At 42.6% G+C, this 60,948-nt stretch overlaps 2 protein-coding genes across 2 annotated transcripts; one reads left to right on the forward strand and one right to left on the reverse strand.

The window, feature by feature from the left end:
* The first annotated feature begins 25,277 nt into the window (after window positions 1-25,277).
* On the forward strand, window positions 25,278-36,885 carry zc3h12aa (zinc finger CCCH-type containing 12Aa). The gene is made up of 6 exons (XM_085366392.1): window positions 25,278-25,623; window positions 26,585-27,018; window positions 27,478-27,617; window positions 30,729-30,963; window positions 32,397-32,503; window positions 34,104-36,885. The coding sequence occupies exons 2-6, from the start codon at window positions 26,645-26,647 to the stop codon at window positions 35,144-35,146; spliced, it is 1,899 nt and encodes a 632-aa protein (XP_085222518.1). The 5' UTR covers window positions 25,278-25,623; window positions 26,585-26,644; the 3' UTR covers window positions 35,147-36,885.
* A 2,977-nt stretch (window positions 36,886-39,862) lies between these two features.
* LOC146622750 (uncharacterized) lies at window positions 39,863-42,611 on the reverse strand. The gene is made up of 7 exons (XM_085365374.1): window positions 42,543-42,611; window positions 42,343-42,427; window positions 41,963-42,147; window positions 41,800-41,890; window positions 41,562-41,697; window positions 40,995-41,234; window positions 39,863-39,920 (listed from the first exon to the last, which is right to left on the reverse strand). Exons 1-7 carry the CDS (start codon window positions 42,609-42,611, stop codon window positions 39,863-39,865), a joined length of 864 nt encoding a protein of 287 aa, XP_085221500.1.
* Between the last annotated feature and the right edge of the window lie 18,337 nt (window positions 42,612-60,948).

The raw sequence follows: 60,948 nt of genomic DNA on the forward strand, positions 1-60,948 counted from the left end.
ATCCATTCATGGCTTCTGTCTTTGTCCTGCAATTCATCTGCACATTGTAGTCTTCTCACAAAGGCCCATTAGCGTTTCTTTATCATGAGTCTTTGATGCACCTTTTGAGAAAAATGGCTAATTAAATAGTCGATACCTCTTGCAATTCCTGGAAATTTGCTTATTATTGATCCACTCTCCATCTCTCCTGCTGTGAACCAGATGCATTTCTGCATTGATCCCACATCAGACTGTGCAGTGTACCGGCACAGTATTTTTAAATCTCAGGCTATTATGTATTGATCTCGAAAAAAACTTTTTATTTTTGCTTCAAAATACGTACAAGTTTAGTCTGAAGACTTTCAGCTGAAAAGCAATATCGAAACCACTGGGGTATTAATTGCGCTGCTCTTAATGAAAAAAAGAGCATTTGTTTTCATTAATTTATCTGAGGTACTACCAAATGTTCCTGTGCTCCATTAGTACAAAGGACATTTTTGGATTGCTTGACTCCTTTATATAAAAAAAAAGAAAAAAGAAAAATCCTTTCCTCTGTCATTGCCAGCATCATCATTTTTCTGAAGGTGTTTGAAATGTTCCGCCACCTCAGTGTTAATTCATGCCTGATTTACATGATTTCTATATATGGCTCCTACTTCAAGGTACACCCATTGCGGTTTTGATACAGAGGTGCTTTGTTGTGAGGAAAGGGAGAAAAAAAAGAGACCAAAAAACAAAAACAAAAGTCTATTTCTGTCGAACGACAACCCTCCACAGTGTCGCGGATGTCAGAAGTTGAATTTACAAGACAAAGGCGGTGAGTGCACTGCCGACATGCTGCAGCTTTCTCCTGACAGAAGGATGAGAAATAAACGGCAGCAGTTCAAAGGAAAACACGTTCCCTGTGTGCTGAAGTAAGACGTTTGGCAACATGTCCACTGTTTCTAAATGACAGCTGCAGGTCTGTCACTTTATTTGTTCTCTACTACGTATTAGCCATGTGTTGATTGTAGCTTTGGTCCCTCTTTTGCTTTTCCCTTTTTTTTTAATGCTTAACTCAGACTATCTACATTACACTGGGCAGCATTTGTTTCACACTTCATTTCCAGGCATCATCAGCCAAGCAAACAACAGCAGCACTTGCTAAGCTTGTAGTAATAAGGTGCAATGAGCTACTGCAGGATTTATCAAATCAAATCAAATCACTTTTATTGTCACATCACATGTGCAGGCACACTGGCACAGCACATGCGAGTGAAATTCTTGTGTGCGAGCCCCACAAGCAACAGAGATGTGCAAACACAACAACACAAACGAGCAAAATACAAGAATGGCCAACCTGAAACTAATAAATATATGTACAATATATAATAGTGTATGCATTTCTGGATGTGTATACTAAATATTTTCCTACATGTGTGTGTGTGTGTGTGTGTGTGTGTGTGTGTGTGTGTGTGTGTATACACATTTTTACAAATTAAATAGTAAAAAAGTAAAAATAATAATAATAATAATAATAATAATAATAATAAAATATATAAAATATACAGAGTTGAATATGTGCAAAACAAGTGGCATTTATATACAGTGTGGAGTGCATAATGTTAAATCTGAGCATGCTTGTGTCTCACATACATTTAGATGAATTTACTTGGAGTGTTTTAATTGTAATTAGCCATTAATCTTTAAATACGGTGGTTTGAAGATGCAGTGACCCCTAACCAGAACAGAAATCCTTGTTTCTGCATATTGACTTCCTGTAATCCCTGTTAATTCTGTATGCTGCTGAACTTTTAGAGTTTACAAGTACTTTAAGTTGTATATGTGGGAAAAGTCCCAGTGGATGAATATGTAATGAAGTTTTACAGAGCCTCAGCCATGATTATGGTTTATGAATATGCATAATTTAAATGTGGGAGACTTTCACACTGTTTGGGAATTTTTCCAGGCAAAAAAGGGTGTCAAGCATCGCACTGTTGCTGCACCAGAGTAACTGATGGAGAGAAATTCTTGATGTATTCAGAAGAAAACAAGGAAGATGTTGTCCGTAACACAGAGTTCCTGCCTTTAATGCTGTCAGTTTCAGCAGGTGGTTGCACGATGAGGTGAAAACTGCAACTACAACAGTTACGGAGCTGATTACAGATCTGCGGTTTGTTTGATTGCTCATGGTGGTCACTGTAATATTAAGATGTTGTTATAGGTTTGATTTTTGCCCCCATATTGTAGCTGCATGGCTTTGCACTCTGTTTTTCAAGCCTATGTGAATAAACAGAGTGAAGCAAGAAAATCTTAGATGTGGAATGAGAGCATCATTTTGGTAAATATAGCAACCTTGGATTGTGCTGCTGTCTTCACATGTTTTCTTCAGCTTTATAGCCCTCAGTCATTCTGTGTCTGCGATGTGTTGACCTATATCATAATGATTGCAGTCCCAGACGTTTCATATGATTATGATTTAACCAAACTATGAGCTTCACATATATTTTTCCCACTCACAACTTCAGTTTATGCACGAAAGGTTTTGAGAGATGCATATCTAGTATTTCTGTCAGTTTTGATAAAGAGTTTCTTTTTAATGCTCCCATCACATTAAAAAAAATTATAAAAATCAGCATGTTGTTCCAGAAACTAAGGAGAATCCCCAAACTTTACTGCGAACACTTTTCATTGGAACTACTTTCTGTCGCAGAAATAGCACCTGTAAAAGTTGTTCACTGAAATCTCTCCCTCGTTCACTCAGTCACCTATATAACAGATTCTCAATCAATAAAAGTGTCATGAAGGGTTGTGATACTTCCACCAAAACTGCACCAATCATCTGTGACTCGTTAGATTAGCTTGTCCTCACACCACAAAGATACCTGCCTGCATCTGCTTTCTCTCTCTCTCTCTCTCTGCATATGTCAGTGAGGGGCTGAGACTGCGCCCAGGTGATGAATGACCAATGGTGGATAAAGTACACAGCAATAACCTCCAGGCAATCCAGAGCACATTCGGGTACAGGCCAGCAAATTTATCATTCAATTGTCAGAGGATTTTTATCAAGTGTGTTTTCTCTTGTGTCTTTTGATTTATTTTGCAATTTATAAAAGTCACTCTGAGTCAGCATTCGACAAGTGTCACGAGGGCCGTTTCACAATAAGCTTAAACAAGACAGAGAAATATAAAGATTTGAATAATGCCCCCCAAAGAACAAGGATGAAACCAGCCATTTTTTTATTTGGAAAAAAAAACATTTTTGTCGACAACAGAGCAACACGAGTGGTGCTGAGGCCAACAGTACGCTACAACCTAAACAGGCGACCTCGCTCTCTTTCCTCTCTCTGCTCAGACGAGTGGAGTGCGTGGGTTTGGGCAGCATGGTGTAGGAGGCACAAACCCTGCTAAGCCCCGTGGGCTATGAACACTCATCAGCACATGGAGTGCACTTCACTATCTTGCACAAAATATACATGCACCCCCATTACGCAAATGGGTCTACAGCAGTGGAAAAGTTGTCTCAGCAAACCGCTTGTTTATTTCTGTCTAGCAGGCTAATTGTTAATCATTTTCTTTTTAATTGTGGTGGAGGAGCTGGCCTTTCAATCTGCAGTGGCAGGCCTCCCAAAGCTTGCCACAGCGTTAATGTGATGCTCAGGCTCATGCGTTTTGTCTTGCAGCAGCAGCCTGTCCCCCGGCAGCCACTGAGCGCAGCATGAAGGCAGCCCTTGAGGGACATTACCAGGCCAGCCTCTCGGAGGCGTAATATCTAAGCTGTTTCTCTCTGGAGGCAGGGAGCCTGGTTCTCTGTCTTGCCCAGCTCTTGCATCTCTCTCTGGGGGCTTGGCAGTGCCTATGTGGGGGTGGCAGTGATTGATGATGCCCACTCCGTTTAACACACTGTGAAAACCTAGCAGCAGATGGGCATCTACAGATGTGTGCTTCATTGAAAAGCTATACAAGCCGAGATCTTAAGGAAGTTAGCTTTGCCACATCATGTTAGTGTGCCTTTTTACATTTGTTGTATATCATGTTTCTGTTTTTTTGCATTTGGATCACCCCATTGAACATGTATCATTCAATATGGCACTTGTCAGGAGAAGGGTAAGCAATGATTCAATGGGTTGCTTCACTCTGAGAGCATAAAGCCTGTTTAAACATTATAGCACAATGGGAGGGTTTTTTAGACACGTTGGAATGCATTAAGTTGCAAATTTATTGCATGACTACATGCATGAATTTTCTTATTGTGCAGTTTGGAACCATCTGTAGAGAAATAGCATATGTGCTGCAGGTTAGCACTTACTCATTTTGAAGAAAATTGACCCCCTCACCCACTGATTTCCTCCACCAGTCTGATTTGACGTAATAATCTTATCAACTTTACAAGACTGCAGATGTGAATAACTTAAACATTCTAAAGTTATTTCCATGCAAAGGGGAAAAGAGGGTAGGAGGAAGTTATTTGTCGGTCTGGTGAAGTGGGAGGAAGTCCCATTTAATTGGATTTTGACGTGCCCTGTTGTCATGGCACCCAGATCCCAACTCTACACGTGTGTGTGTGTGTGTGTGTGTCTGTGTCCGTGTGTGTGTCCGTGTGTGTGTGTCCGTGTGTGTGTGTGTGTGTGTGTGTGTGTGTGTGTGTGTGTGTGTGTGTGTGTGTGTGTGTGTGTGTGTGTAAAAGACAGAATAGGAGCAAGCGAGAGACAAGTTGGAGGAGAAATGAAGACAGAGAGACAGACAGATGGGGAACAAAAGGCCGACGATTTATCTGATACAGGAAATGAGGTTCTGTAAGGACCGTTTAGTGATGAAGGTACAGACAGTAATAGCAATTGAGAGAAATAAACGCGTTTGACCATTTCTCCCAACCGGCCCGGACTACAGCTGGTTAAGTAGCCACGAATCCCTTCACCAGTAGCAAGTGAAATCACAGCCAAGAGGTTTAGTGCATGTGTAATGAAGGGACACAAAGTCCATCTGCATCTCAGTCTGCTTTGATGCTTTGATGTGGCATGTGCTCTATCTCTTTTTATCTCCAAAGGCGACTCTATCAAAACTCAGATTAGCAAAACACACATATCATTTGTCTGTGCTGGATATGAAGTTCAAACAACGATCCTCAACATCTTTTTTAACCCTTGACTAACTAGTAGACAAACAGTATGGGGAAACAGCTACTTATACAGTACTTGCTGCTGTCTAGGGGGTCTTTTATAATTCCAGTGGAAAGCGCTTTAGTTAAAGGTGGGTTACTGACACGCTGAGTTCAATTTAATTGTCTGAATACATTTTTTTTAAAAAGTAAATCAATAAAAGAAATCTGACTTGAAAAATAAATGTTAAGGATATTAAAAGAGCAACATAAGGGCAGATTAGGCTTCTATCCTCAGGAGTAACAAACTGAGTCCCATTTCAGTGTGAATGTAAACACTAATATTGACATGGAGAGCTCCTGTAGCTTAACTGTGAACAAGGAGGCTCTAGCCAATCCACTCTAACACTTAAACACACATAAAGACACTTCTTTTGAAGATGCTTTACGTCACAGACAAAAAGACACTTCTGTGAGTGTGAGGTGTTTGATTTTGAGGAGTTCCCAAAGCGGAGAGCAGATTTTCTTAAAATAATTTTCAGGATACATAATTTCAAGAAATTCTGAGACATTAGGGAAAATCTCTGTGTGGAGGAGGTACAGTAAAAGTTTTAAAGAGGCACATTGAGCCTCTTCGCATTCAAAGAAATGGACTGAGACAGTGCTTCTGACAGCAGCTTACGATTTTCATAGCATAGCGTTTCATTTTGTCATTTCCTTTGGTTGACAGGAATCCAAATACCTAAGGCAACACCTTACTGGAGCATTCAAATCTGGACAAGCACAATCGAGTGTTAATCACCCAGGATGCACTGCAGACACTCAAATATTAGACAAGGCGCAGCACGAAAATTCATTTTCTCCTCAAATAAATGAGGGAAATTACTTTGATCTCTGAGTGGAGAAGAAATATTAATAATCTTTTTAAAGATGCACAAAGGTGTCCACGTAGCTTGTTTTCATTGCAATTTGTCAAATAGTGGTGAATCTGGAGTTGGTGTTTTTTTGTTGGTGTTTTTCACGTTTGTCTTAGAATCTGTGTTTGGAGACATGGAACATCTTCTAAAACACTATATTTAACTCAAACTAGTATCTTTTCCTTTACCCTACTAAGTGAACGTAAACAGCAGGTGAAGGAATCTGAAGGAAAGAGCAATGATACCAAAGTTTTGTGAGAGTTGAAGTGCAGTCCCTAAACTGAAAGTCATTTGACTTTTATGCTACCTTCAGCCTGTTCCCATCAGAGGGTGAGGTTTGTGCCATTTTGTCAAAGAACAACAGTTTGCTTGCTGACAAACTTTCAAAATATTAAACCGCACTAATCTAACTTTCAATTAAAAAATCAAAAGTAGATCTTTTGATTTTCTAAAACAGAGCTCTCATCCCTCTGATGTATAAATCAGGTAGCATCTGAAAAAAGGGCATTTATTTTACACCATGGCATAATAACTTGTTGCAGCACCATGAGATGGTGTTGGTCCACGAGTGTGCCTCCCTTTAAGCAGCCAAGGGTGGTAACCTATTAGACTGTTCAATTAATCCATTTTTATGAACTGTTAACAGTGACACTATGTCATGGGCAGTATGGTGATCAGCAGTTCCTCTTTTTGAATCCAAAATCTTACCAGAGTTTGCATGTTCTCCCTTTGCTGACCTCCTCTCACGAGGCTATTCTAAATTGCTCATAAATGTGAGTGGCCTGTTTGTCAGCCCTGCCACTTGTCTTATGGCTCCAGCCCCCCGCGACCCAGAATTGGATAAGCGGAAAAAACTGGATGGATGGTTTTTATTAAAAAGCTTAACTCTAATTAACACTGAACAAAATCCAGTTTGAATAGGTAGTCACCTGAGTACACAAAGGTTTGGCAAGGCTAAATTAAGCTAAGCTTTGCAAATGTTGTGGATATTAACCCACATCAAGTGAAGGATTATTTCTGGCCAAGTGAGCATGAATCATTTCTAAAAATCTAAAATATTTGAGCTTCAGATTTTTAAATCTTAGGCACAAAAGACTGTAGTGTTTTGTTTTGTGTATTTTTTTCCCCCTTATAACAAGGCCACAGCTCTGCAGCTAACCTTGCACTAACCTAACCCCAGTAGAAAGCTTTGGTCGGTCTCTAGAGGGCTGAAGGTTTCTATCCTCTAAAGCTTAGACTCCATTTATTCTATTCTAGGATAGCTGGGGTGTATGTATTATTACTATTATTATTTGTTAACAGTTTCCTGAAAGTGCAACTCTCTAATGAGGAGTTTCCCTGACTGTTAAATTGTGAGTACAATCTTTTGGCTGGATGCCTGTTAAGCTCTTGCTAATTGTCGGGGAGGAGGGTTACCTTGAAAACACTCTTCAACTCTCACTTCACATTAAGGATTACCAATATAGGGGAGTGAAAGGAGAATAGAACAGACTTCAATCCACAAAAACTTAAGATGAAATCCTATGGGAAGATCCCTGCCCATTCATCTTTAATGTATCTCAACTTGTGCTCCGAGGCTCAGAGGACTGACAATGGAGAACAGACAGAACAAAAGAAGAATGGGGAAAGAGAGAATTTGGAAGGAGAAAAAGGAGGACGAGGGGGCAGCTTACTGGGGAATAGGAGTATACTGTGAATGATTGATGAGAAGGCAGGGCTGTTGGGTGCATTCGCCAAGCAATAAAAATGGACTAATCCATCCTTTTCACTCCCTGAGGATCATATCACCATAGCTGTCACTGAGGGTCTGATTTTGAGAACTTTTCAGTCTGTTCACTGACCAGTTTTCGAGAAGCAGAACTAGGGGATGGTTTTTTTTGCCAAATGGTATCCATCCCAGCGGAGACCCTGCATCACTTCCTTTTTTCAATCACTTTTTTTTTTCATTTCCATCATGCTTTCACTCGCCCCGGCTGTCTGTCTGTCCATCTGTCGTTTGTCTTTCTGTGTACCTGTCCATCTGACTGTTGTTTGGTTAATTTGCTTGGATCAATCTGGTCTCCCCTCAAATGTCCACACTCATCTCCTGTGTCATTTCCCCCTTGACCACCCACTCTCACCAATGTAATTTTCCCTCCACATTCACCTTCATGCTGCATCCCGATTACCCTTTTCTCCCTCTTGTTACTATTTTCCCATCAGCTGTCGGCCGTTTTTGCTAAACACAGAGTGACCCCTATTGGTGGAAAATATGCTTACAGGCAGTAATGGCACATCTTTCTCTTCTCTGGGGGACCTCGACCGTGAAATCAGGCTGGCATTGGCTACACTGTGACAGACCCTCTGTCTTGGGGCCATATTTGCCCCCTGCTCTCTCTCTCCACTTGGGAAGTAGCACCAGTCAGCAGGTGGGTTTAGTTTCCTTGCTTCATAGTGTTTCCTCTTTCTTTAAAAGCAACTCTGCAGCTGGCCCTAATCGTAAGTCATTAAAATGACCAAAATCTTATAGCAAGTATTTAGTTCTCAGTCTAAAATAAACAATAAGACAAAAACAGCGTGCATGTGAAAACAGCGAAAGGTCCTGTTTATTTTTTTGACATCTAAATAGCACACAGAATGCAATTTAATACTGTGTTTTTCAGTTAAATGTCTTAGATATTTTTAACAATACATCGCATTTTTAGCACTTCCCACTTCTAGTAATAATTCCTCTTTGCATAATACATTTGAAAAAGCAAAAAGATGTCTGTTTGTATGAAGACCCTGACATATACAGTATAGCAAAATATTGGATTATTATTGTTGTTGCTATTATTACACATCATGTGGGCAACATTATTAGCTACTTACATAACAGGGTGTCTAAAATGATCATTTTAATAAATGGCAAGACTAAAAGGTCCTCAAAATTGTGTTTGCGATGTTATTTTCATATTAAGGAAGAAAAGATGTCGGGTTCTCTGCTCTCCCAAGTGCTTCTCCATCCATCTGATTCAATTAGATCAGAAAAAGTAACCAGAAAAGTCTAAATATCTTAAAAAAAAATGAGATGTGACCAAATGAGATGAAATCATGTGTATCATGTTGCATCAGTGCTTAAATTATGACTTAAATATTAAATTAAAAGACTATTATTCTTCTTAAATGCAAAAATGCTGCAAATACAAATGTACATGTTGGTCTTTTATTTGAGGTTTAAACAAAGCCTCCTCCTCATGCTTTCATAGCACCTGAAAATACACATGTTAATATTCATTGCATCTATTCTAGAGACTTGATTAAAATTTGTGTTTAAACCTGAGCAGTGTGTCATGACAAGCTGAAAAGCCATGACAAATAACAGGAGGCGACAGCATTAGTCAAGAAAAAGAACAAAAGCTTTTATTTGAAATTAATGACACTAAATAAACGTATTAGAGTAAATGCCATGAGGCATGTAAGTCAGTAAATCATTAGTGCTGGCATGTTTGCATGGAGCTCAGTATTGATTTTTACTGAGTGCACCTTTATATTGGGGAACCCCGGGCCCAGACCAGACCTGAGCACACCTATGGGGCACCTGCAACACGTAACACACAGACAAAGACTGCCAGCTCTGAGTTATCACAAGATAAATATATATGACAACCCTTTGTATGTGTGTATAAACATTTTACTTTTAGATACATGTCAGTAAATTGTGTTTATTTATTCCATTTGTATTTATATTTATAAGTATATTATATAAATATTACCTTAATTTCATTGTGCTTGCATAATGACAGTAAAGAGTCTTCAATCTCAGGATGTAGTGAGACATTATTTTTCAAAATAAATGCTAGTCTTGCTCTGCAGTTGCTTGATGTGTAACTAATCCAGTGTACAGGGAGTGCAGAATTATTAGGCAAATTGTATTTTTGAGGAATAATTTTATTATTGAACAACAACCATGTTCTCAATGAACCCAAAAAACTCATTAATATCAAAGCTGAATGTTTTTGGAAGTAGTTTTTAGTTTGTTTTTAGTTTTAGCTATTTTAGGGGGATATCTGTGTGTGCAGGTGACTATTACTGTGCATAATTATTAGGCAACTTAACAAAAAACAAATATATACCCATTTCAATTATTTATTTTTACCAGTGAAACCAATATAACATCTCCACATTCACAAATATACATTTCTGACATTCAAAAACAAAACAAAAACAAATCAGCGACCAATATAGCCACCTTTCTTTGCAAGGACACTCAAAAGCCTGCCATCCATGGATTCTGTCAGTGTTTTGATCTGTTCACCATCAACATTGCGTGCAGCAGCAACCACAGCCTCCCAGACACTGTTCAGAGAGGTGTACTGTTTTCCCTCCTTGTAAATCTCACATTTGATGATGGACCACAGGTTCTCAATGGGGTTCAGATCAGGTGAACAAGGAGGCCATGTCATTAGTTTTTCTTCTTTTATACCCTTTCTTGCCAGCCACGCTGTGGAGTACTTGGACGCGTGTGATGGAGCATTGTCCTGCATGAAAATCATGTTTTTCTTGAAGGATGCAGACTTCTTCCTGTACCACTGCTTGAAGAAGGTGTCTTCCAGAAACTGGCAGTAGGACTGGGAGTTGAGCTTGACTCCATCCTCAACCCGAAAAGGCCCCACAAGCTCATCTTTGATGATACCAGCCCAAACCAGTACTCCACCTCCACCTTGCTGGTGTCTGAGTCGGACTGGAGCTCTCTGCCCTTTACCAATCCAGCCACGGGCCCATCCATCTGGCCCATCAAGACTCACTCTCATTTCATCAGTCCATAAAACCTTAGAAAAATCAGTCGTGAGCTATTTCTTGGCCCAGTCTTGACGTTTCAGCTTGTGTGTCTTGTTCAGTGGTGGTCGTCTTTCAGCCTTTCTTACCTTGGCCATGTCTCTGAGTATTGCACACCTTGTGCTTTTGGGCACTCCAGTGATGTTGCAGCTCTGAAATATGGCCAAACTGGTGGCAAGTGGCATCTTGGCAGCTGCACGCTTGACTTTTCTCAGTTCATGGGCAGTTATTTTGCACCTTGGTTTTTCCACACGCTTCTTGCGACCCTGTTGACTATTTTGAATGAAACGCTTGATTGTTCGATGATCATGCTTCAGAAGCTTTGCAATTTTGAGACTGCTGCATCCCTCTGCAAGATATCTCACTATTTTTGACTTTTCTGAGCCTGTCAAGTCCGTCTTTTGACCCATTTTGCCAAAGGAAAGGACGTTGCCTAATAATTATGCACACCTGATATAGGGTGTTGATGTCATTAGACCACACCCCTTCTCATTACAGAGATGCACATCACCTAATATGCTTAATTGGTAGTAGGCTTTCGAGCCTATACAGCTTGGAGTAAGACAACATGCATGAAGAGGATGATGTGGACAAAATACTCATTTGCCTAATAATTCTGCACTCCCTGTATGCTAACAAGCTAACTTGTGTTCACAGCATGTTTCAGTACTTTAGTAATTATAGGAACTGTGCACGCCAGAGCACAATTAAACTTTTTTTTTTTTTAAATCTTACATCCAGGTTGAAAAAGCACGCATAAACAACAAACCACACTATTTTTAAGAACTGCTGGCTATGATTTTAGTTTACGCACTAAGAAAGCCAATGTTCCTCCACATTCACTTAGTAACTGCATGGCCTGTGTCCAGAACATGGTCTTTCCCTAAATAAATTTAATGCAATTACTCTGATTTTAGTCACGTAAATATTTGAGAATGTTATTATGTATGTATCTTTTTTTTATTACTTTTGGAAGTCAAAACTGAGAGAAGTGAATCGTCTTAAGCGAAAGCTCTTAAGTTATGACAAAGACAGCCGAGATTTCCTTTGAATGTGGAGTGCAGTGTGCCAGGCTGTCTACAGTAAGTGGAGTGTAATTGGGTTTCAGTGCAGAAAAATGTCCTGAGTTCGACTTCAAGTTTAATTTGTTTAGGAGAGGAAAGAACGAATAAGATATATGCAAATATGACTAGATCACTAGAGGCGTCGTGACAATGTGGATTTTTTTAAAGGATATTCAAGTGGAGAAGAGAAACAAAAAGAGATGACGAGATCCTTCGTTGGAATCATCTTGTGTTTTTAAGAAATCGTCCTCAAAAGACCAATTAGGGAAAGTATCACTGACAAAAGTTACACAGGGAAATTGTGGCCAGTTACACCTGACTTCCCTGCAGCCAATCACATTCTGCTAATACAGCCTACTTGGTCTCTGGATGTGACTGGACCCTCCTTCATACTTTCAATTACCTCACATGATTTACTTCAAATTTCATTTGATGAGGCTGACCCTTTGCCCCAGCCACACAGACAAACCCATAAACGTCATCCGTGAGATTTTCATTTAGAGAGATCCAAGTGATTAAAAGGTAATTGTTGAAATGTGTCAAGGTGGCTTGTTTAATTATAGCGAACGAGGCATTCATTTGGACTCGACTTAAAATAGCTAGAAGGGTAACTAACACTGCGAGGCTTGTCTGTGTGAATGCAGCACTGCCTTATTTACTTTGCAGAAGTCACAGCAATGACCCCTGGGGAACATAATTAAGGTGGAATCAACATTTCATTCTGTACGTGATGAGCATATCAAAACAATTATGCTCTCCAGAAAAGGGATTGGAAGCTTGAAGCAGGAAAAAAAAATGCTGATAAGCATGGCCACGCCATTTTAAATCGTGAGGTTTAACAGACAGTTTTGAGTATTTAGACTGGCTTATCCGCAGGCTGCTGCTTACATGGGATAATTAGGTCCACTGTAGTAACTGGAAGAGGTAGCTGGTGGAGTGGGAGTTCATGGATTCAATCAGGCTGTGTATTTTACTGTACTGTTAAGCACTTGAGCTATTCGCCCAGTCTTGTCACTGGGGAACCTACAGAATGCTTTAACCATCTCTTTTAGATTTGTCAGGCACATTTTCATTGCCACTGATTTACATGTCAGGTCATAGTCCTCCACTGGCGTTAATGTATTCCATCATTTTCACTGTGTGAGAGAAGAAGAGAGGCTATGAAGAGCTTTCTTGCCTCCCGCAAAGTTTGAACTGGGTCACGGTAGAGACCTTGCAGGCCATTTCTCTTTGGATAAGTATTCCTTTCATGCCAGGCCAGTTACACAGCAGACACTTAAGCAAAGTTCATTTTTCATGTAAACTAGATGCCCTTTTCTTTCCATTTCAAGTGAAAGTGTGCATTTGACTATTAACCAACAAGGACATCACACTTAACTATTAATATTTACTTGGAAAGTTGTACGGTGTTCACATAGCACATTTGCAGGGGCCACTATGTCTTTTTTGTTTGTTTTGCATTCAATATTTAGATTTTTCATACAAATTAGAAAGGCTATTAAAAACCACTATTTAAAAATAAAAGTTTCCTATCTTGCAGCAGCTTGATCAAATGCCTTGCTCAAACAAAGCTATTCAAATATATTCAGATAATAAATGTACCAAACAGAAAGAGACGAAACATCTGGTATCCTTAAGAAGCTGGAAGGAGATGAAGATAGTGTGTTGGCACTTTTTTTATCTTGTTGTTGTTGTTGTTTTATGAAATCAATTATTAATGTTTTGTAAAATTCATTAATTGCCTGATAAAGTTCTATAAAATAGCTGAATGTTGCAAAGAGACTATTCCCTTTATCATGTCTACTGTATTTACTGTTCCTGCAGGTCTTTTCACCAACACTGCACATCATAAATCACATAAAAAATAGGATCCAGCATAAACATATTATTTTGCATGTTTCACTGGCATTAAAACACAAACACACACACATATACACACCCAGTATAATTGCAAAACTAAATTATGGCAGCCATGGGGAAATATGAATTATTTTATGTGTGCTGTACTCATTTCACGCCTGATGGACTCTCACCTTTAACCAGGAGGTGCATGTCTTTCAGTGCTGTTTCGGGCACGGGTATTCTAATAGAAGAATAATGGAAGCATTTTTTCTTTTTAATTGGACATTGTTAGAATGACATATCAACCCCGCTGCAGGAATGGCCTTTCCATGTATACTGTAATTGAAACAGTCCCTATTTTCCCCTCATAGTCCTCTATACAGGAGACTGAAACGGGCAATGTTTGGTGAATCTGGACCCCTTGCACAGTTGTGTATTGTTGATGCTGCTTTGCTGAGCATCATTTCATCATATCAGGGGATTTTTTTTTTCATATTTTCCTATTAAAATCTTGATGTTTATGTAATTTACCATTTATCTTCTGGGTAATACATTTTTTGTGTGCATAAACGCATTATCACACAATTCCCTTTGTATTCTCATTATTGATATTAGCAGTGCTATCACTACTGGTGATTCATCCGCCTTCATAGTATTTGTTTTCAGCAATTTTACATTCCAAAGGCTTTGATTTCCATTAGCATTTTTTGCAATTATCCAGAAATTCCATTAAAGTTCTTGGCAATGAAATGACAAGAAATGATCACCCTATTAAACCCCTGAGCTAAAAACATCATAATGCGCATGGTATTGTGTGGTAATCGTTTTTATTCAGGAAAAAACAGTGAATTACTACCGGTGTTTAACCACTCAAAATTCCATTTTAGGTATTCATCGCATGAGGCTGACAAGCAGACTGAAGCCGAGTAAATAAAAACTGGCAGCCGCTGGATGAATGACTGCATGTTTGGGTCATGATAAGGAAGAATTACATTTTTACATATCACTGAGGAGAGGAAAACAAAGACTGGTGTGAGGTTAAAAGCTCTATAAACTGCTGGAGAATAACCAAGTAAAAAAAAAACAATGAAGTATGGTTCTCTCTTAGCAGTTTAAGCCTTTTCCTCAGTGGAAGATGTAAGTGATTTAGAGCTCATCAAAAGCACACAGTATGGCCCCCAAAGCACACATAGTAAAAAAGCATGATAGTTGTCCACAGAGCGGGTAAGGTACTGTCTTAGGCTTCAGGGGGCACTCCTAATGGAGCCATTACGAAGTCAGTTGTCATATCCGAAGGACTTCATTAATCATTACAAGTGGGATAATGCGTCCTCATTTAACAGGACAACTTCCATATTCTCCAAATTCTGTATGAGCAATCCAACACTTAAAGCTCGATTATGGTTCCCATCCATCCAGGTCTGTCTTCATATGCTTAGCACTAAAATAGCTTTGCAGCCATAAAAACATATGCATCTGGGAATCAAATAACAAGAATACTACTTTATTTGTGAACCACCGTGACAAGCCACGGTGGTTCACCAAAGAGGATGAAAAAGTAAGTTATGATGTTTTGTCTTTTTTTCAATCTAAATAAGATAATAATGTTCATGTTGTGTGTTGTCATTGGATCCTTTGTTTAATTTATTTTATTAAAACAACTGCTGTCATAAGCCAAGGCACACAGCCATGATAACATGGGAGCTGCACACACAAATGGCAATTAAGATATTTATTTAAAATAAAGAAGTATCAGGAAATAATTGTAGAATAACAATGGCAGGTGAAGTCAGTGGTCTCAGCGCTCAGGAGTGAAGAGTTGGGAAATTGAGTTTTGTGTAGTGTAAGGAAAACAAACCAAACATCAACCAAAATCCAGAATGGTGTCTTATGGTGGGCTTTTGTAGAGCACTGGCTCAATGGGCCCAGGTGTTATCGATGCTGACGTCTATGGCCAAGGCAACCCTTCTCTCCAGTACCTGCAGAAAACAGCTGCCACCCACACAGACAGAAAGGGAAGGTGTGGTGAAGAGGGCCATGACACTACTACTACTAATTACCGTGCCCATCTATGTGCATGAGATGCAAAATAAAATTTTGGCTTGTTTTTTTCCTTTTTACACCTAAAAAAGCGAGCATAATTAACTGATTCCATCCATTTGTTTTATTGCCGGCTCCTGGAGCTTATCCCAGCTGTCACACGGTGAAAGGATGGGTAGACACCTGGACAGGTTGCCAGGGGCTGACACAGAAAATCATACACTCTTAGATCCACACCGAAGCCTATTTAAATTTGCCAGTTAACACAGTAGCCATCTCCATGGAGGGTGGAAGGATGCTGGAGAGCACAGAGAGAACCTGTGGAGGCACAGTGAGAACATGCAAACTTCACAAGGCCCCAGACAGCCAGCAGATTCAAACCCAGAATCTTCTGGCTGTGAGGCAACAGTTCTAAACGCTGCACCAGTGAGACATTCAGTTAACTTATTAGTGAAACTTTAATAATAATAAAAAGAATGAATGACAAGCTATTTTAATAGTTAGTTTAAATTGTGGAGATCTGACAGATTTATGCAGATTTGTGTTTGCCTTTTCTGAGTCTGAAGTTTTAGATTTAAATTTCAGTTAAAGGGTAAAATAATATTTTGGTGTAAAAAGGAGAAATCCATATTCAGTTCAATTAGAGAAGACAAAGCAGGGGCACCAGGCCTACTGTACGTTATCCCAGCCAATTGGCAGCTTGGCTCCTGAGAGCCCACTCCCACTGGGTGCGAATCAGAAATCTAACAGCTATATGACAACAGTCACCCCATGGTACCAGTACTGACAGCAAACTAATGCCCACACGTACGGAGTAGAGCACAAGAGCTGTCAACACCCTGGTATGATCCTGTGGGTATATAATGACCAAAAAAAGAAAATAAAGAGAAGGAAAAGAATCACTCCCAGTTTAATCTGATGACTGTTATTTCTTTTTCTCACACCTCTTAAGGATACTTTAGCCATTTGCTATTAAGAGCAGATTTTCCTCTTCAGTGTTTCTCTTGCAATAATAAAATGTTGAATCACATTTAGAATAGGAGACTGTTGAATGGGTTGGAAAAGTAATATGTTCATTGCAAATGTAATTCCAGCTTTCATTTGAAACATTTAAAGCCAGGGCGGTCTTGCAATATGGTTTACAGCATAGACAGATGAAAAACAAACAACAAGAAACTAGAATTGGTGTACTAAAGTCATCACACACAATTTTAATTAATCTGTAAAAATCTAATAAGCCTATGAATTCTATGTATTTTAGCAATGAACAACTCGACTGACTCAAACATTTTCTCTCATTTCTGTTCTTAATAAAATACCTCGAAATCAAGTCAAACACTGACCAAATCTCCAGTAAATACTGAAATTGCTTAACATTTGGTGATTTCAAGGGTCAGAAACATTGATATTATTGTTATACTACCATTAGAGCCTGTTTGTGCTACTGTTTGTTTTTTTTCTCCTGATTAAACTGAATTTGTGTGTATAAGCAGAGCAGACCTGTATTACAAGTTATTCATTTTACAATGGCATTGCTAATTAAAAATGAATTATATATTATTTGGGTTTGTATTGATTCCACTTACATGTTTTAAGAGGACTTCCTCTGAATTTACATATAAATGACAGGCTCTTGGCGCAGTAGTGTGTATTTTTTGTGGCTCTGCTCTGCTGGACAGCAGTGTTTCTAAAACATGACCCATTTGACTAGTGTTAAGAAACCCAATCTTCTGCTTATTTGACTGTAATCTTTATTTTATTTTTTTTAATGAGTCGTTTGCCATCCCTGCAGCTGGAGTCCTTTAATTATTATTTATTAATTTGCTTCTGTCGTAAAGCTACAAAAGCCTCTATCAACAAATCCCGCAGGTTGTTATGAGTCAAGCACTGAATATAGTGATGGAATCACTGAAGAGCTGTGCACACTGAGACGAGCACTATCTCCAGCGTTCAGCCCCTCCACCAAGCCAAATCAAGTTTGTGTTATCAGTATACAGCTTATACCACAGTTCTGAGCAACGTCAGCAAGAACAGGAGCCCCGAGGTGAACAGACATCAAAGTAATCAAGCAGTGAATGCAAGAACTGAGAGTAGCTGTCACACCATGAAACTGTGTTACCTCTTTTATGCAGCACAAAGGAATAACTCCCTAATAAAATCCCAACAAACACTATTAGGCTATTTATTTTCCTTCTACTACCATCATACGCAAACACAATCATGCACTGTGACTGTTTTATGCTTAGCTCCTTCTGGCCATAACCTGCTTGATTGATAAACACTTGTTCAAGTTTGAAAAAAAGCAAAGGCGAGACTGAAGAAACAGCAGTACATTCGAGACAATCCTCTGAGTAAACAGGCATCAGCCTAATTCATCTTGAGCAGCACAGCAGCAGAGACGTGGCAGAATGCAGGACCGTTACCATTTTCAATTTTGATGCAGTTATTTTTTTTTTAGGATTGCTCCACAGTGAAGATTTTGTATGACTGAATCACCACAATATGAGCGAAGCGCTTCAGCTGAAACTCGAGGTTCTTTTCCCGAGATCCTGGCAGTGAGTGCATTAATCACCACAGTCTCCCTTCCTAACTGAAGACAGAGAGCAACAGCTGGGGGAGAGGAGTTCGGCTTTAAACAGTACAGACTGCAGGAGGTTCAGCCATCACTTCTTGTTGTGAATTCTGACATCAATAGTAATGAATACCTTGGAGCGTTGCCTGACTGCCTGAGCCTGAATTGCTATAACACATGAGGCCAGGAATTGGAAGTGGTTTTTGTTTGTGTGTCTTTCTGTGTGCTGGTGTCTGTGGGTCTGTGTGTAACCATATGTACTGTATCCACCTCTGTTTACCTGTGCAAGCACATGCGTTCCTGCCAGTGTGTGCCTTTTTTTAGTGTGGATATGAGTAATATGCAGAATAACCGGTAGGGCTAAATGACCCGGGCTGACAGGAACAATTAATCAGAACATTGTTGGAGCTCTTGGATGAGGCTCCATGCCGAGGTTACACCTGCAAGGGCTTGAGCTGCACTGGGATCCAGCACACCTACACACAGTGATCTTTAAATGATCTATGGCTGGCTGGACAACATTTATTTCAAGTACAGAGTATTTGCATGGTTGTTGGACAGTTAAAGGCTCACTCATGAATTATTATACATTTTCATGAGACACCAAAAGCACAAAAATCTCCTTGTTTTATTGCCCCAAATTCTAAATAAATTGGGGAAATGTGTACAAAGCAGGGGCGTAATTTCGGGGGGGGGGGGGGTTATGACCCCCTCAATAATCAGACTCAACCAATATAACCCCTCCCCCCCAATAACATTATGAATTATCTTGTTGATTTTCTTTACTCATTTCAGGTAAAGCAAAATGATTTCATGTTTAATCATCTGGGAATTTACCCAGATTTATTTATTAATTTACACAGAGATCTTAAAACTTTCCTTTTGATCATCAGAACATCACTACTGCATTTAATCATTAGTGATTATTAATCTCTTGCATAATATGTATATCATCATATTTTTCTGTGCTCTCTTCTCTTCCCCCCCCCCCCCCCCCCCCGAGAAGTCAAGGTAGATGGCCGCCCCTCCCTGAGTCGGGTTTTGCCAGAGGTTTGCTTTGTTCACAGGGAGTTTTTCCTTCCCACTGTTACCAAGTGCTTGCTCTGAGCCATATTGTCGGGTCTGTAGGGACTGTTGCTGTAAATTGGTGTTATATAAATAAAATTGAACTGAAGTGAACTGAACCAAATTGAGGGCCAATTTTGATTTTCTGCCTTGTCCCTTGCACATAGATGTATTTCTAGATTCTCTGGTGTTATTTTTGTGATGATGTTATGCACTGTAGATAATGAGGTTTTTCCTTTTTTTAAATTTTGAAATTATTCCACAATTTGTGAACAGCTTTTTTGCAGATTGCTGAAACTCTTCCTCTGTAAGATTCTCTTTTTATAGTCAGTCATGATAGTGACCTGCCGCCAATTAACCACATTAGGTGCAAAATGTTCCTCCAGCTGTTTTTTTAGTACCACTTACTTTTCCATCCTTTTGTTGTGCCTGTCCAAACTTTTTTGAGAAACAGTGCTACCTCCAAATTCAAAACGAGGCAATAATTTTCACGATTAAACGTGGGTTTATGAGATCTGCTAGTTGTTGTATTTGTTTATACTGCCATTTTACACAATATTTAGAAATTATGGTTATAATTTAGAGTATGTGTTCTGCCAACAGAGTAAACATAAGTCCAGTATTCTCCTTCTAGCTCTCTTTTGGTGAAAGATCTCAAGGCATGAATGTTTTAGAGATTGCAATGAATGCATGTTTGTCTGGAATTTTTTGTTTTCAGTGTTGCCCTCATGACGTTTAAAAGTTTTAAAGACTATCTGGAATCCAAGATCTTGGTCTTCGACTTTGGTATGCAACAAATTTTGACGAAGCAGTATCTCAGAGAAGTAAAACCAGTTAGGACTGGACAAACTGGTTTTCAGAGGAAATAAGTTGTGACAATAAAACCAAACTGTCAAGTCGCACGTAGTAAAACAAAAATACTGAAACTCTTAACAGAGCTAAGATGTACTGCTGAGTTCGGTGACCCATATTTCACAGATTAATTGCATCATTAAAACAAAAATTATGATTTAAACATCTCTCATTAAGCTATCTTTTAACATTCTCCAATTTTGTATTAAATACAACACAGGAAGGTTAATATTTTTTTTAATTAAAGAGGCCCTAAATACACTTTAATAACTGCTGGCCTAAAGGTTGACAAATGACCCTAATTAAGAGAAAACAAAACAAATTAGAGTGCATGATATTTAGATAGATACATGTGCTTCCAGTGCACATCTACATGAACAGGTGTGCCTGCGCAGCATGCTCAGGTAGCTGATACATTACGGTTTTCTGCTCACATCTTTCTCTGGGAATTCAGTTGTCACTTATCAAAGTAAATCTAATTAAACACAGGCTTAAAACGTGCACCCTCTCCATTCTGCTGATCTTTTGTCCAATTTTCTATCAATAGTGTTGCTACTGATCCAGTGGTAATGCGTTGCCTCCTCTGCACTCACACACAATGCCAGGAGGTCTTTGCTTGATGTTCTATGTAGGACAAGTCGTAGTGTGTCTGAGGTAATAAATGAACAAGATGAATGTGGGGGATATGTTCATTTGAAAGCTCTTGTCACTGAGGGTTTGTCGTCCGGCTGCACAAAGGGTAGAACCTTCCTGCCTGATTTACTTTAGATTCAAACCATGGCTAAATTGGAAATCGTGAATCACTCTGACACCATTGGCATAAGATGGATTAGTTCAGTTAAAGGCTGCCTTTTCTTTACTTTGGATCTTTTTAAAGAAATCATACAAAAATTAATTTTTCTGACAGACGGCTGACCCGGGCAGCCAGTGAAAGGAATAGCAAAGGGAGGCCGGCACTGAGGCACTACAAAGCTGGTTTTATCAGCACGGCACTATCCCAACCACATCCAAAAGCTCTCAGCAGCACAATGAGCCTGGCTGAATATTTGATCAACTGTCTCAGGTTTAACAAGCCTTGCCAAACTACACCTGCCTGGAGGAAAAAGATATGCCTTTGAGCAGGGCAATGCCTCCCCCAAGATGTTAAGGAAATAAGCGTTTGATGTTCACAACAACCGAGCACTAAGCTCATCCATTCTTGAGCACTTGGATTCTCAGCAAGGTTCAAGATTTGCATTTACTGAACAATAGTTTTCTGAATGCCAACAATGTCTTCCATTGTAGCCTAGCCATAAATTACAAAACAATGCACTCAACGAGGAACTACTGTACCCGTAATGTTGCTTTTACAGCTTGGAGTCAGTAAAACACTGTATAACTTTGCTTCTTGCCAAGTGTCATACAACAGATGTTTCTTGCTTATGCCTCTGGAATCTCTCCCACAAATAAAATCAGAGATAATCCTCTTGTAAGAAAGTGTAAATTTATGTGCTTTTGCTATATCTCTGAATAAGCATGTGTGTGTACTCAGTCACATCGTGGGGACTGTTGGTGACAAAAAGCAGATGCCCAGTGTTAAAGTAGATGTACCTGTAAATAAGGTTATGGTGTGTCTGTGTGAAAAAGAATTAAAGTCAGCGTAATTATCTGTGTGTGTGTGTGTGTGTGTGTGTGTGTGTGTGTGTGTGTGTGTGTGTGTGTGTGTGTGTGTGTGTGTTTCTGTACGTGTGTATCCCCAAACTTATAGTTGCTGGTTGCAGCTCATTGCCCTGCAGTAATATCAGGCCTTACAGACACCTGGGACCAGTGGTGTTGTCCCTCAGAAGAGGCTGCCGTCTGGCAACTGGCCCTGATTACTTTCTCCACTCTCTGGAACTCAACTCTGTGTATGCCATTAACAAGCTCCACGTGGTATGATCCCAACTCGACCATGCCATTAAACCTCTACACAAAAGCTAGTTTACAAACAGGCACACACACACACAAACTGCACAACTTAACCATCAGTCCACTGAAACCTCTACCACCTGCAGACCAACGTTTTCCATAACCTCTCCTTTGAGAGCAGAGCCTGCACAGCGGAAACTGTGAAGCAACGGTGACATCTAGTGGCCAAATTACTGTGTAAAACAAAAAGTTGTAGATTTGTTTTTGCTGCACTGCCCAAAGACCGAGTAGAATTATTTGACTGTTAGTTGCTTTCCCTTCCTTTCATAAACACGTTATATTTTTATTTCATTGCTTGTGTTATTCATATTTATCATTTGCGTGTACACAACTAGATGCTAAAAGTTTCATAGCTCAGTTAGGGACAAGCTTTTTCAGGATACTTTTTATTATCTTCTTGTGTTCAATTCTGCATGTTTACACTATTCAAATTATATAATTTATACAATCTAGTATTTTATTAATTTGCTTTTTAATAGTGCATTTAATAACCTGTAAATAACTAATGTAAAGTGTAACATTCTACTGTTCAAGTCTACACGTTTACATATGTCAAAAACACAGAAGTATTCATAGACATATGTGTGCATATATGAATAAGCATATGTATGTAGATATGTGTGCGTGCATATAAAGAGTTCTGTGAATAAGTATTTGCCCCCTTCCTGATTTTGTTTCAGTTTCATTGACCACACTGCTAGACCTGCTGAATCAAGAAATCGCTTAAACAGAATCTGTCTGACACAGTGAATTAAACTAAAAGATGTCTGCATGCAACAAGTCATGACATCATATAAAGAAACTCAGAAAGAACAGAGGAATAAAGTCAGTGACATTTATCAGTCTGGAAAGGGTTACAAAGCCATACAAAGGCTTTGGACCCCATAAAACCATGATGAGAGTCGTTATCCACAAATGGAGAAAACTTGGGACAGTAGTGAAGCTCCACGTGCGTATGCTGGTCACTTCCCAGGAGTTACCAGTATACCAAAATTACTCCAAGAGTAATTTAAGACTCATCCAGGAGCTCACAGAGCCAGAACAACATCTAATAAACTTCAGGCCACACTGAGAAGGAGACTGAGCAAAAAATAGTTTCACATTTGCCAAAAAAAAACCCTCCAAAACATCTTGATGATCCCCATGACTTTTGGGAAAATATTTTGTAGATTGATGAGACAAAGGTTGAACTTTTGTCTCATCATGGCCTTCCAATTGGGGTCTGGGATGCGGGGCGTCCCTGCTACTGCGAGGCCGGGGGCAGTCTGCTTGTCTTCAGCCCAGGGAAAAGGGTGGCATCTCCTGGGTCTGGTTTCTCCTCAGGTCCAGGTGGTGCCTGGACCTGGGAGTTAGAGTATGTCCGCGGGCACATCACTGCAGCCCCCTCTGGCTTCTGCTCCGTGGCTGCTGGGTGACCCGTCGTCTGGGGCTCTCCTCAGCTCCTCCCAGGAGGGTGGCCCAGTTGCCCCTCCGATGGTCCTTCTTGGGCTCTCACACTCTGGGGCCTCTGGATGTCTGGGGCCTGGATCTCCTCCATGCCTGTGCCCTGGGGAACGGGGCTATGGCTCCCCACATCCTCTAGCAGATTGTTACATGGAGAAACCTTTTGAATACAAGCGTGCTCATGCTCACAGGTGTACACACGGGTGTTCACAGACACAAACTACACCTTTCTTGGCTGCAAAGGACATTGTGCGCTATCGATCTTGCGTGCTGCGCAATAACATTCAATATTTAGTATCTACTGTTATTTACTGTTAGCTAGATTATTGCGATTGTGTTGTGTTTATTATGTTGCTCTCTTTTTTGCTTCTTTTCTCTTCTGTTTTTTCTTCTCTCAACGGGTGATCCAGGTGATTTTTTAAGTGCCTTTTCTTACTGTCCCTCTTCCCCTCTGTTTTTCTTTCTTTCTTTCTTTCTTTCTTTCTTTCTTTCTTTCTTTCTTTCTTTCTTTCTATCTCCCTTTCCTATCCCCCAGTCATGTCTGTCCGATCTGTAACAATTGAAAATAAAATAAAATAAATACATAACAATAATAAAGGTCAATCAAATGGACCAATATGGCAAGGCCATGATGATCCACTTGGTAAAGTAAATCCGTTGGGCATCTTTCGTGGCCTTCAGACAATAATTCTGATGGCTAAAGAACCAAATGGGATAGGCAACAAAAAAAAAGTTGCATTTTTTGGAAGGCTTGAGTCCTGTTACGTCTGGTAACTAACACAGCATTTCATGAACAGAGCATCATGGCAATAGTCAAATATAGTAGTAGTGGTAGGCTGCTTTTCTGCTTCAGGACCTGAATGACTTGCTGTAATTGATTGAACCATGAACTCTGCCTACTAGAAACTGCTGAAGGAAAATGTCCTGGGTTTGGGTTTTGAAGGATAATGAGCCAAAACACACAGAGTCCACCTCTAAATAGCTCAAAAAACAAAATGTAGGTTTTGGAGTGATCTAGTCAAATTTAGGGGTTATATCTGACTGAGATGCTCTGGCATGACCTTAAACTGAACATTCATTCTGGAAAATCCTCTAGTGTGAAGAAAAAAAATCTGTGATTTGAGCACATTACGTTTAGGGTCGATTGCTTTTTTTCCACATGTTCAACTGTAATTTCGTCATGCTTGCATAATGACAATATAGAGTATTTAATCTTGACTCCCAATACTATTCCGGGACCACGAGGGGGCGCCGTGTCCTATTTATTTAATTTGTCCTATCAACAATCATCCCATTGCCTACAACCATTAAAAAACGTATATATGGATCATGACAATATATTTCTGTTTTGTAATTTAAAAAAAAAAAACTATGGCGAGACATTGCTTCTGTACAATATTAAACTATTAAAAATACACACGAATATATTGAATAAAGTGAATAACCATATAAACGTAAAATACTCAGAAAAAAAGGAAATTAACTAAAATGTGGAGACAAAATATTTCATAGATCAGTTTTACCTGTAATCACAGTTTCATAACATATAATCGTACTGACTTTGGTTTGGTGTCATTTTCCGATTTTGGCTCTAGACTGACTGGAAAAACAAATAAGCTCTATTTTTAGACGATATACAGTAAGAGTGCTGTGAGGTCGGGCTTATTGCGCATTGCCTAAAGGGGACACAGCAACTAGAAACGTGAGCTATTTGATACTCTTTGTGATATTTCAGACTTTCTTTCTTCTTGCTGCTGACAAATGGAAAAAAGAAAAAAAAACTTGAATACTACAGTGAGTGAGTGACAGCCAGCGGAAACAGGCACACCTTATCGTATCTCTCTTATATTCAAATGTTTTCATGGCTGTGCATGCATGCGCCTGGAGGAAGAGGAGAAGAAATCATTTCCAAGAGGGCGGTGCTACTGTATGAAGTAGGAACAGCGTCAAAGTTAAGAGTGCTTCCAAACATTAACTCGAACTTTAAGTGGCCTCTGCTGTTAAATAGAACAGAAGGAAACCGAGCAGGTAAGACGACGGCTCGCCTCTGCCGTGAGATTTGTTGACTGTAATGTGATCTGTCGATCGGGCTTAGCGGGGGAAATGTCCCGTTAGTAGCACGGCTAACTGAGCTCTTACCTGTGCCAGGTAAAGTCGGCGTATACAGTACAGGTAGAGGTACACTTTTCTGCCTTGTTTGTTTATTTGTGTGTAACATGGGCTATCGAAGAGTAGCCTACGTTACACAGAGCAGGGCAGGACTACTTTCTGATCTGCTGACTTGCGTAAAAAGAAAATGAGTAAGCGATCTAACTTTACAGTAGGATATGTTGCAACAGGCCTCTTACAGCCTGTAAGAACTAACTTGACACGTCTATCAAGAAGATATTAAAAATAAAAGTAATATTACTTGCTTAAAGTGCTTAATCTGGAAGCTGTCACCGTAATTTGCTATATGCAGCTGGAGACTGTCCATTGGGCGTCAGATATGTCTTGTTTCTTTGTTTCTTTTTTTACACTATAGTTCAAAAGACTACGAGAAGAGAGGAAGGAAGCGCATTTTCAATTAAAGCAGCAGGGTGTGCCAAAATATTGGCGTTATCCTTAAGAAATGACAGGTTGAAGAAGATTAATTCAGTTGAACTTGTCTAAATGTTTAATCCATTAATCACCATACTCCACTACTTTAGTAGCCTGTATAAATCTTTAACGATTACTTAATCTCACAAGGCGAAGTTGGTGGAATTGGTTTTGAGGTGTCAGTTCAGGGCTAAAAATCTTGTTGGGACACCAGAGTTTTTACAAACTTCAAATATGTAAGGCTGAATTTTGTTGAAGCATACATAAAACAAATTACAGAATATTGAGGTATGTAATGGCCACTGAAATGTGTATTATCATGTTTTATTTTACTCTTTGTAAAATTTCAGACTATATGAGCTACAACTCCTTTAGTAACTAATGGAATATCATATTTTTTTTAACCCAGGCCAAGTTGATGTAATTCACCTTCTATGCTCCTGAAAAAAAGAGGCTCAGATGCTTCAGGATGGACGAGGCTCTTCCCAGCCTGAGCTCAGTTTCAGACTCTCTGGAAGCAGACAGTGAGGAGTTCCAGCTCAGAGTGGACTTCTTCAGGAAGTTGGGTTACACCCCATCAGAGGTCATGGCTGCTTTGAGGAAACAGGGCTTAAGCACAGACACTAATGCGGTGCTAGGAGAGCTCGTTAGGAACAGAACCAGCAGTGTACCTTGCATTTCCAGCTCTGACAGTGACGAGAGGAGCACACGCCAAAACGACTCCCTGCAGCCTCCCAGTTGGGGTCTTGGGTCCTGCAAAAACACAACGCAGCTGTGGGACCAAAACAAACCGGACGAAGAATTGAGGCCTGTTGTTATTGACGGCAGCAATGTTGCCATGAGGTAATCCTGATGATACTTCCTGCTCTGTAGATTATCAGATTAAATCATAATCCATGAATGTCACAGCTGCTATGAACACTTTCTGAATAAGGACAGTTATTTTTCAAAGTCTTATTTAACTCTCTATTTTCCTACTATGTCGTGTGACTTGACTTTTTAAAGGAGGTGTTGACTGCACTGCCCGTGCATGTTTTAGCATGGACCGCTGAGACATTATGCAAATTCTAGATCCTCTACTCAGAATCCCCACCTTTTACCAGAAATTATGTGCAATATGTGACTTTAGGACTGGGTAATAGCCAGAGGGAAGATTCCTTTTAAGCAGCATTTGAAGACGTGGTGTTTACTCAGATCAGTGTAATTTGTTAAGCCTCCTTTTGACTATGAATTAGATTAGATTATTTTCGGTCAGATTAACTGAACCCATGTTATCTCTTATGCTTCTTTTTTTTTTCACAGTCATGGCAACAAGGAAGTATTCTCATGCCAAGGGATTCAGCTGGCGGTGAACTTCTTCCTTGACAGAGGTCATACTAGCATTACTGTGTTCGTTCCCAGCTGGCGCAAAGAGCTGCCCAGAGCTGATGCTCCCCTGACAGGTGAGGATGGCAGAAATAAAGCAAAGCAGACAGATGTTTCTCATCAAGTAGACGGGACAAATTTCAGCCTAACATCCCTGTGAGGCGAAGTTAAATGAGGTTAATACTGGTGACACAAAAAGCAGTTTTCACACGGGGTGTGAATGACAAATAAGGTTTGATTCAAACAGAAATGAATCTGATATTATTTTCATGCTGGATGTTAGCACGACCATAAAGATGGAATTAGACCCTTAAGACTCACTAATTGCTGGAGGGGAAAAAACAAATGTGATGTGTGCATTGCTGACAAAATATTTTGATGTGCTTGTGTTCTCTTTGAGTCCAGGCCAATAAAGAACAGGTTTTGTATGTGTAAAAAGGCGTCCATTGTAAGCTGTCAATGAAAGAAATTCTTAGAATTGAAAATTCGTTGACTGCTTTTAGCAGTCAGTCTGGTTCTACCATCTGCTAATTTTCTCATTATTGGTTAGTTTAATGTTAGAGAAGACTAAAAGTTTATATTTTAGTCTCCTGGCAGCAGGCAAGACCAGTGAATCCAGGAGACTGAGAACCACACCTTCTGAACTGTCAGATAAGACAAAAGATACAAAAAATTCCCCTCCGGGCTCAGTGTGTGGCACATGCAATGGTTACAACATAAGCTGATCACTTCTGTTAAAGTGCCGACTATGTTAGCCTCTTAAAGTTTCAGTTTCTGTACAATGAGATAATATCTGCAGGGCATATCCTGCCGTAACCACACTGTAATCAGAATGTTTACCCATAGATTTAGAACAAAAAGTAGCTAAAATGGATATAAATCACTAAAGATGTTCTTAAATGGTAGCCTGATTGTTTTACTCAGAAGGTAACAAATTCTTACTGATAAGGAACTGAAACAAATGAAATAAGCCCACACAACTATTGTAACAGAGAGGTTGCCATTTATTCTAGTTTTTGCGTACAAGTCGTGCTAAGATGATATTTTTTTTCTTCCCCCACTCACGCTTTTTTCTTTGTTAATACAGAAACAAATACTGTATTATACAGTGAGTTTTAGAGGTGATTTTTTTTAAGCAAGAAATGAAAAACTTAGAAATTCTATCACATAATTCTGTATTCATGAATAATTCCCACATGAGCCAGGAGATATTACAGAAAAACTAATACATCTATGCAAAAAAAGTTAAGGTTGTGAAACAGGGTATTATTTAGTTGGCCAGCATAAAATATTTCCATACCAGGCCATGGCAAGAAAAAGTGGAAATACACTTAAATGAGTCACTCTGACTGTTTTTGGGTGGTTACAATATTGTAATCACAGACAGTCGTGTATAATAGAGTTCTAAATTTATCCCAACTGATTCACTTATGTCCGTGTATTTATAAAGCCCAGATGAATATAATGTCAGTGTATCTTTGTGTAAATATTACCACCTGCAGCACAACAACTAAATAAAAAGGATGGCACATCCTGGAGCATAAGCCCCTTGTTGCTCTCAAGAATTAATAGCTGTGCAGCCTGGGTGGAGCAATCCAAAGGTTCTTTTTTTCAATCTTTGAACAAGGAAGTAAAAATCACCATGTAGTTACTCATGGGAAAGTCCCATCGGGAAGTAGAGATGGGGATTTTTTTTGTTTTTGTTTTTTTTTTTGTGTGTTGTTTTTTTTTCCACACCTACCGTACTTGATGTTGTAGATAACTACTGGTATCTACTTACAGTAAGTTGTTAAGTTTTGACAGAAGTTAGAAAAGTGCTTTTCTATCACATAAGGTTTTCTATCTTTTGTTCATCACACAGAGTTCAAGGTTCATTTCACTTACCCTTAACTTGTTTTGAAGCACTATCAGTGTGTGTGTGTGTGTGTGTGTGTGTGTGTGTGTGTGTGTGTGTGTGTGTGTGTGTGTGTGTGTGTGTGTGTGTGTGTGTGTGTGTGTGTGTGTGTGTGTGTGTGTGTGTCTTTGTCGTGCATTTATTCACTCAGCTTGCACATAGCATGATCTAGAGTAATCTTAAGCTACCCCTCATTTCCTTATGTTCTAATTCCAAAAAATTTGTGGTCTTGAGCAATCATTCTCCAAGGTTTATGAAGGTTTTTCAAAGTTTTACTCTAGAAATTTTCTGCTAAAGCACGCAAAGTATATCTGAAAGTCGTGTCTTTAAGAAATAGGAAAAAATCCAGATCTGACACAGGCCCAGAGAGATGCATCTACTGTTCACTGAAGCCTCGTCAGAAATGGTTTCAATGAAATGGTGGCTGTCAAAAACCATTCGTAAGGAAATGAAACGGGGAGAAAAGGCTGAGGTATGCCAAAATACACAATACCTGGACTGAAAATCAGTGGCAACAGGTCTTATGGAGTGATGAATCTTGTTAGAATTTTTGGTTCTGTTCAGAAGAGATCAGGAGAAAGGTACAACAGTACATGTCTGCAGCCATCTGTAAAACATGGTGCAGGCTCTGTCATGGCTTTGGCCTGCATTTCATCCAGTGCTTTGTGGAAGTATGAACATAGAAAAGTGCTGTCAGAATCTTGATCAACCATGCAATAGCATCCCAGAGGTGTCTGATTGGCAGCAGCTTCATGTTTCAGCACGACAGTGATTCATAACACATTACCAAGTTTGCAAAGAAATACCTGGATAGAAAAGAAAAAAATAGAATGACCTCCCTAGGCCTAGAAATTCAATTCAATTTTAGTTTTATTTATATAGTGCCAAATTACAACAACAATTGTCTCAAGGCACTGAAATCAGCATTATGGAAGGAGTGTGGGATGCTCTTCACAGAGAAGGGAACAAAAGGCTGCCAACATCCAATAAAGAGCTTACTGGATGTTGGCAGCTTTTAAAAAGCCTGGAGAACTATTCCTGAAGACTACATAAAGAAATGACAAGAAAGCTTGTCTGAGAGAGTTGAAGCTCTTTCAAAGAATAAAGGCAAATATTAACTTTCAACCTTGTTAAAATTGTACAAACTTTGTTTTCACCTTGTGGTTTGGCATGCATCTTTCAATAAATCCACATCTTTTTAATGTGTCACAGTACAGTTGAATACACGAAATCATTTAATACAGCGTAAATTGTCAACTCTGGATCTGTAACTGATTACTGGTTGCACTTTCAGATCAACACATTCTGCTGGAGCTTGAAAAAAGGAAAATCGTTGTCTTTACTCCATCACGCCGTGTTGGGGGCAAGCGAGTGGTTTGCTATGATGACCGCTTTATTATCAAATTGGCGTATGAGTCCGATGGAATAATCGTATCCAATGACACCTACCGAGACCTCCAAGCAGAAAGACCTGAGTGGAAGAAATGCATTGAAGAGAGGCTGCTCATGTACTCCTTTGTGAATGACAAGTAAGCCTGTTCTTCTGTATGTGCCTGTGAAATACCACATTTTCCTTCGTGGTGAATTTTCCAGAAAAAGAATTTGCAGCTTACAGCAGAGTTGTGGGGAGACCGGGGATAGTTGTAACGTGGGTCAGTTGTAACACTTCCAATTTCTCCAATCAGGGCTAAGTTTCAAATGATGTGACTCATCCTGTGCACGCCCAATTCAGTTCTGCTATCACATGTGAAAAATCAGCACATTTTGTCAAACACTGACAATTTAACATGAAAAAAAGTAATTTGTATGCCAAAAAGTAAGTTTTTCTACTTTATTTCAATTTCTAATAGCATTATCTGCTTTGCAGTTAAACTCATCAAACTTAAATTATGTTATTTGTATGTCTATGGGGATATATTCTGTGTAGGTCTTTAGTGCTAATGTTTTAGCCGTTGGCTGTAATGTTAGCTAGTTCATGGCTATAGGAGTCTGGGTCAGTTGTAACAGCAACAGTCTGGGTTAGTTGTAACAGCAACAGTCTGGGTTAGTTGTAACAATAATGCAGATGTTACAACTTACCACACTATTACTTTAACTTATATTAAACAAGTTGGGGCAACGACATCAGCAGAGAGAGATTCACTGGTCACATTTGTATATGCGGTTAATGCCATTGGCAACACAATTCCTCCACTGTTTGTGTTCCCACACATACATTATGCAGACCACTGTGTCAGAGATGGACCAGTAGGAAGTACTGGTAGTGGAAATAAGTCAGGATGGGTGCAAGAAACAGATTTCCTCATCTTTCTGAAGCACTTTGCAAACCACACCAAGGTAAGCCATGATAAAAAGTAATGGAATTGCGATGCTGGTGCACAACTACAATTTTTCAGCTTCATTGTTATGTTCAAAATTGGTGCAAGAGCTGTAGGTTATAATGCCCACTGAGCCAATGAGGCCAAACTCAAGGAAGACCAACCAAAATTAATGAAATATTCAGTTGCAGAAAATTCCAGAATTTGTCTTTTTGGGGGGTTGGAATATGTTCAAAAGTTAGATTTCTGCATTCTGTCACACACACACACAGCTACATAAATGGCTCTAACTGCATTCATGTGTTGAATAAACAAAGATTACATGTTAATATTTTGTTAGTACCCTTATTTCATTGTGTTACATTTCACCCAGGGATATGTTACAACTAACCCAGACTATGGGGTTAATTGTAACATTTCACTCTTTGTGTTTGAGACCATACCATGCAATGGGCAATTGTGCTGCAGAGAAAATAGCTGCACTATTTAATAGCAGAGACATGTAAATACTTTGCATTACATTTTGAATCCACTACCTTAAAAGAACTCCAATTTACAGACAGAAATGTCAAAAATGTTACAACTATCCCCGGTCTCCCCTACAAGTGGATGAAGAACTCTACAATTTTTGTATTTTTCTACAGGTTCATGCCCCCAGATGACCCTTTGGGTCGCCACGGCCCCAGCCTTGACAATTTCCTTCGGAAAAAGCCTCGTCCTACGGAGCAAATGAGACAACTCTGTCCATACGGTAGGTACGATTAGCATATCGATCAGGAAGTGTTACCCTCTTCTGCAGCAGAGAATGTGCTGTCCACATTAGATCTCATCAACAAAAAATCTTTTTGCTTAGGGCTGCTCAATTAATCGAATTTTAATCACGATTACGATCTGGGCTTTCAACGATCATTAAAAACGACTGAGCCGATTATTAGCCCCTCCCTCGTGCTTTACTCTCGCGCTGCTCCGTGTGGCAAATCGAGCGCACCTCTCTGCATTTCGAACACGCATCACAACAATTAAGAGGACCCGAAGGAAGCTCGGAAAGCTAAGCAGAAGTTATTTGGAGAGGAGAGTGACTGCCGTTGGTTGAAAAGAGAGGTAAAAAAAAAAAAAAAACTTCAGTGGTGTGGAAACATTATGGGTTCGTGGAGTCAGACGTGGATCAAGTAGACATAGTGTGTAAACTTTGCTATGGTGTCATAGCTGCACCACAGAGCAACACTACAAAGTTCACTAAACATAGATGTTTACATTTTTCATTTATTTTTTATATTGCAAACATTTGCACTGTTATCAGTATTTGCACACTATTTTATATTATTTTTTAAAGTCATTATTCAATACATTGTTATTGTTAACCCTTTAAATCCCTGTAGAACTGGAGCCGCATAAGCTAGCGCAATAATTTGTTTTGCATATGAAACCGGAGGAGTTGTACTTACATCTTATGCCATCAGCTTGTCCTCGGTCCGGGTTTCCTTCCACATAAAGCTTTGCAAAAATTGCATAAAAAGCGCTTGCAGGAACAAAAACATAATATTCCAGAAACACTCTTTGCCGATCCGATCAGCTGTTCGTAACACTTCCCACAGTGAAACAGACGTCAGCCGAACTGTCGCATGTTCGCCATTTCCTGTCCGAAACCGGAAGTGATGTCATTTTCGTGGAAAATGTAGTTTTTTACTTGTAGGCCTTAAAAGCCTATACTGGTGCTTTTATAAGTCATGTTTGACTTTTCTGAATAGTTTCTGGGATGCTTAGAACTCGAATTGCACTGCTGGAAATAGTTTATTTTGATGCACATGCTGTTTTCTTTGCAAATTTGCATCATAGGATTGTTTTTTGTTTTTCCTGCAGTATATAAAAATTGCTGTATCTCCAAAATAAAACTATGAAGAAACTCAAAATAAATTTCCTGTTGTTGTAAACTATTTTTTTGCAACTTTTTTGTATTTAAAGTTTTGAGGGATAAGCCTCTTAAATTTCCCCAAGTAGAAATATATATGTAAAAAAAACAAAAACGATTTTCAATTTTTTTGTAGTTTATTGCACTTTTTTGCAATTAATGTAATTACTATGGACTTAATGCATACATATTATTAAAATATGGGCTATAACAGTTGTATTGATGTATAGCAACTTGAAATGCTCCCAAAAATGGCACTACAGCATATAAAAAAATAATATAAGCTCTGGCGGACTTGGTTCTATGGTAGGTCTTAAAGGGTTAAATAAATATCGTCAAATAATCGAGATCTCAATTTCAGTGAAAATAATCGTGATTATCATTTTTGCCATAATCGAGCAGCCCTATTTTTGCTTATGTGTCTTATTTTTCTCCATCACAGAAAAAAAGTGCACGTATGGCATAAAGTGTAAGTTCTACCATCCTGAGCGGGTAAACCAACCCTATCTGTCTTTAGCTGATGAACTGAGAGAGAAAGCCCAGATTTCTACTGTAAAAGAAGAGAGAAATGCCAGTTTGTCACCCAGACAGCTTCAGTCTGATCCCGCACTTGCTCAAAATGCCTATTTTCATCCTCGAGACTCCAACAAAGAGCTCAAAAGAGATCAGCAGACTTCCTCACCACCTTATCACGTTAGTGAAAACAAGCTGCTGTACTGGGAGGATCCTAGACACAATCCAAATCACATGCCGTGTTCTGTAACAGGAACCCAGTGTCAGAAAGAGTGGCCTGGGTTGCACTTGATGCCAAATCATTACTATGCCAACATGTCTCAAGAGTACCTGGATTCAGGCCTTGGCTCATTTGAGAGTCAGTACTCTGATATTTCGCATTCCCTCCACAACTCAAAGATGCTCAGGCTGCAGTATCAGAGTGCTCCTCCTGGAGCCACAAATTCTCCCGTACATTTAGAGAAAAATAACATCAATCAGCCTTGCAAGTGCTGTTCTCATGCAATGCCCTCGACAGTTCACCAGCAATTTCATGGAAACATGGACTCTCAGGCACAACCCCAATACAGCGCCTATCACCCAAATGCCCTCACACCCACTGCTTCCCACCAGCGCAGCCTCCCCAGCCATTTCCAGTACAGTGGAGGCACCCATGTTCAGCAACATTACTGGTCAGATCCCTTTCAGGGGTTACCACAAGCCAGCAGACCAAATAGCCTCCCTTCTTCAACTCGTTCTTCACACTACCACAATTCTTGCTGCTCTAGCAACAGTCATCAGTACTATTCAAGGGGACAACAACCATCTTCTGCTGCATTTGACTCACAAAGGTTAGAACTCCGCAACAAGCTCAAAACTATCTTCAACCCACATCTGGTGGATACTGTCATGGAAATGTTTCCAAATCTGATGAATGCTGAGAAACTAGCTGCAGAGATACTGAAGCTGAAAGCCCAAAGAGATCTTTTCTGATTATTCTTCTTTCAGACCTGTCATTACTACTTGCCTTGACCTCAATATAGCATCCTTATCACCTTTTCAGAAGGTCGCATAGTGACTATAGCTGAGTCATTTAAAAACTAATTCTGTGCAATGTGCTATTATACTGTAAAAATGAAACGTTTTATTTATGAATGATTTAGTTAATCTGTTATAGGTTATATATATATTTTTTTATGACACTGGAGTCATATGTCTTTGTCATCCATGTTTTGGATAAAAAGTGCCTCTAGATGGAAAACGGTTACATTTATGCATATTTGTTTATGCATATTGCTTCAAAGTTAATTAGTTTTAAGTTCTCATGAAATAACCTGTTGCTGTACTATGTGCTACTTTTAATCTTAGTTTTTCAGAAACAGCCTGCAGACAAGTATTATCCTTTCAAGGGACAGTTGCAGTATACTAAAAAACACTGGCAGTCAGTCCAGAAAAGTACCCAGGCTTCCAAATATTATTGAAAGCAAAGTAGCTGAGATACCACAATAAAAGAAAAATGAAACGCTAATTATGTAGGTGAGCTATAAAAACCTTTATGAACTATGGATACAGCCACCATGACATAACCAACTGGTTTGGGAAGTCCCCTTTTTGAGAGCATTTTTGCTGTTGCTATCTTGTTTTTGTTTTTTAAACAAACATGACAAGTGAGGACGGAGAAAATGAGGACACCAAACGCTCATGCAATGGTAACTTGTCACACAAGTTACACAGAAGGTATTTTCAGCTGCTTTCTTATCACCACAGTAGATAGATCTGCATGTTTGACCTTCCTGATGTAACCAGTACTAGGAGTGCATTTACCCTGTGAGATTGGCTTTATGTCTCCTCTCCATCTCAGGCCAGAGAGCTTTTACATGTAAGGGTAACATGTTACCCTCAGAGCTACATCCTGCTCATCTACTTCACTGTAAAGACAACACCACAAAAAGACAGCTAAATAGAACTCCTGCATGCTGTCTCTGTCATTGCTCGTATGTTTAATAAATGTTTGCATCTATCCAACCTTCAGCATTTCGGAAATTACATCTTAAATGTGCAGGCTTAAGGTAGTCTTTGATCTAAAGAGGCATTGAGTCATCCACTTTACACCTCTGTCTGAGGTTTCCAAAATAAAGTTAATTGTTGAATTCGTTATCTGAATTTTTTCTATTGTGACTTTTGAGTTTTTGCATTAGAAAAGGCAACTGATGATGTCCTGCTGCATTTTTAAATTGTTTTTATTGGTCGGGAATTTTGTTTCTCCTTTATTAACCAGCTCAAACTTTAAACTTTCAAGAGTATTTCATCTGATATATCAATAATTTTGAAGTGTTCTTACCTGTCAGCATTTTGTTTCTGTCCTGATAAGATCTGGCATGAGAAAACCTGTAGTAGGTTACGTCACAGAGGGCATGTGTAAAGTCAGTAGTTTGATTTACGGCATACGCCTCTCCAAAGAGCGACTCTGTTGCTTTTAGTTCCCCACTTCTGAAATACCTTTGGTGTCCTTGCTCTGTGAGCTTCATAAGTAAATATAAAAGTCATGTAGTCCACAAAGATAAGCTAACATTGCATGTTTTTGCCATACAGTGTAAATGCTGATCTTGCTAGGAAATTTAAACTGAACTTAAAAAAAGGCTTTGACCCAAGCAAAAGGAACTTGCTGATGTGTCATCATCATTTGTTCTGTAAACCTGAATCAGCTTCATGAATCATTCTCTGAATAACTGTCCCGATTAGTGTGTGTAGGAGAGACTACAGTATAACGTATAAAAATGACAGTTATGGAATTTAGTTCTCATAAATGATTTGTATTCTCTATTCTTATATTGGATCATTAACTTCAAATGTTTAGTGTTAGAACTCATTGTAAGAATATTTAGGAAATGCATTGTCACTACCTATTAAAGTCTATTGTAATAATAATATGTGTGAAGTCTATTACAACACAAATGGACGGGGATTAGCACTGTTGCGTGGAGAGCCAGCCAGTGGTTTAAATCCAGTTTCATGTTTCCCCATACCTGTGTGGGCTCTCTCTGGCTTCCTCCCACAGTCCAAAGACATGCATGTTGGTTTAATTGGTGATTCTAAATTGGCTATTGGTGTGAATGTAAGTGTGATTGGCTGTCTTTGCTGTCCACAGCTACCACTTTACACCCAATGAAAGACAGGATACGCTACAGCTCAACGGCGTTCACGAAATGGATTTGCAAAAGAAAATAAACAGCTGGTATGGGGTTAGTGGATTAATCCCAAACTAGTTCTTCGGGTTTATTTAATTCACTTGTAAATATCCCTCTGATGTTAATCAGAGACCAAACAACAGTGATCCTGATTGCCTCACAGATAGAATTGCTGCCAAACTGTCCTACTCAGTTTCACAAGAAACAGCGCAGCTCGTGTTGCAAGCCTGGACGAGAAACTGTTTTTTTCCCCCCAGTGACTGAGGGAAAGGTAAGGGTGTGTGTGTGTGTGTGTGTGTGTGTGTGTGTGTGTGTGTGTGTGTGTGTGAGAGAGAGAGAGAGCATGCTAAATACCTTTTTTGCCACTTGAACGATGCAGACATGATTTAAAACTAACTTATATTTAAAAACAAATGTTAAATGCAATCACACTTGTGTATAATAATAGGAAAGAAAGTAGATAACTAAGATCTTGCACTTCATGCATCACCAGTCCCTGCAGATGTAATTTGTCTCACTGGGAAAAGGCCTCATATCCGTACTGATGATGGTACAAGGTGAGAGTTGTTTTTATATTAAGAGTCAACTTTTCCATTTGTCTCTATATTGTCCAGGTTGCAGGGACAGATCGTTTAGCTTAACTTCAAAGTCTATATGGAGCTTATTGGTTTCTCCAATGTAGCGCTCACCTTAACTAGTTTTACACGCTAATAAGGTAATTGTGAACTAATTAATTAAACAAAATGCTGCTGTTTTAAAGCAGCATGAACACTAGATTTATGTTAAAATAAAGGGAATCATCATTATGCTAATGCACATTGAAAATTATAACTGTTAACATGCTAATCGCTGTGGTTATTGGTATTATAATCATTGTGTGCAGGGTCAGTAGCTCACATGTAGCCTCACAGAGCTGCTAGCCTTCCAAAACCTCCATATGTAACCGTTTTGTGCAAATACACCAACCTTTCTCACACCCTAACTCTATGACTATATCCCTGAGAAATGTCCTTGTTATTTTTAAAGTTCACAGAGTTGCAGATATTACCCAACATGTCAATTCTTTGTTATCTAATGTTGTTTTGAGACTCGATGGACCACTTCTGTTTCTTGGCTTTTGATTCTTTTCTTTTTTTTGATAATTCAAAAATCTAAACTATGCCAACTATCCAGGAGGTGCAACAATAATATTTGTTTAATCAAGAAACACAGTTACCATTACCAGCTAGAGTGGGGTGTTACGGTTGAATGAATGTAAATATTTACTTTATATAACTTTACTTCTATAACTTGTGCAATTTTCGCACACATGTGTCCCATGTTTTACATGATGTGGGGGCATTCGAGGCTCAAGAGTTGGCAGTCTTGTAATCGGAAGGTTGTCGGTTCGAGCCCCGGCTCCGACAGTCTCGGTCCCCGTGTCCTTGGGCAAGACACTTCACCCGTTGCCTACTGGTGGTGGTCAGAGGGCCCGGTGGTGCCAGTGTCCGGCAGCCTCGCCTCTTTCAGTGCACCCCAGGGCAGCTGTGACTACAATGTAGCTTGCCATCACCAGTGTGTGAACATATGGATCACTAAATGTAGTGTAAAGCGCTTTGGGGTCCATAGGGACTAAGTAAAGCGCTATACAAATACAGGCCATTTACCATGATGTGTAAACAGGGAATTCGGTTAGCATACTCAAACAACCTTGGGCTTCAAAGCCTTTGTTTAAACATAGCTGTTCGCTTATCAAGATTTTTTTTTTTTGACAATTTCTCTGCGACATGGAGTCACTTTGTCAGTTAAGACAAGGAACATAAAAGCTTGAGTACAGGTTGTGTTTCACAGGCGTGTAATATGATGGCCTCTTCCTTTGTCATGCTTCAAGTAATAATCTCATACCTGAAGGCTTTTAGACAAACTTGACCGTGCACTTGATATTCAGCATTTCTCTTAGCATTAGAGAAACGAGTACTTTTTAGCAGACTTAAACTAGTTCATCAAACAATCATCAGTTACTTGGTAACACATTAACCTTCATACAGCACTGTTTGTTGAACTGATGTTTTTATTGTGAATAGGAAATTGATATCGATTCACAAGCAAGATGCATGTGTAAATGTACCATTATGCTGCAGTGTCAGATTGATGATGCTGTTCTGTATTCACCTGGTCCTCTAGTCCAACGGTCCCCAACCTTTTTTTGCGCCACGGACCGGTTTATGCCCGACAATATTTTCACGGACCGGCCTTTAAAGTGTCGCGGATAAATACAACAAAATAAAACTACCGTAGTACCGGTACCGAAAAAAAGAAGATTTATTCATAACACACATGAAAAGACCCAGGAAAACAGAATTAACGATAAAAACGATAACAAAATAACGCTAAAAACCGATAAAAACCCTGAAAACCATACATTTCACACCCGAGCCTCAACTCTCGCGGCCCGGTACCAAACGACTCACGGACCGTGGCCCAGGGGTTGGGGACCGCTGCTCTAGTCGATGGCGAGCTTGGTAAGATGTATGTATTTTTGTTACTCCCATGCCATTAGTAGTTTGTGGAAAGGTACAAAAGCCCCGTATCCAGGTTTGCTGGGGGAAAAAAGGAGATTAAATTACTATTCAAACAGACTATACGTTAGAAAATCACACTTATATTTATAATTTTAATATTTTAGATGTCGCGGAGGTCGTGTGTTTGTTATTGTTCTTTTGTTCTTTTGCAGTCTCGTAAAAAAATACTACATTTAAGTAACATTTCCAAATGCAGTCAGTCAAGTTTGTCATTGTAGGAAAGTGAGTTCACATTACAAGGTTGCACCTCATGCCTTTAAAGACAGCTAAGATGACCTGACAGCTGCATGTGCAGCACAGTGCAGCACAGTCCTAAAAAAATACCCAACAGCCACTTCATTAGGCACACCTTGCAGTTTTATGTTGGACCTTCTTTTGCCTTCGGGAATGCCTTACTTCTTCATGATATGAAGTTAATAAGCTGTAAGAAATATTCTTCAGACATTTTGGTCCATATTCACAGATAGTTGCTGCATATGTGTCAGCTGCACATCCATGATGCAAGTTTTCCATTTCACCACATCCAAAACATGGTCTATTAGATTGAGATCTGGTGACTGTGGAGAACATTTGACTATAGTGAACTCATCTTCAGGTTCGGTAAACCAGTTTGAGATGATCTGAGCTGGAAGCAACCATCAGACGATGGGTACAGCGTGGTCAGTGACATGGTCAGCCACATTTCTCAGGTAAGCTGTGGCACTTGAAAGATGCATATGTAGTCTCTTGGTGTTGCTTCAAGGTTCAACATGTTATGTATTCAGAGATTTTCTTCTGCTTTCATATCATTTAATGTAAACCCTTGAGATGGTGAAATATTGAATTATGGAATATCAAATCCATCAAAGTTAATGTATTAATACATTGTGTAATTGTGTGAAAGAATGGTGCTTAAGGTAAATACACTTCAAAACAAATGTAAAGGTTTAGAAGCATTTGAATTTAAATAGATACTGAGATTATTGTAAAAAGCATTACTTAGTGCACACATCCAAATCGCAGTACATTACTAAATGTCAAGGTGCACAACCTTAGAGCAAAAACATATACATGTTGCTTGAGTATGGCTGGTAGGAAAATGACATTGGTTACCATTCAAAGTAGCTGTGTCCCAGGTGGCTCCCATCACATAGCCCTGAATCAGGAGTTTGCAGCTCAACTCCAAGGTGGAGGTCTACCTCCCCCTGCAGGTGACCGAGGAAACGAACTATTCCTGTGCTGATCCTCCCAGATGGCAGCATGATCCTGACCCGATGGCCTAGCTGTAAGTCCATCGGGGAGTGAGGAACAAAAACTCGATGTGGCCCTTGAGATTTCCTCCATGATCTCACACTGCAGAAAGAAAACTTCTCTTAGTGAAAGAAAATTACACACATCGATAAATCAGGAATTATGATCCTAAAATATATTCCATGTAATGAATAAATTTGCTTTTGGAACTATATTTTGAATATACACCCTGTGCATTTCTTAAGAGGGAAGATTATAACTGTTGCCGAACGATTTTTTACATAATACATTTTCAATAGGACACAGGACCTCACATGACTCTGAAATGGTCCCTGCTGTTTCCACTGTTTGCAGTTAAACTTCTGAGCATAGATATAAGAATATTTTTTTATCCAACTCTCTGCCAAACCGTTTCTTTGAAAGCAATACCTCGAGGCTGAAGTTGAGGAGGAGGAAGGTCTTGAACTCTGTGCTGAGGATGAAGATAACTGGCTGCCTGACAAACTGCATTCATAACTATCACTTCTTGATGACATGTCAGACCTTCTGCGCTGATGGAGGCCGCCTGCACGTGAGACATTAGCAGCTGATATCATGGCTAAATACAAAAGGATGCGCATATGAAAATTTGTTCTGTTATTGCCATAATTGTGTTACTGCCATTTACCTGAATACTCTTCAAATGCTTCTCCATTGTCCACTCCTGACTCTCCCTGGTCACTGTAACTGCCCACTTTCACCAACACTCCAGACTCCAGCTGAGGGAAAGGAGGCAAAGGTATAATTACAGAACCTCAGCCACCCACACACAACTTCACACACAAACACACCTGATTATGCAGCTCTTCCTGTTTTCTCTTCAGCTCTGTAAACCTCCTTTCCCATGATGCTCTCTCACAAGCAATCCTGGTCTTCAGTGATAGCACCTCTTTTTCAGTTTTGGTCAGTCTCTTCTGGAGGGCAAATGTACGGTCAGGGCTACCTGGTATGGCGGCAATCCTGTTATTTTCGGCACCTGACAAATAACATCAAATAAGGTAATCATCTAAATCTGCACATTAGCAAAGGGGATGTGAAGTAGGATTACATAAGGAGGAAGAGAGGCTTTAAGAAAATAAACTGTGAAATTGAGTGTTTAACAGTTGACTAAATATTTTTAAGATATTTTAAATGTGCTGGTGATCACTCTTTGATTTTATGAGTTTCTTACCCACAACTTGTTTCAACTCATGGCTTTTGCCCTCTGTAATGGGGTTTTCCCTTGGTAAGAATCTGATAGCATTGTATGGACATATCTGCAATGCAGATCAACACTGATTAAATTTTTTATAATCACCACTTACAAGAGCCTTCATTAAACTGTGATGTAAGCAGATTACCCAGATGTGAATATAATGAGCATACACTCACCCAAAGGAACCTGCAGGTGCAGAGTATCCCTTTGACTGCCCACGTAAACACAGCCCATAGGACTGTCATGTTAAAGCACCGTCCTCTCACATTGTGCTATCCTGAGCAGACAAAGGAATTGTTTTTCTTTAGTACAGTAAGTACTACAGCTGAAAGATTATATCTTTACAAAAGAGTGGATTTGGTTACAGAAAACTCAAGGCTAGTTGTAGGTTTTCTAAGAAAAAAATGGGTTGTACCATCTGTAGGTCAATGCTACCAGGCTATGCCCTCGTAACACATAAACACACTCAAAAACCACATTGAAATTAAAATGTGGTTGAAAGCTTATGACTTCGAGCAGGACACTGACCTTTTGCAGAAGCTTAACTGAAGGTTAGAAGTCATAGGGAAATGGTAGCTTCCATCTCTGCTAAAAGGGCCTCTGTCCCAGTCTATGGTGAAGGCTAATGTGGCACACAGGGCTCACTGACCTGTTGCTATGTGCCAGCTCTGTGTGAGCGCTGCTGACGACCGCCCGGGAGGTAAATCTAGTCTAATCTTCTTAGTCGTGCAGTTACACTATCTGGTTGTATCCAAGCTGCTACATATGGTTTACTGAGTCTGATAAACAATGTGAATAAGCCTCTACATTTAGTGCAACTGTTACATCTGTTGGAGGAAGAAGGATTCAGTATCATCACCCATCTGTTTAGTCTGTCTGTTGTCAAACTGGAGAGGTCATCCTTAATATTGATACAAAAATCTCCTTTCTTACTGTGTTTTCACTCTGCATTTGGCCAAGATCAGTGTCACTGCTGGTAGCATGAGGTGATACCTGGACCCTACAGAGGTGGCACAGGTAGTCCAAATGCTCCAGGATGGCACATCGATACGTGCGATTGCCAGAAGGTTTTCTATGTCTCCCAGCACAGTCTCAAGAACATGCAGGAGATTCCAGGAGACAGGCAGTAACGTAGGAGAAACTAGGAGAAACAAGGCTGTAGAAGAACGTTAACCCATCAGGTGCAAGGATGAACAAGATGAGCACTACGAGAGCCCTACAAAATGACCTCCTGTTAATGTCTCTGACCAAACAATCAGAAACAGACTTAATGAATGTAGCCTGAGCACCCGACCTTCTGTAACATGGTTCAGCATGATGTGTTTTTGGTGGATCAGTAATGTTCTGGGCTGGCATATCCATGGAGGGAGGCACAGACAGGCTGGTCAACAACGCCCTGTCTGACATTAGGTATTGGGACGATATTAATGGATCTATTGTTAGACCATACACTGGTGCAAGGTCCATCTATAGTTCGGTGCATCTATCCGACCACCAGGTTGCACTTCACATTGTTTAGGAGCTCAGTGCAGTCCTGGTCCAGACCTGGGAGGGCATTCCCAGGACACCATCTGTTGTCTTGTTAGGACCATGCCCCAGTGTTGTCAGGCAAACACACACACAAGTATGTGGGGACCATACAAACTATTGAGTACCATTTTGAGTTGCTGTAATCAAATTTCAGCAAAATGGACTTGCCTGCCACATTACTTTTTCTATTATATTTTGGGGGTTTCTTTGAATTCAACCATCTGTAGGCTGTTAATTTAATTTCCATCAAACAATGTGTCATTCTTTCATTTCAAACACATTACCCAGGCCATACCAGAGATCCAGCATATTGGATATGCTGGATCTCTGGTATGCTGGAGATCTGATGTGTTTTCAAAGTGTTCCTCTTTTCTTTTTTTTTAAAGTTTCTATAAAACATAATATTTTTAGTCACATCTATTATAAATGATCAGACTGTGCACAGAGACATGAAAACTGCTAGGGAGTGGCAACGCAAGTGCTTAGTTATTCTCCTAGCAACATCTACAGTGACTCACCAGCTGTGTATCAGACTAATTAGTTTGCCCTGAAACTTGAGGCGGCATTTTGCAAGAGGTAGAGAAAAAAAGAGAAAATTCCCAGGGAAGATTGATTCTGTGTTCATATCTTTTGGGTGTCAGATTTGGACTTGATAAGCTCTGATGTTTGAAAAATACATCCTATGTGACGCACAAGGTTTTTGTTCCTTTACAAGTATCTGTAGGTTCATACCAACATAGAGGTAAATATTCAGCAAATTTATGAAGACAGAACAGAATCCACAGTAATGCGGCCAAGAAACTACAAAAGTAAATTGTATTTTAGGCTCATATTATTAACAGTATGAACCTTAAAGGATTTCCCATTTTACCCAAACCAGCCTTCAGATTATTTTTTCTTTCACAAAAATTAATAAAGGCTGCAGCATAAAACTAGCAAAATATGTGGCCGTCCAATTCAAATAGTTATTAGAAAGGACTGGCAAACACATGTTGCTTATATGCAACCATTTATGTGGTTAATGGTTTTGGTGGGTGCCAGAGGCTATCCCAAAAGCACCTTACAGCATGGTCATCAGTTTATCACAGCACTAACACATACACATGCACATGATAGCGCTGCATGATACGTGACACTTAGTATGACAAGCTGTGACAATTTACTGCAGAATTCAGAGAGTAAAACAATTATCTCACATCTTGGGTTTTATTTCTTATGCATACATATAGACACTTATAGTCACGGACAAAATAAAAAACACACTCAAGTAATGGTTTATAACCTGTTTTGCAAATTGCCGATGACATTATAATTATCTAAGTCCATCATAGCTCCTCATTTGACTGTGTTTGCAAAGTCCCAGTCATCTGCAGTCGATGTTATTATCAATTATATTATGTAAATTATATACCTTTACATAGTTTTGCATCCAGTTTATGGAATTTTTAACCAACCCTGTATTTTCTGGACATGTAAGATACTTAAACACTTATTATTTTCCAAGGAAAATGCAAAATTATATCATGGATTGTTAATAGTCAGATACACTCGGTCTTGAATTCCTAAATAATTTTTTCAAACTAAAATATCACTCAAACATTGTGAGATTATCACACTAATCCCAAAACTGGATAAAGTTAATAATTAAATAACAAAGTATAATTCATTTAATTGGGGTAAGTAAAACATGTCTATATATAGTATATGTATACTATACTATATGTCTGTAGTGGGGAAAAAGTATGTAAGCATTTAAATGAAATGACTGTAATGTAACTGTTCAGATTAATAATTAACTGCTTGCTACAGATTCCTCACAACACTTTTTTAGGAGTTTGACATCCAAAATACGCATTTTATTTATTCTACTTTAAACATTCATTCTTAGAAAATAGTCTTATATGGCATTAATTCAATTTATTTCAGCATGCAGACATGATAAAGAAGACCTACCAAAGTTAAAACAGCATCGGAATCAGGAAGAAAGGTGATTTAAGTGATTTTAAACGTGGAATAATTGTTCTTGTTCATCCAATGGGGCTGGTCTGAGCTTTTTAAAGATCAGTCTACTGAGTTGTTCCCACACCACCAAAAACCTGAGGTTACAATTTTCAAAATGGGCAAAAGAAGATGGTTTCGTAGCCTTTTCCAGAATGTTTAGCACCAATAAATGTCTTTAGTTCACATCATCTCACTCAAAATGAGGGTGTCCACTTACACCCCAATGCAATTAATGAATTAGGCGCATAATTAATTATGATAATAAGTTCTCATTACCTGCTTTTAGGACTTAAATCTTAAATTTAATGGTATTTTAGGTGTCAGTGGGACATCTCTGCTGGAGATGAGGAGATCACTGTCCAAACTTTTAACCTTTAGGTTGTGCTGCGAGTGATTCCTGATAGGTTTGGCCAATAAATTACTTCAAAGATGTGTAATAAGAAAAAACATTCTCTTGTTCTGTTATGTTTTTAAAATAAGATATTCTATACCATTTTATGTCTTTTAATCACTATTATCTCTAAATATGTTTATATAATTAACAGTAAAATAGCTCAAACACTGCCTAATGAGAAATCTCTAACGTTAAATGAAAGTACAAATAAAGTTCAGAGTCAGATTTTCCACCTAATTTAGAAATCCAGAAAACTCCCGTTTTGAGGGTTATTTTCATACAATTATCCATACATAGCCGAAAAAATGTCGTTATTATTATTGGAGCTGCAGTGAAAAAAGGAAGGACTTCTGTCACCTAAATTGTGCAAGACTCTTTGGTGTCATGCCCAAGAATTTTATGTTCTTTGAGCCACAAAGAGCGAATTGTAGCGTGCAGAGGGGGCGTATGGCTGGGAGAGAGAAGGGGGTCTAATTTCACATTGTGTTGAACCGAAACCAAGAGGCCCCCTATACAATCAACACACAGGACACTGAAATCTCACCTGTGCTCTCATAGACAAGTACAGGCTTAATCCACTCAGTTATTTCAATTAATTGTAAGTTTCGGTATGTACACTTTTATTTGAACTCAGAGTAATCAAAACTGTGTGAGTACTGTAAAGTAATATCGTCTTTTATTACAACATTAATTGTGGGGCATCCAGCAAGTGCAAGCCTTTAGTCTCCTCCTCTCACACTTGAATAAGTGTCCAGCTGAGAATTTGTTCTTATTGCGTTGCTATCAGCAGGAAGCAAACAGGGGAGGTGACAGAGAGCAAGAGAGAACTCTGCAGTGGGAGAAAGCTCATTCACTTCAACCACAGCTGAGACAAACCATGCCCAGTGCACCACAGGTGAGTGGATTTTACCGATTTTGAATGATGGACTTTGTTAGTTTTACTTAAATTCCTTAAGCTATATTTACGCATAGCAAGCAGGCGGCTCCATTGAAGCTGGATAATTATACAACAGGCTGATGTTTTCTTCGTTTTCTATTGTACGTTTTTCAGTTACAAAATATTATTTCACATATTACATGTGCAAATATGGTGAATATGTTTTTCTAATGTTTTTTCTAATATTTGAATAAAGGTTTTATATCCCTTAATATTTAAAATGTAATATTCAGTTTCAGTCTCAAAAACATTTAGTGTTATGATGTCTATAAAATGAACCACTTTGAGGATTTTGATTACAAAATCATTTAAAAATTTATACTCAGGTGTTCTGTTTGTAGCATGTGTTGCCTATTCTCCATTGCTCTTTATAGAATAGGCAGTTGCTAATACAACTAATTCCTTCCCTGAAACCTCCTAATATTCCCAAAACATTACATCATTCATGACTGCTTTTGCCAAACACTAACTAGTACATCGACTGAGTCTTGCAGCAGCAGTTTACCAATAAGATGATGTAAACAGGAAGTTTGTGTAAGGAGGACACTACAATAGGTATATTGGCATCATTAAGAGTAAACAGCTTGCACCAAACCAATAAATTCCTGCCAGTTTTCCTAATTAAACTGCATTTTGACATGGAAGTTAAAATGGCCACTGTTGTCGGTCAGTTTCCAGGGTGGAGAGCCCACAGGAGGCCACCCTGGGATCCAAGGAAGAAGAGGAAAAAACAAGCCATGCTGCTTAGTGGCTCTCCCAGGGGCACTGAGCATGGAACAAACACATTTTAATTGTGTTCACTGCACTGCAAGACACTTAAAAAACAATTATGTGTCACTACACAAAACTAAACTTTACCTCATAGGGGGGATTACCATGCAGTGCTGGTTTAAAAAAAAAAAGTACCAGAAAATGCTGAAACTAATTCCTTGAGAAACTGTGCAAAAAAAAAAAAGCACAACAGGTTTAAATGTCACATATCACATTACTTTTGAATTTCTTATATTGTAACTCAACCAAACAATTATGAGATCAGTTTCACCAGAACAATTGGAGATTTGTGAAAAGAGAAGACCATTGATGACCATCGACGCTGTCACAGATCAAACAAAGTGCCCAGGTGTGTTACAATGAATGAGCATGGCTGTAATTCAGAGACCTATTACCGTGGGTAAACAGTGTGAACTGTGCCCACCGATACAGACCTTGTCAATACAGAAATGCAGTTATTGTTTAGTTTATTTATCTTGGTGAGATTAATCTTCAATTTTGAGTACAACTCAGTGGATATTAAAAAAAGGAAGGACAATGCAAGATGTTCTTTCATGCTGATAATGAGTTTACTGGGAATTTGATGGGTATTATATAATTACAGGCTGGACGAAGAGCTCCCTCCCTTTCAGGCAGTGGCATAATGACCTCCACTACTTTTATAAAAGACACAGGTATGAGTTTGTATTTTATTCTCTATTTAAAAGCACTGTTCTCGGTGACATATATATTCTGTTACACAGGTGAAATGGAGACTCAATCAATATGTTTTAGGATTGTTTATTTTCCACCCATCCTGCCTATCATTTAAGAAAAAACTTGCACAACTTTAATGTTTCAAGCATATTGCGCCCTCTGCAGCACCTTAGACTTGAAGTTAGGAAAGGAATAAAACTAAGGAATGGAAAAAGAAGACATGGAGTATTTGTTGTATGTTCAGAATAGAGAAAATCAGATAAAATTACTGGGATTTGGCTGGTTTAATAGGCAATATGCATGTCTCACGAAGGAACTTGCATCCATTAGGGCTCAGGTCTTGCATGTTTTTGAAGAAACAAATGCACATCTAACCACTGAAACTATGGGAACCCAGTGCTAATGTCCCAAAAGCAAAGATGTCATACTGCTCTCTCATGAATAAAAAGATGACACACGCATGTTGGCATGGTACCTGTGCACCAGAGTGGCATGCCTTTCTGCAGATAAATACAAGCTTCCATGATTACAGTCAGTCTGTGGTTGCTAGAGACACATGTTTATGTGTCTCAGCTTGTAAGAAATGTTATTACCAGTAAAAACTACTTTTGACTGCTCCTTTATTTAAAGGGGGTTGTCTTAGTAGGTAACCCACATTTAATTTGACATACTTTTTATACGAGACGCCCTTCCTGACAAAACCTGAAAAGGTTTTGTGCTTCGTTCTAAGATTGAACAAAGGAAACCTTTGCTTGTTAGGCACATGTGAAAATCAATACACTGTGGAGCCACTAGGATTATCTTTCTGAATATTGAGCATAATGCATCATTGTACTAAATTTTGCTTCATAGGGCTGTTGGTTAAATGGTCCAGCTGTCCGATCATCATAATGATATCATAAAATAATCTCTGTAATGCAAAATTCAGGTACAATCATGCATTATGCTAAATATTAAGAATGACAGTCCTAACAGCTGATGTTAAGGACAGTGTTAAGTATCTGTTTATTATAATGGGGCGTGAGTGTAAATAGATTGGCACTTATATACTTTCCACTCAATCTGAGCACTGAAAACAGTTTTCTCATTTACCCAATTTCATGCACATTCATACAGCACTTTTATCAAAATTTTTATATTCACAAGATGCATTCATGGGAGCACTGGGGAAACTCTGGGTTCAGTATCTTGCCCAAGGATTCACATGTAAACTGGAGAAGCCAGGGATCAATACACTGACAAAGTTATTATATCTGTCATGAATCGCTGTGTGGCAGGCAAGCAGGAGTGGTGGACCCAAAATGCAGAACTCAGACACGGAAGTGAAACTTAAGGCGCAGCTTTATTGCTGGGAAAAACCTCGTACAAACTAAACTCACCAAAAGAAAACCAAAAGTCAGAACAGAGGAACCAAGGACTGAAACACTGGAAAGAAACACTAAACTGGAGCAGGAGACCAAACACTAGGAAGTCCAAAAAGAGTCCAAAAAGGCCCAGATGGTCAAGTTCAGGAGGCCGACCATGCGAATGGCAGCGGGGCAGGTCCCGATGCCGGCCACGCAGTAGGCAGTGGCGTGGAAACAGTTCTGGGGGCCGACCGTGCGGACGGCAACAGCGGCGTGGAAACAGTTCTGGGGGCCGACCGTGCGGACGGCAACAGCGGCGTGGAAACAAGTCCGGAGGCCGGCCACGTGGAAGGCGGTGGCGGCGTTCAGGAGGGCGTCCACGGTGGCGGAGATGCCCAACAAGCGGCCAGGCAGATGACCGACGATGTGGAGGTGGTAGTAGGGGACCTGAAGGCTGCGTGGCCCCTGCAGCCCCAGGTGAAGCGGAGGCTGGACCAGACGAGGCAGAAGCTGAAGCGGAGGCTGGACCAGACGAGGCGGAAGCTGAAGCGGAGGCTGGACCAGACGAGGCGGACGCTGATGCGGAGGCTGGACCAGACGAGGCTGAAGCAGAAGCAGAGGCTGGACCAGGCGAGGCAGCAGCAGAAGCAGAGGCTGGACCAGGCGAGGCAGCAGCTGATGAGGAGGCTGAACCAGACGAGGATGAAGACACAGAGGCTGGACCAGACGAGGACGAAGACACAGAGGCTGGACCAGACGAGGATGAAGACACAGAGGCTGGACCAGACGAGGATGAAGACACAGAGGCTGGACCAGGCGATGAGGATGCTGAAGCAGATGCTGAAACCGGACCAGGCGAGGCCGAAGACTCTGAGGCCGCAGCAGGCGAGGACGATGAAGCTGCAGCAGGCGATGAGACTGCAGCTGGTGATGAGACTGCAGCTGGTGATGAGACTGCAGCTGATGGCTGGACGGGCTCCTCGGGCCCCCCAGCTAACGAGGCAGGAGGCTGGACGGGCTCCTCGGGCCCTCCAGCGAAAACAGTCTCAGGACCAGTGGGCACAGGGGCCCCTGGAACACACAGGACAAAACCAGCAGGCGCGGGGACCTCTGGCAGGCACAGAACGGAACCAGAAGGCACACGGGCCCCTGGCAGGCACAGAACGGAACCAGAAGGCGCGGGGACCTCTGGCAGGCACAGATCGGAACCAGCAGGCGCGGGGACCTCTGGCAGGCACAGATCGGAACCAGCAGGCACACGGGCCTCTGGCAGGCACAGAACGGAACCAGAAGGCGCGGGGACCTCTGGCAGGCACAGATCGGAACCAGCAGGCACACGGGCCTCTGGCAGGCACAGAACGGAACCAGAAGGCACACGGGCCCCTGGCAGGGACAGGACAGAACCAGAAGGCACACGGGCCCCTGGCAGGGACAGAACAGAACCAGCAGGCACACAGGCCTCTGGCAGGCACAGATCGGAACCAGAAGGCACACAGGCCCCTGGCAGGGACAGGACAGAACCAGAAGGCACACGGGCCCCTGGCAGGGACAGGACAGAACCAGAAGGCACACGGGCCCCTGGCAGGGACAGGACAGAACCAGCAGGCACACGGGCCCCTGGCAGGGACAGAACAGAACCAGCAGGCACACAGGCCTCTGGCAGGCACAGATCGGAACCAGAAGGCACACAGGCCTCTGGCAGGGACAGAACAGAACCAGGCACACGGGCCTCTGGCAAACACATGGCAGACTGCAGCTGCACAGAGCATTGAGTCTGCTCAGGCAGCAACGGCCGGGTGCGGTCCTCAGCTGGCTTCTTAACCGCCAGGGGTCCAGAGTCTGCTGGGGGCTGAAACCCAGCCTCTGGGGAGGCCCTGGAGTGAATCTCAGTCTCAGAACTGGCCAGCTTTTGAGGACTGATAACAATATTGTTTGGTTTGTCTCTCTGATTAGGATTCAAGGTTGTGGAACAGTTCTGTAAGGGTTGGATAGACATAGCTTGCTGTACCGGAGGTGTAGGTGAAGATGATGGCTGTATAGGTGGCTGAGCTGAGGGCAACTGAAGAAAAGGTCGGGAAAATGATGGTTGTGAAGTTGGAAACCGAGCTGACGATAAGGCTGATGATTCCTCTACCAACTGAGCTATTGACTGGGCTAAGGATTGAAATAAGGTTTGTAGTAAGTCAGGCTGTGGATGTGACTGTGCTATGGGAAGCGAGGCTGAATGTGGTGGAGGTGGCGACTGAGCTTCGGGCCGGGCGGCTAACAGAGCTTCGGGCCGGGCGGCTAACAGAGCTTCGGGCCGGGCGGCTAACTGAGCTGACATAGCCCCAGAATAAACAGTTCCAGATGAAACAGTCTTAACTCCTGGGTCCGAAGGAGCATCAGAAGCACAGTCTTTTGAACCAAAGTGGAAACAATCGCTCTCAAAATGAATACTGTCATTTTCTGGAACAGGAGGAACAGAAGATCTAGAGTTCATGAAGCTGACGTTAGCGGCCTTGGGGGAAACGGTACGTTTATCCCTCGACACAGAAGGCGAATGTAGGGGGACTTTGTCACTCACCCTAGGCGGTTGGTCGAGAAGAGTCCCAGGCTCCTGCCGGAGCCGTGAGTGCTGGCGGCACGTTCGCCGCTTCCAAGTAGAAGAGGAAGCAGCACTGGCAGAATGTGACAAGGAATGACTCGGCTGTGGCTGCTCCTGCTGTGAAGTGGAAACGCTGGGTGAGTCGGGTGGCACTATAATTAGGGTTGCCAACCGTCCCTTAAAAAACGGAATCGTCCCGTATTTCGAAACAAAAGTACACGTCCCGTATTGAGCTAATAAGGGACGCACTTTGTCCCGTAATACAGTGAGAATCAAAAGTAGTCTATAAATGTTTATGGAATTAACACTTGGCCACGTGGAAGGCGGTGGCGGCGTTCAGGAGGGCGTCCACGGTGGCGGAGATGCCCAACAAGCGGCCAGGCAGATGACCGACGATGTGGAGGTGGTAGTAGGGGACCTGAAGGCTGCGTGGCCCCTGCAGCCCCAGGTGAAGCGGAGGCTGGACCAGACGAGGCAGAAGCTGAAGCGGAGGCTGGACCAGACGAGGCGGAAGCTGAAGCGGAGGCTGGACCAGACGAGGCGGACGCTGATGCGGAGGCTGGACCAGACGAGGCTGAAGCAGAAGCAGAGGCTGGACCAGGCGAGGCAGCAGCAGAAGCAGAGGCTGGACCAGGCGAGGCAGCAGCTGATGAGGAGGCTGAACCAGACGAGGATGAAGACACAGAGGCTGGACCAGACGAGGACGAAGACACAGAGGCTGGACCAGACGAGGATGAAGACACAGAGGCTGGACCAGACGAGGATGAAGACACAGAGGCTGGACCAGGCGATGAGGATGCTGAAGCAGATGCTGAAACCGGACCAGGCGAGGCCGAAGACTCTGAGGCCGCAGCAGGCGAGGACGATGAAGCTGCAGCAGGCGATGAGACTGCAGCTGGTGATGAGACTGCAGCTGGTGATGAGACTGCAGCTGATGGCTGGACGGGCTCCTCGGGCCCCCCAGCTAACGAGGCAGGAGGCTGGACGGGCTCCTCGGGCCCTCCAGCGAAAACAGTCTCAGGACCAGTGGGCACAGGGGCCCCTGGAACACACAGGACAAAACCAGCAGGCGCGGGGACCTCTGGCAGGCACAGAACGGAACCAGAAGGCACACGGGCCCCTGGCAGGCACAGAACGGAACCAGAAGGCGCGGGGACCTCTGGCAGGCACAGATCGGAACCAGCAGGCGCGGGGACCTCTGGCAGGCACAGATCGGAACCAGCAGGCACACGGGCCTCTGGCAGGCACAGAACGGAACCAGAAGGCGCGGGGACCTCTGGCAGGCACAGATCGGAACCAGCAGGCACACGGGCCTCTGGCAGGCACAGAACGGAACCAGAAGGCACACGGGCCCCTGGCAGGGACAGGACAGAACCAGAAGGCACACGGGCCCCTGGCAGGGACAGAACAGAACCAGCAGGCACACAGGCCTCTGGCAGGCACAGATCGGAACCAGAAGGCACACAGGCCCCTGGCAGGGACAGGACAGAACCAGAAGGCACACGGGCCCCTGGCAGGGACAGGACAGAACCAGAAGGCACACGGGCCCCTGGCAGGGACAGGACAGAACCAGCAGGCACACGGGCCCCTGGCAGGGACAGAACAGAACCAGCAGGCACACAGGCCTCTGGCAGGCACAGATCGGAACCAGAAGGCACACAGGCCTCTGGCAGGGACAGAACAGAACCAGGCACACGGGCCTCTGGCAAACACATGGCAGACTGCAGCTGCACAGAGCATTGAGTCTGCTCAGGCAGCAACGGCCGGGTGCGGTCCTCAGCTGGCTTCTTAACCGCCAGGGGTCCAGAGTCTGCTGGGGGCTGAAACCCAGCCTCTGGGGAGGCCCTGGAGTGAATCTCAGTCTCAGAACTGGCCAGCTTTTGAGGACTGATAACAATATTGTTTGGTTTGTCTCTCTGATTAGGATTCAAGGTTGTGGAACAGTTCTGTAAGGGTTGGATAGACATAGCTTGCTGTACCGGAGGTGTAGGTGAAGATGATGGCTGTATAGGTGGCTGAGCTGAGGGCAACTGAAGAAAAGGTCGGGAAAATGATGGTTGTGAAGTTGGAAACCGAGCTGACGATAAGGCTGATGATTCCTCTACCAACTGAGCTATTGACTGGGCTAAGGATTGAAATAAGGTTTGTAGTAAGTCAGGCTGTGGATGTGACTGTGCTATGGGAAGCGAGGCTGAATGTGGTGGAGGTGGCGACTGAGCTTCGGGCCGGGCGGCTAACAGAGCTTCGGGCCGGGCGGCTAACAGAGCTTCGGGCCGGGCGGCTAACTGAGCTGACATAGCCCCAGAATAAACAGTTCCAGATGAAACAGTCTTAACTCCTGGGTCCGAAGGAGCATCAGAAGCACAGTCTTTTGAACCAAAGTGGAAACAATCGCTCTCAAAATGAATACTGTCATTTTCTGGAACAGGAGGAACAGAAGATCTAGAGTTCATGAAGCTGACGTTAGCGGCCTTGGGGGAAACGGTACGTTTATCCCTCGACACAGAAGGCGAATGTAGGGGGACTTTGTCACTCACCCTAGGCGGTTGGTCGAGAAGAGTCCCAGGCTCCTGCCGGAGCCGTGAGTGCTGGCGGCACGTTCGCCGCTTCCAAGTAGAAGAGGAAGCAGCACTGGCAGAATGTGACAAGGAATGACTCGGCTGTGGCTGCTCCTGCTGTGAAGTGGAAACGCTGGGTGAGTCGGGTGGCACTATAATTAGGGTTGCCAACCGTCCCTTAAAAAACGGAATCGTCCCGTATTTCGAAACAAAAGTACACGTCCCGTATTGAGCTAATAAGGGACGCACTTTGTCCCGTAATACAGTGAGAATCAAAAGTAGTCTATAAATGTTTATGGAATTAACACTTGGCCACGTGGAAGGCGGTGGCGGCGTTCAGGAGGGCGTCCACGGTGGCGGAGATGCCCAACAAGCGGCCAGGCAGATGACCGACGATGTGGAGGTGGTAGTAGGGGACCTGAAGGCTGCGTGGCCCCTGCAGCCCCAGGTGAAGCGGAGGCTGGACCAGATGAGGCAGAAGCTGAAGCGGAGGCTGGACCAGACGAGGCGGAAGCTGAAGCGGAGGCTGGACCAGACGAGGCGGACGCTGATGCGGAGGCTGGACCAGACGAGGCTGAAGCAGAAGCAGAGGCTGGACCAGGCGAGGCAGCAGCAGAAGCAGAGGCTGGACCAGGCGAGGCAGCAGCTGATGAGGAGGCTGAACCAGACGAGGATGAAGACACAGAGGCTGGACCAGACGAGGACGAAGACACAGAGGCTGGACCAGACGAGGATGAAGACACAGAGGCTGGACCAGACGAGGATGAAGACACAGAGGCTGGACCAGGCGATGAGGATGCTGAAGCAGATGCTGAAACCGGACCAGGCGAGGCCGAAGACTCTGAGGCCGCAGCAGGCGAGGACGATGAAGCTGCAGCAGGCGATGAGACTGCAGCTGGTGATGAGACTGCAGCTGGTGATGAGACTGCAGCTGATGGCTGGACGGGCTCCTCGGGCCCCCCAGCTAACGAGGCAGGAGGCTGGACGGGCTCCTCGGGCCCTCCAGCGAAAACAGTCTCAGGACCAGTGGGCACAGGGGCCCCTGGAACACACAGGACAAAACCAGCAGGCGCGGGGACCTCTGGCAGGCACAGAACGGAACCAGAAGGCACACGGGCCCCTGGCAGGCACAGAACGGAACCAGAAGGCGCGGGGACCTCTGGCAGGCACAGATCGGAACCAGCAGGCGCGGGGACCTCTGGCAGGCACAGATCGGAACCAGCAGGCACACGGGCCTCTGGCAGGCACAGAACGGAACCAGAAGGCGCGGGGACCTCTGGCAGGCACAGATCGGAACCAGCAGGCACACGGGCCTCTGGCAGGCACAGAACGGAACCAGAAGGCACACGGGCCCCTGGCAGGGACAGGACAGAACCAGAAGGCACACGGGCCCCTGGCAGGGACAGAACAGAACCAGCAGGCACACAGGCCTCTGGCAGGCACAGATCGGAACCAGAAGGCACACAGGCCCCTGGCAGGGACAGGACAGAACCAGAAGGCACACGGGCCCCTGGCAGGGACAGGACAGAACCAGAAGGCACACGGGCCCCTGGCAGGGACAGGACAGAACCAGCAGGCACACGGGCCCCTGGCAGGGACAGAACAGAACCAGCAGGCACACAGGCCTCTGGCAGGCACAGATCGGAACCAGAAGGCACACAGGCCTCTGGCAGGGACAGAACAGAACCAGGCACACGGGCCTCTGGCAAACACATGGCAGACTGCAGCTGCACAGAGCATTGAGTCTGCTCAGGCAGCAACGGCCGGGTGCGGTCCTCAGCTGGCTTCTTAACCGCCAGGGGTCCAGAGTCTGCTGGGGGCTGAAACCCAGCCTCTGGGGAGGCCCTGGAGTGAATCTCAGTCTCAGAACTGGCCAGCTTTTGAGGACTGATAACAATATTGTTTGGTTTGTCTCTCTGATTAGGATTCAAGGTTGTGGAACAGTTCTGTAAGGGTTGGATAGACATAGCTTGCTGTACCGGAGGTGTAGGTGAAGATGATGGCTGTATAGGTGGCTGAGCTGAGGGCAACTGAAGAAAAGGTCGGGAAAATGATGGTTGTGAAGTTGGAAACCGAGCTGACGATAAGGCTGATGATTCCTCTACCAACTGAGCTATTGACTGGGCTAAGGATTGAAATAAGGTTTGTAGTAAGTCAGGCTGTGGATGTGACTGTGCTATGGGAAGCGAGGCTGAATGTGGTGGAGGTGGCGACTGAGCTTCGGGCCGGGCGGCTAACAGAGCTTCGGGCCGGGCGGCTAACAGAGCTTCGGGCCGGGCGGCTAACTGAGCTGACATAGCCCCAGAATAAACAGTTCCAGATGAAACAGTCTTAACTCCTGGGTCCGAAGGAGCATCAGAAGCACAGTCTTTTGAACCAAAGTGGAAACAATCGCTCTCAAAATGAATACTGTCATTTTCTGGAACAGGAGGAACAGAAGATCTAGAGTTCATGAAGCTGACGTTAGCGGCCTTGGGGGAAACGGTACGTTTATCCCTCGACACAGAAGGCGAATGTAGGGGGACTTTGTCACTCACCCTAGGCGGTTGGTCGAGAAGAGTCCCAGGCTCCTGCCGGAGCCGTGAGTGCTGGCGGCACGTTCGCCGCTTCCAAGTAGAAGAGGAAGCAGCACTGGCAGAATGTGACAAGGAATGACTCGGCTGTGGCTGCTCCTGCTGTGAAGTGGAAACGCTGGGTGAGTCGGGTGGCACTATAATTAGGGTTGCCAACCGTCCCTTAAAAAACGGAATCGTCCCGTATTTCGAAACAAAAGTACACGTCCCGTATTGAGCTAATAAGGGACGCACTTTGTCCCGTAATACAGTGAGAATCAAAAGTAGTCTATAAATGTTTATGGAATTAACACTTGGCCACGTGGAAGGCGGTGGCGGCGTTCAGGAGGGCGTCCACGGTGGCGGAGATGCCCAACAAGCGGCCAGGCAGATGACCGACGATGTGGAGGTGGTAGTAGGGGACCTGAAGGCTGCGTGGCCCCTGCAGCCCCAGGTGAAGCGGAGGCTGGACCAGACGAGGCAGAAGCTGAAGCGGAGGCTGGACCAGACGAGGCGGAAGCTGAAGCGGAGGCTGGACCAGACGAGGCGGACGCTGATGCGGAGGCTGGACCAGACGAGGCTGAAGCAGAAGCAGAGGCTGGACCAGGCGAGGCAGCAGCAGAAGCAGAGGCTGGACCAGGCGAGGCAGCAGCTGATGAGGAGGCTGAACCAGACGAGGATGAAGACACAGAGGCTGGACCAGACGAGGACGAAGACACAGAGGCTGGACCAGACGAGGATGAAGACACAGAGGCTGGACCAGACGAGGATGAAGACACAGAGGCTGGACCAGGCGATGAGGATGCTGAAGCAGATGCTGAAACCGGACCAGGCGAGGCCGAAGACTCTGAGGCCGCAGCAGGCGAGGACGATGAAGCTGCAGCAGGCGATGAGACTGCAGCTGGTGATGAGACTGCAGCTGGTGATGAGACTGCAGCTGATGGCTGGACGGGCTCCTCGGGCCCCCCAGCTAACGAGGCAGGAGGCTGGACGGGCTCCTCGGGCCCTCCAGCGAAAACAGTCTCAGGACCAGTGGGCACAGGGGCCCCTGGAACACACAGGACAAAACCAGCAGGCGCGGGGACCTCTGGCAGGCACAGAACGGAACCAGAAGGCACACGGGCCCCTGGCAGGCACAGAACGGAACCAGAAGGCGCGGGGACCTCTGGCAGGCACAGATCGGAACCAGCAGGCGCGGGGACCTCTGGCAGGCACAGATCGGAACCAGCAGGCACACGGGCCTCTGGCAGGCACAGAACGGAACCAGAAGGCGCGGGGACCTCTGGCAGGCACAGATCGGAACCAGCAGGCACACGGGCCTCTGGCAGGCACAGAACGGAACCAGAAGGCACACGGGCCCCTGGCAGGGACAGGACAGAACCAGAAGGCACACGGGCCCCTGGCAGGGACAGAACAGAACCAGCAGGCACACAGGCCTCTGGCAGGCACAGATCGGAACCAGAAGGCACACAGGCCCCTGGCAGGGACAGGACAGAACCAGAAGGCACACGGGCCCCTGGCAGGGACAGGACAGAACCAGAAGGCACACGGGCCCCTGGCAGGGACAGGACAGAACCAGCAGGCACACGGGCCCCTGGCAGGGACAGAACAGAACCAGCAGGCACACAGGCCTCTGGCAGGCACAGATCGGAACCAGAAGGCACACAGGCCTCTGGCAGGGACAGAACAGAACCAGGCACACGGGCCTCTGGCAAACACATGGCAGACTGCAGCTGCACAGAGCATTGAGTCTGCTCAGGCAGCAACGGCCGGGTGCGGTCCTCAGCTGGCTTCTTAACCGCCAGGGGTCCAGAGTCTGCTGGGGGCTGAAACCCAGCCTCTGGGGAGGCCCTGGAGTGAATCTCAGTCTCAGAACTGGCCAGCTTTTGAGGACTGATAACAATATTGTTTGGTTTGTCTCTCTGATTAGGATTCAAGGTTGTGGAACAGTTCTGTAAGGGTTGGATAGACATAGCTTGCTGTACCGGAGGTGTAGGTGAAGATGATGGCTGTATAGGTGGCTGAGCTGAGGGCAACTGAAGAAAAGGTCGGGAAAATGATGGTTGTGAAGTTGGAAACCGAGCTGACGATAAGGCTGATGATTCCTCTACCAACTGAGCTATTGACTGGGCTAAGGATTGAAATAAGGTTTGTAGTAAGTCAGGCTGTGGATGTGACTGTGCTATGGGAAGCGAGGCTGAATGTGGTGGAGGTGGCGACTGAGCTTCGGGCCGGGCGGCTAACAGAGCTTCGGGCCGGGCGGCTAACAGAGCTTCGGGCCGGGCGGCTAACTGAGCTGACATAGCCCCAGAATAAACAGTTCCAGATGAAACAGTCTTAACTCCTGGGTCCGAAGGAGCATCAGAAGCACAGTCTTTTGAACCAAAGTGGAAACAATCGCTCTCAAAATGAATACTGTCATTTTCTGGAACAGGAGGAACAGAAGATCTAGAGTTCATGAAGCTGACGTTAGCGGCCTTGGGGGAAACGGTACGTTTATCCCTCGACACAGAAGGCGAATGTAGGGGGACTTTGTCACTCACCCTAGGCGGTTGGTCGAGAAGAGTCCCAGGCTCCTGCCGGAGCCGTGAGTGCTGGCGGCACGTTCGCCGCTTCCAAGTAGAAGAGGAAGCAGCACTGGCAGAATGTGACAAGGAATGACTCGGCTGTGGCTGCTCCTGCTGTGAAGTGGAAACGCTGGGTGAGTCGGGTGGCACTATAATTAGGGTTGCCAACCGTCCCTTAAAAAACGGAATCGTCCCGTATTTCGAAACAAAAGTACACGTCCCGTATTGAGCTAATAAGGGACGCACTTTGTCCCGTAATACAGTGAGAATCAAAAGTAGTCTATAAATGTTTATGGAATTAACACTTTGTTTGAAAACATAATTCCCAGCCCCTCTCCTGCTTTGTGACCAATGAGCTGACAGCACACTTATGACAATTCGAGTATAACAATTCAGATTACCGCTCATCTCATTGGTCGAGGAAAGGTCGCTTACAGAGAAAATACCGGAAGACAACAGATGACCACAACAAGAAGCATGGCCAACAGGGAAACAAACGCCGACACTGCGGTGCAAGTCTCGGATGACAGTACACCTAAAGCTGGGCAGACACTGTGCGATTTTTTCAGTCACGTTATTCAGCTCCTGCTCAAACTGCACAATTGACTCGCAGGGGTTAGAAGTTGGTAGGTCACGATGCAGG

Source organism: Diplotaxodon limnothrissa, linkage group LG11, assembly GCF_057381915.1.
Source record: "Diplotaxodon limnothrissa isolate DT_005_m linkage group LG11, D_limnothrissa_male_GT1.1, whole genome shotgun sequence".
Lineage (NCBI taxonomy): Eukaryota > Metazoa > Chordata > Actinopteri > Cichliformes > Cichlidae > Diplotaxodon > Diplotaxodon limnothrissa.

Bases quoted from the DNA above. Each gene is read 5' to 3' on its own strand.
- zc3h12aa (XM_085366392.1), top strand. From the start codon at position 26,645: ATGGACGAGGCTCTTCCCAGCCTGAGCTCAGTTTCAGACTCTCTGGAA. The intron at 30,964-32,396 runs GTAAGCCTGTTC...ATTTTTCTACAG, and splicing joins TACTCCTTTGTGAATGACAA to GTTCATGCCCCCAGATGACC. The intron at 32,504-34,103 runs GTAGGTACGATT...TCTCCATCACAG, and splicing joins GAGACAACTCTGTCCATACG to AAAAAAAGTGCACGTATGGC.
- LOC146622750 (XM_085365374.1), bottom strand. From the start codon at position 42,611: ATGACAGTCCTATGGGCTGTGTTTACGTGGGCAGTCAAAGGGATACTC. The intron at 42,148-42,342 runs GTAAGAAACTCA...GTTATTTGTCAG, and splicing joins TGAGTTGAAACAAGTTGTGG to GTGCCGAAAATAACAGGATT. The intron at 39,921-40,994 runs GTAACCAATGTC...TTTTTCCCCCAG, and splicing joins GGACACAGCTACTTTGAATG to CAAACCTGGATACGGGGCTT.